This window comes from Mus musculus, chromosome 5 (assembly GCF_000001635.26).
Source record: "Mus musculus strain C57BL/6J chromosome 5, GRCm38.p6 C57BL/6J".
In the NCBI taxonomy this organism is placed as follows: domain Eukaryota; kingdom Metazoa; phylum Chordata; class Mammalia; order Rodentia; family Muridae; genus Mus; species Mus musculus.
The window spans coordinates 144464452-144536540 of NC_000071.6; the positions used below are offsets into that span (position 1 = coordinate 144464452).

Here is a 72089-nt window from a genome sequence, read left to right on the forward strand (position 1 = left end):
CGTTGTGAGACTCCTGGGAAGTTCTGATTCCTTGGGGATCATTGTTCCCATAATCTAATAACTGAAGGGAAGATGTAAGTATCTCCCTGTAGAATATTTTCATTATAATATTATAATATTTTCATTATAGCTGGATTGTTATCTTTTTCTCTTGTATGTACATGTGTGTGTTGAATGTACGTGTTTGTGTGGGTGTGTGTACATGTATATTGCAGGCACACGTATGTGGAATCCAGGGGTGGGTGCTGGATGTCTCTTGTCTTTCTCAGTCATTCTCTACCTTTTTTTTTTTGAGTCAGGGTCTCTCACTAAGACTGGGGCTCATTGATTGACTAGGGCAAGTGGCCACTGGGCTCCAGGGATCTGCCTGTCTCTGCTTTCTAGCAATGGGATGACATTAGGGTGCCCAGGTTTACATGGTGCCTGGAATCTGAACTCGAGTTCATGGCTGTCCATGTGTACCAAGCTCTTAAGCAATCAAGCCATTGCCCTAGCTTCTGTTATCCCATTTTCTAGAATAGATTGTTGGGCACAGACCGGGTGGTTAGACTCATACTCAGGCTTTGAGTTGTAGCATTGTGATAGAGTGCTTGCCCAGCGTATTTGAGACTCTGTGTATGTGTGTGTGTGTGTGTGTGTGTGTGTGTATGAGAGAGAGAGAGAGAGTGAGAGAGAGCGAGAGAGAGTGCGACAGGGTCAAAGCCCTGATTTTTTAAAAAAAGATTTATTTATTATTATATCAAAGTACACTATATCAGATGCACCAGAAGAGAGCGTCAGATCTCATTACGGATGGTTGTGAGCCACCATGTGGTTGCTGGGATTTGAACTCAGGACCTTCGGAAGAGCAGTCGGTGCTCTTAACCACTGAGCCATCTCTCCAGCCCCAAAGCCCCGATCTTAACCAGTGATGACTTTGAACTCCTGATCCTTCTGCCTCCAGGTTTCCCGAATGCTGACCTCATACACTTGGGCCTATGTCTGTCTCTGTAGATAGAATCTATTACCCAGGAGCTGAGTGGCACTTGTGATGGACAGCCAATAGGAGTCCAGCTGGCTGCAGGCCGGCTGCCACCGCCTCCTGAGCTCTGGAGTCAGGGCCTCTCCACGCTGGATCCTTGGATAATTCATCAACACAACCCTGCAGACGGAAGCGTCGCTGGCACGGGTCTATTTTTATTATTATTTCCTCTCAAAGAATTTTAATTAGGATTTTAATCGAACTAAAAAAAGGACAAAGTGTAGCCAGGGACAAAATTGGAAGTGACAAACTAAACGATGATCCAGCTAAAACAGCGGCTAAGGGGAGGGGAATTTTCAAGCACAGACCAGCTCAGGCAGTGCGCACCTCTCTCTTTTATTTTTTCTTTTTGGTTTTTCGAGACAGGGTTTCTTTGTGTAGCCCTGGCTGTCCTGGAACTCACTTTGTAGACCAGGCTGGCCTGGAACTCAGAAATCCGCCTGCCTCTGCCTCCCAAGTGCTGGGATTAAAGGCGTGCGCCACCACCTCCTGGCTGGTGCATTCCTCTCATCTCAGCAGTGCAGACCTGGGGCAGGAGGATGACAAGTTAAAAATCAGACTGGTCCATATCTCAGGTCATTGCCTCCCAGACCTCCCAGGCCCATTTGTGGATAATGGTCTGATAACTAATGTTGCCAGCCTGTCAGGGTCTCGATTTCCCCCAGAGACAAATCTCTGGGCAAGTTTGTGAGGGAGATTCTAGATTAGATTAATGGAAGTGGGAAGAGTTACCTTAGCCGTGGGTGGCACCGTCCTTAGATCGAATCAAATGGAGAAATGGGCTGAGCCCCAGCATTCGCCTCTCTCTGCTTCCTGACTGTAGATTTGATGTGAGCAGCCGCCTCATGGTCCTGCTGCTGGGCTTCCCCACCACCATGGATGGCATCCCTTCTGGAGCTGAAAGTCAAAGCCCAACCCTTTCTTTCTCTCCTAAGTCCTTTGTGTTGCAGCAACAGAAAAGTGACTTATTCAGGCTCCGTCTGCTCCCATCCTGAGGATGGGCCATTGGTCCCATGTGTAGACATTCATGGGAGTGTGTGCACAGGTATGATGGGTGTGAAGTGTGTTGCAACTATTACACGTGTGCGAATGAAACGGAGATCTGAACGCATCATTTGGGTGTGTATTCTTGAGCACGTGAGCAGGTGCGAGTGTTTGAGGGTGACAGTATTAAGTAAGTGTGTGCGTGTGTGTGTGTGTGTGTGTGTGTGTGTGTGTGTGTGGTTGCCTAGGTCCTAATCGGCTCTAACACTTTTATCTGAGGATCACTCTAGTCCCCTGGTTAATGGTTTCTCCAGCTTCCGGCCCTAGCTCTTAGGATCTTCTGGCGGACCTCGGACCTGGGACCTTGGGCATTCTGGGGTTCCAAAAGGAAAGACTCAGGGTTGCACGTCTTTTGCTAGCATGCCTGAGGACCTGGGGCTCATCCGCAGGACTTGCAAGAGGAAAGTTGTGGGTGTGGCTCATTGGTGGAGCCCCTGTTCAAGGCCTCTAGGTTTCTTTCCTAGGCGAGAAGAAAGAAGGAGATAGAACCGGCCACTTGGGACTGGCTGCCATTATTACAGGATCTAAAGTTGGCATTGAAGTGAAACCGTGTGTGGTTATGAATACTGTCCCGGCCTTCCTGTCTTACGACTTTGGGAGTGGGGTGGGGGTGGGGGCAGCTAAAGGAAGCCCTGGGCTCTGGCTTCATCCTGGGGAGCGTTTACTCCCCATGGTCAGCAGGGGGCAGTATCACGAAAGTTGTGAGTGGAGCTGAGGCATCTGGAGGGTCAGCTCTGATTTCTTCCACCCCCTTACCCTTCATCCACTCCTTTCTCCAGCTTCCTCCAGCCCTAGCCAAGCTTCCAAACCCATCCTAGCTAAAATGAGCTCAGTACATTCTTTCTTTTGACAGGGGATCAAAATGTCTGTGGTTGCTTTATACGGATATTTGTGAGGTTTTCTGAGGAAGAGTTTTACTTACTGGGTAGCCCAGGCTTGTCCATGGTTGCTTTATACAGATACTTGTGAAGTTTTCTGAGGACGGATTTTACTTGCTGTGTCGCCCAGGCTGGCTTTGAACTGAGTGGTCTTCCTGCTTCTGACACGTATTGCTGGGATTACGGGTCTGTGCCAACACTTCCAGTTCTAGATGAAGATTATATCTATTGTATATATGTTATGTTATATTTATAGAATATATTTATTATTAAGCAAATACACTTATATTTATTAATAAATTATATTTGTATTACATCATTTTTACATAATAAATATATATGTAGATAAATAAGATGTGTTGACTTATTAATAAATAGATAAATGTATTTGATAAGTAAGTAATTATATTTGATAAATGATGAATAAGTATGTTTAATCTTCATGTGCATGTGTTTGTGAATATATAGGTATAGGGAAGTGTGTGAATCTATATGTTCAGATGAGTGTGGAAGACAGAGATCATTGTCTGGTATCTTTCTCATCATTCTGCTTCTTAATTTTGAGGCAGGGTCTCTCACTGAGCCTGGAGGTCATCGATTAGGCTGAAGTTGGCAGGCCAGTGAGCTCCAGGAATCCCTGGGTCTCGGTCCCCTCTGTGCAGGGGTTAGAGGTGTGCACTGCCAGGCTCGGCTTTCCATGTAAGCCCTTGAGATACAAACGTAGACCCTCATGCTTGCGTGGCTAAGCACTTTACAGAGGAAATTGTCTCCCCCGCCCTTGGTAAAGATTTTTAACCGGTTCTGAAGGGTTAAAAATAGTCCTACACTGGAATGAATCAACTCTCTCTCATTCCAGACCTTTCACAGAAATTGGCCATATTCAGCTATATTATTTTTCTGTTTTGTCTTTCGTCTCTCTGGCTTACTCTGCTCAACCATCAGCCAGCCACTCCCCAAGCCTCACATCAGCACCACAGCTCTTTGAGTCTAATTCAGTCAGAGGCTTATTGGGTTGCAGTTGCCTGGACTGGATGGCGTCTTCCACAAGGGCATCCTGCTTTGAGATTAAATTCTCCCACAGAGACAGGGCCCTGTCATTCCGGGTAAAATATGAGCTCTGTCCCCGAGACTGCCCTCGGATCCGTGGGATTTCAGGGACTTTGCCGTTGAGTCTCTGGGAACAAGGACAGCGAAGGGTTAGAGATGAAGTTCTCAGTGCCTCCACCCCCATCCCAGAGTGGATACTCCAGGTTTGGGTAAAACCAGTCCTGGGTTAGTGTTTGCTTTGTGTCCTGCTAGTGAGCAACTTTGAGCATCTAGCCTCACTTGCCCAAACCACAGTGCCCCTCCTGGAGGGTCAGGGCCAGGACATAGAGCTGTGGTACAGATGGGATCAGAGGAGGCCGGAGGACGATGCAGGCACCACCCACCATGTTGTTTGAAACATGATTCTGTCTGGTACCTGGAACTCATTGATTTGATTTGGCTGGCTGGCCAGTGAGCTCCGAGGTCCTCTTGTCTCTGCCTCCACAGCCTCCAGCACTAGTATCTTAGTTAGGGTTTTAGTGTTGTGAAGAGACACCATGACCAAGGAAACTCTTATAAGGACAACATGTAATTCAGACTGGCTACAGGTTCAGAGGTTCAGTCCATTATCATCAAGGCAGGAACATGGCAGCATTCAGGCAGGCATGGTGCAGGAGGAGCTGAGAGTTCTACATCTTCATCTGAAGGCTACTTTGAGAGAACTGACTTTCAGGCAGCGAGGATGAGGGTCTTAAAGCCCAGACCTACAGTGACACACTTCCTCCAACAAGGCCACACCTCCAAATAGTGCCACTCCCTGGGCCAAGCATATTCAAACCACCACAACTAATATTACAAGGGAGTCATCATCCCTGACTTCTTATGTGTCTTAGTTTCTCCTCCCATGTCTGTGATAAAATACCTCAACAAAAGCAATGTAGGAGAGAAAGGACTTTTCTGGGGTGTTCACAGTTTCAAGTTATAATCCAGCATCTAGTCACGTCTCATCCACAGCCAAGAGCAGAGAAGGATGAAGGCATCCAAGCATGCATACCTTAGCTCATTTTCTCTATTCTATGTAATCCCTTGTCTAGGGAATGGTGCCACCCACTGTGGGCAGAGCTTTCCACTTCAATCAACACAGTCAAGATGCTGAGCCCCAGAAATCCTCCCCCTCTGCTCCCTCTGCTCCTGCTGAGGTTAAAATAACACTCATGCCTGCAAAGAAAGGAGTCACCTGCTCCTTTCCCCAGCACCACTGTGGGCCTTTGTTATGGCAGTGCCACATACATATTTGGAGATTGGTGGTTAAGCCAGGGGCTTAGGAGCTCATGAGATGAGAGGATTTGGGCAGAACATGGATGAAATCCATGCTCATCAGAACATTTCATTGCAAATTTTGAGAGCAAAGACAAGCTGTCAGGGGAACAGGGATCTTAAAGAAAAATAATACATATATTTTTCTCGTCTTAGATGAGACAAACAAGTTTGTTTTGATGCTGCTGGGAATGCCCTAGCAGCTGTCAAAACACAGTGATGCTGGAGCTAGAAGGCTGGTTGCTGGGTGAGAGCCATGTATTGAATGGAAGGGAGGTCTCTTTCATATTGGAGAGCAGTTACTTCAGGGGTTCTCAACCTGTGGGTCGTGACCCCTGTGCAGTTGTCAAACAACTTTTTCACAGGAGTGGAAAACAGGTAGATTTACATTACAATCCATAACAGTAGTAAAATTACAGTTATGAGGTAGCAACAAAAATAAATTTATGGTTGGGGCTGTTACCACAATGTGAGGAATTGTATTAAAGGGTTTCAGCTTAAGGAGGACTGGGCTCTCAAAGTCTCCACAGCCGTCTCATCGAGGGAGAAAGAATGTCTATCACTCTCCCTCTGGTTTGCTTTGAGACAGTCTCTCCCTGGAACTGGAACTCCCCACAGGGAGCCTCTAGTCTCCTGTCTCTGCCTCTTACTACATCCAGCTTTTTACCTGGGTCCTGGGGACCCAACACAGCAAACCCTTCCCCCGCTGAGCCATCTTCCCATTTTATAATTACATGAAATCATGATGTCACTTTGTAGTTTCTGCAGCAAGGTCTTAGCATGTAACCCAGGCTTGCATTGAACTCCCCCTGCCCTGCCCCACTGTCCCAGCCTCCCAAGTGCTAGAATAACAGGCAGAGACTGCCATGCCCAGCCCTTTGGGTGCTCTTTACAGCTTTGTTCCATCTTCCAGACTTGGGTCCCATGTTGCCCTGTCCAGGCAGCCTGCAGGATTGCTCTAAAATTTAATAAAACTTTCTGATCTCTGGAGCTCCGATTCTCTTCACATCCAGGCTGCATTTAGAGACTTGTGTTCTTTTCTTCTGTCAAACACATTTGTCCATCCATTTGCATCAAGGATGAAGAAGAAGAAGAGGAAGAAGAAGAAGAAGAAGAAGAAGAAGAAGAAGAAGAAGAAGAAGAAGAAGAAGAAGAAGAAGAAGAAGAGGAGGAGGAGGAGGAGGAGGAGGAGGAGGAGGAGGAAGAGGAAGAGGAAGAGGAAGAGGAAGAAGGAGGAGGAGGAGGAGGAGAAGAAGGAGAAGGAGGAGGAGGAGGAGGAGGAGGAGGAGGAGGAGAAGAAGAAGAAGAAGAAGAAGAAGAAGAAGAAGAAGACAGAATTTCATGTAGCTCAGGCTAGTCTTAAACTCACTATGCAGCCAAAGATGACCTTAAATTTCTAATCCCCTTTCCTCTCCCTCCCTAGTGCTGTGGTTATAGGTGTATATAGCGCTAGAGATACAATCCAGGGCTTCGTGTGTGGTAGCCAATCACTCTACTGACTGAGCTACATCTCCAGCCAGTTAGTTAAAGGTTTATTGAGCACCTACTGAGTTCAGTCTCTGTGCTAGCTTGTAAGGTAAGAAGGTGTGAGTCCATTACAACTCACTTCCACAGCACCTGCGTCTCTGGTCATCAGCATGGGTTCCCCCTGCATTCCTGGTACTGTGCACAGCAGCTGTCACCAGGTACCAGGTGTTTGGTATTCCAAGACAAAACAAAACAAAGCGAATTGATGCACATGTAAGTTGAAAACACACATCAAGTTATTTGTGATTAAAAACAAACAAACAAACAAACAAAAACCCAAACATCTATGGGTGAGCAGGTTGGCTTAGCAGGCAAAGGTGTTTGCTGTCAAACCTGCTGACATGAATTCAATCTCCTGGTCCCACATGATGAAAAATGAGAGTAGACTCTTGCAAATTGTTCTCTGACATTCACACAGTGCTGTGGCATGAACCCTCTCATAAGTAAATAAAATTCTATTTGTCTGTCTGTATCTATTTATATCTATCTCTCTATCTCTATTATCTATTTGTCTGTCTATTATCTGTCATCTCTCTCTCTATTAGCTATCGTCGATTTATCAATCATCTATTTATCTACCTATCTCTCATCCATCTGTCTATGTATCTATTCATTAATCTGTCTATCTATCTATCTATCTATCTATCTATCCATCCATCCGTGTATCTATCTATGTGTCTATGTATCTATGTATCTGTCTATGTATGTATATATGTATGTATGTATCTATCTCTCTATCTCTATTATCTATTTATTTGTCTGTCTATTATCTGTCATCTGTCTATCTACCTATCTCTCATCTATCTGTCTATGTATCTATCCATGAATCTATCTATCTATCTATCTATCTATCTATCTATCTATCTATCTATCATCTATCCATCCGTGTATGTATGTATGTATGTATGTATCTATCTATCTATCTATCTATCTATCTATCTATCTATCTATCTATTATCTGTTGTCATGGGTCCATTCTTCACAAAATGAAGACTATAGCCAAACATTGGAGAAGGAAAATAAGACAACACCTAGAGAATCAGCTAGAACCCAGCTGTGCCATTCAAGTATTTTCTTAACGTGAATATCGAGATACGACCCATTCATCCCAGAAGTACACCAGACACTGGTTCTCTGTTAGGTTGCTCAGCTCAGCATCCCACAGGAAGCACAGCCCATTGGGCCTGTTTTAGTGACTACTGTGGGCATCTGTGCCCTGCAATGCCTGGGTGACTCAAGCCTCACTGTGTAGAAACCATTTCCTCTGAACTCACTTGGTCCACATGGACATCTTGCAAAGGTGTGCTATTAAAAAGAAAGAAAGAAAGAAAGAAAGAAAGAAAGAAAGAAAGAAAGAAAGAAAGAAAGAAAGGAAGGAAGGAAGAAAGAAAGAAAGAAAGAAAGAAAGAAAGAAAGAAAGAAAGAAAGAAAGGAAGAAAGAAAGAAAGAGGGAAGAAAGAAAAGGGGGAGATGGTGCACACCTGGCATGCCAGCTCTCAGCAGGCACAAACAGGAGGATCATGAGCTCAAGAGTTCAGTTCCTGGAACTCATGTGAAGAAGCTAGACATGGTGGTACAGGCTTGGGGTTCCTGCTCAGGAGATGGAGGCAGGAGGACTGCTGTGCTCGCTGGCCAGCTTAGCCTATGTGGTGAATCCCAGCACTACCTTAAAACAAAGCCAAACATCAGGGGGACGGGTCTGAATTGTATGTGAGCTCTGAAATGAAAGAGTTCATATTCACATGGGCAAAGCAAAGAGTCTGGGAGCTCATCTGCCACGGGGTTTGGTCCTGTCCCCCTCAGCATCACTCCCGAAGGGTGAGCGGTAACACAGACCCCAGAGGTTCTTGTCTGCTTGCTCAGAGTGTTCAACCCTTGGAGCAGAGCAGTCGTGATTCTTCTCACTCCTGTCTGGTCTTTAAAGTAAACAGCCCACTCACACCGTGAGGATTTGCAGACCGAGGAGGATATAAATACATCCATTTGTTTTAGGGCGTTGGAGAAGAAAACTGTCACTTTTAGCGCCAAGAAGGGCTGAATCACGCTCCTGAGGTATGCGAGTGGATCGACTCCTTTGCTAGGTCGTGTGTAATTTTAGAGCAAAATAAATATAATTCGTGACAGCGCTGCTACATGTATCCGTTTGCCCTTAGTTTTCTCCAATTATGAGCAAAGACTGGGCTTGCTTGCTTCCTTGATTGACTGATGGATTGCAGTGTTGAAGACAGAACCAAGGATCTATGCAAGTGTTCTACCATGGAGTTACCTCTAGCCTCCCACTGGAGGAGTCTAGGCCAGTATCCTACCACCCAGGAACACCCCAACCCCTGCTGTTATTGGCGTTGCTTTATTACGTGCGGAGTCTCACTCTGCACCGCAGATAACCTTGAGCTGAAGACTTCCCTGCCCTAGCCTCTCCATCTCTGAGATCACAAAAATGAACCACTTTACCCAGTTTACGACTCTCTATTTTAGGGTTTCCCAAAAGTTTGGAGGTGCACTTTTGGATAAGTCTTGGAATTTTGATGAGGGCCTGATGGTGTTTCTTTCTGCCAAGCTCCAAATGTTTAAAGTTGCAATAATGTGTTCTCATGGTCCTCAAGAGAACGGCCCTGGTCAAGGGTGGGTTTCCACGCTTCTCACACCACAATGGATTCATTGTCTCCCCAAGTACCAATAAGGTTCTCTCATTATTCTGCCATGCCGTCCAGAGATTGGAAAGTTGTAACCAGGACAAAGAGGCTCCTAGGATGTACTAAAGAAAGATGTCCATGAAGTATCGGAGGGACTTTAGAAACTAAAGTCATTTTTCATTGTCCCTGGGGAAGGGGCTTATTATGTAGCCCAGGCTGCCCCAGCCTCTGGCTACTGGTATTGCAGGTGTGAGCCGCCATGCTCAGCTCCTCATGCACCCTTTATACTGATAGGAAGGAAGACCATGAAAGTCCCAGCTTGGAAGGGGTCTGCAACCCTAGGTGGAACAACAATATGAGCTAACCAGTAAACCCCAGAGCTTGTGTCTCTAGCAGCATATGTAGCAGAAGATGGCCTAGTCGGCCATCATTGGGAGGAGAGGCCCCTTGGTCTTGCAAACTTTATATGCCCCAGTACAGGGGAACGCCAGGGCCAAGAAGTGGGAGTGGGTGGGGAGGGGAGCAGGGCGTGGGAAGGGTATAGGGAACTTTAGGGATAGCATTTGAAATGTAAATAAAGAAAATATCCAATTAAGAAAAAAAGAAATAATAAAAAAAGAAAGAAAGTCCCAGCTTGATGAGGATGGTGTTGGTATAACCACAATGCCCCTACTGGCAGATGAGGCTTTGAATACTGAGCTGGGAGCCATGAAGGGACCCCAGAGACTCCAAGGAGAGTCTGATATCAGGGACAGGTGCCTAAGTCCCCCTCTTCCCCCCTCCAGGGGAAGCTGGCTTCACAAAGACTCTCAGGTTGCACACCTTCGGTTTCTTTGTCCATCCTGTGCATGCTATGGTGAATTGGCTTCTCTTTGGTCAGGATCTTGGAGGTGAACTGAGGAGAAGATGTTTGGGGACATTAAAGTCCCTGGAGGTGACTTTTTGTTATAAGGTGGGGGATTCTGGAATGCCCCTTTGCCCCTGGGGTTTTTCTCTGTTTTCTCTTCTGCCAAGTCATAAAAACAAGGGATTTCAGAATTTGAGATTGGGTTGGAGAGATGGCTCAGTGGTTACCAGCACTGGTTGCTCTTCCAGAGGTCCTGGGTTTAGTTCCCAGCAACCACATGGCAGCTCACAACCACCTGTAACTCCAGTTCCAAGGGATCTAATGCCCTCTTCTGGCAACCTTGGGCACTTCATGCATGCAATGCATAGACACAAATGCAGGCAAAATATCCATATATAAAATAAAATAGAAAAAAAAAGAGGAATCTGAAGTTCTGTCTAATGACCAAGCCTAGTTTTAGAAGAAACCCAGCTTCTTCTGTAGCTGGTTTTATGCCACTTTCTAGGATTTTATTTGGAAGTAGTAAAAATGGAGGAAATAACCAGTGCTTTAAACTAATTCAATTTGTATTGTCCTTGAACCCATGCAAAGGAGATGCGCATGATGTTAGGCAGGTGCTTTGCCACTGAGCCACGCCCCAGCCCCTCACTGGGGGATTCTAGGCAGGGGCTCTACCACTGAGCCACGCCCCCAGCCCCTCACTGGGGGATTCTAGGCAGGGGCTCTACCACTGAACCACACCCCCAGCCCCTTCTAGGCAGGGGCTCTACCACTGAACCACACTCCCAGCCCCTTCTAGGCAGGGGCTCTACCACTGAACCACACCCCCAGCCCCTTCTAGGCAGGGGCTCTACCACTGAGCCACGCCCCAGCCCCTCACTGGGGGATTCTAGGCAGGGGCTCTACCACTGAGCCACGCCCCAGCCCCTCACTGTGGGATTCTAGGCAGGGGCTCTACCACTGAGCCACACACCCTGCCCCAACTGAGGGGTTTTAGGCAATTCCTTTACAGCTAAGCTACATTCCCAGGCTGAATTAAACCACAACCCTTTTCCCAAACAGCCAGTAATAGAGTTAAAGCAACCTACCCTATCCCAAGGTCCTCCTTAAAGGCCTCCTTTTCTCTTCAGGTTTTGCTTACTGGTGCCTTTGACATCTCCCCTTGCATTGCCTCAGTTTCCCAGCCCAGCTCCCAGGGATGGTAGAATAGTGTGTTCACTCACACACCCTTTGCTACCTCCTGAGTGGGTTGAGTCACTGGTCTGTTCTATCCAGATGAGCTTCACAACACAGCACTCTGATTTACTTCAAGTGTGGATTTAGTTTCTTTCTTGCAGCTAGTAAGAACTTATTCCACCAAGGTAATTTGTTCTACTCTGGCCCAAATGGGATACAGCAAGGAAAGACAGGAAATCTTCAATTTGGGAGAAGAGAGAGCATAAATTCCAAAGTGTGTGCCTGCCAGTGTGGGAAGGTCTCGTGGGAGGAGGCTGTGAAAGAATTCTATAAAGTTTTAATAACGTAAGACCCAGGGTAGCAGGATTCAATGCAAGCCTGGGGACTCACTCTTTCCTTCGCCGTATGGAAATTTGCATCCATTCTGGCAAGTTCTTGGGTCTGTGAGCAGAGTATGGATGCTTTGAAATTTTGACGTTCATGCGAGTCCTGGTCTCATCAAGAAAGATGGAGCCATTTTCTAGACCTGTTGAGTAGCACGATTGGTGTGTAGTTACAGGTTCCCTTAACTGAGAATGACAGACAAGACCAGGGGTCAGGAGCGGGTCCTGGCTGGGGCAAGGGCATCCCTTAATGATAAGTTATAGCTTTAAGTTTTTCAAAGCCTACTTTTAATGATGGTTCTTAAATGCTTTAACCTTCCTTCTAGCCCACCGCCCATCACAGGTAGTGGGAAAGAAAGGATACGGGGGAAGTGGATCTCTTTAGAAATGGTTCTTTGGAGCAACTCCTGTCTGCAGTGTCAGAAAGTCAGCAGTTCAGATCACAGGTCAGCAGCAGCAGCAGCAGCTTGATCCACTCACAAATACTTCATAACTATACCAGCAGTCCAATTTGACAGGCAGGGATAGCAGAATGCATCCGCAATGGTGGCACTACCTAGGCAGAGATGGCCAGGCCTCAGCCTAAGCACAAGTCAGCAGGAGGGACCAGCAGGAACGCCAGGAGAAGTTCTTGGCTGTGCATCTCTCTGCAAAGCGAAGATCAGTGGAGACTCAAGACCAACAAGTGTTGCAGAGCTCGCTCTACAACCAGGCCCCTCTCATGGTCCATTGAGTCCTATTTAGACTCCCTCCAAACATCATGTGTCCTCCACACATGATCTTGCTTTACCATGCGTCTTGCCTCAGCAAAACTCCATGTGAGTCTGTCTTAGCTGACATCACTCTGCCAATCAGCCCAAGGAAGTGTCAAGAAACCATCGCACACCACACAAAGTTTTTTGGTGCATTTCTCTCTATGGAGTCCTGACAAAATGCCTCTCAACTACGCAATGTAAGGCAGACTAATGCATGTGTGTTGTTATTAAAAAATCCTTCATCATGTGTCCTTTTACATGCTTGCTTTAGCAAAACATCCTTTCACCTGTGTCTGCTTCAGGAAAACACTCCTTCACGTGTTTGTCCCAGCAAAACATCACCCGACACAACTGGCTTTCCAAAGAACCCTTACGTTTCCACATCAGTGCATGGTTCAGCAGGAGCTGCATATTAGTTCCTACCCTCTGCCATGAGATCTCACGACTGCACCATGGCTCCCAGAGTGGGCTCACTACTAAGGCCCTGGTGACATCAAAGCTTGCTTATATAGCTCCCTCCCCAGGCTGGATGCAGGATATGTTCAGTCATGGCTGTGGGAGTCAGCATTGTGCTTGGGTTGTTGTTGTTGGTGGTGGTGGTGGTGGAGATGGTGGTGTGTGTGTGTACGTGTGTACCTGTGAGTACATGCACACATGCACACAAATACAAATACACATGAGTGCACATACATGTGGTGCCCAGAGAACAGCCTTGGCTGTTGTTCCTCAGATACCATCTATCTTGTTGCTTTGAGGCAGGGTTTCCCACTGCCCTGGAACTCACCAATTAGGCCAGGCTGGCTGGCCAGCAAGCCACAAGGATCTACCCAGTTCTGCTTCCCCCAGCACTCAGCTTACAAGCATGTGTAGCCATAGCTGCTTTAAAAAAACCTGAGATATATATATATATATATATATATATATATATATATATATATATATATATATATAGTTTCCTGGGATTAAAGTCAGGTCCCCATGTTGGCAAGGCAAGTACTTTAACAACTGGGTTACCATTCACAGCCCCAGCTTAAGGTTCTTTCCACAAAAAGTATATCAATGTCTCTATCAAACAGATGGCATGTTAGGTGAGTGGAAGTTGTTTCCCTGGAGCCAAGATGGAGGAGTAGTGTCTCCATCGTGGTGGCCAGTGCCCTCTGTGATCTGTAGGATCCTGCTCATAGCCTTACCAGAAGTATCTCCTGCCTGCCCATTAGCTACTACAATAGATCCTGCTCATAGCCTTACCAGAAGTATCTCCTGCCTGCCCATTAGCTACTACAATAGATCCTGCTCATAGCCTTACCAGAAGTATCTCCTGCCTGCCCATTAGCTACTACAATAAACACATCATTCTCCCTGATTCAAGGCCGTCCTCCCTGGTTCATATCCTGTCTCAGCAACTTTATTCATGCTGTTCTGGGCTGCTCAGTGTCCTGTCCCACCATCTCTGTCAAAATCCTACTCGTTCTCCAAGACCTCATATAACGGGATGGTCAGCTTCAATTGTCAACATGACACAAGCTAGAATCACCTAGGAAAAGAATCTCATTGAAGAATTGTCTACACCGGATTGGACTGTGAGCATATTTGGGGAAGATCTTCTTAACTAAGCAAGTCAACTTATGTGGGAAGACCCAGTCTACTGCAGGAAACACCATTCCCTAGGCAAGGAGTCCTGAACTGAATTATAGTGGAGAAACCAAGGAGAGCACAAGCAAGCAAGCAAGCAAGCAAGAAGCATACAGACATTCATTCTCAGTCTTAATTGACCACCTACCCAAAGCTCCTGCCTTGCCTCTGTAATTTCTCTACAGGGATGGTAACTTGGAATTGTGAGCTGAAATAAGTCTTTTCTCCCATGTTGCTTTTTTGTTGAGATATCGTGTCAAAGCAACAGAAATAAAACTAGAATATGCACCATCTCACAACAACCCCACCCCCATTGGCTTCTTTCTGGCTCAGCCCCTTTGTAACCGCGCACTGGGGGAAGCTATATAATGACTTCGGTTTCCTAAACACAGGTGCCTACCACTGCACCTGGCTTCTTGCTTGTGTTCTGGGTCTGAACTCAGCTCCTTGTCTTGCTGGGCAAGCACTTTGCTGGCTGAGCTGCTGTCCCTGGCCTCTTACAATTGGATACAACATCACTCTTGCAAAAGCCTCTTACACTTCCCTGCTGGAGCTGGACCACGTTGACCACCTCATCCAGTGTCTCAAGCCATGTGAGGACCAAGGAGTTTGATGGATGGGCAGAGGCTGGGCCGTGCTCACCTCTGTTTCCTTAGCATAATGCTGAGTGGGTACTTACCGTCTCCCTTTGCTCCTCATCCTCTTCTTTCTCATCTTTCTGCTTCTTCCTTGTGAGCCCTGGTCTCAGACAGATGGACTGACAGACAGACAGACAGACAGACGGTCAAGCATCCTACCCCTCTCTCTGCCCACTCCTCCCTGTGCTCTCTCCACTCCTTTGATTTTCCCCCCTTTCAACACACCTCCAGATCTTTTTCCTTCCTTGTCAACCAAGAATGGAAGGGAACTGGGTGAATCCTCCTGTCTCCCCCTCCCCAGTCCCAGTGCTGTCATCACAAAGCCACACTGCCTTGCCCTGCTTCTTACAGAGGAGCTGGATTCAACCCGGGCCTTGTGCTTAAGAAGCAAGTACTTCCTGGATGGATGCAGAACCATCACTCAGGCCCACACCCTTCTCTTAAAAGTCTTCCTGTGTGTACAATGCAGAACAATACAGTCTTTGTGCTTTTACTTGAATGGAGCTTGCAGCCAATTGGAGGAGGGAAAACCCTTTTCATCGAGTGGGGAAGGAAAAAAAAAAAAAAACTCCTAATAGGGAACGCAGCCATTTGTACATTGTATCCTTTTCCCACAAATGGTTTTAGTGCCCAGACACCACACAGTTCCGTGCTTGGCGCCGGAACAAAGTGAAATTCCAGGTGGCAGAGGGTGGGGTGCTGCCCCCTGCTTCCTGGAAGTGTGCTCATTGGTGAGACTTGATAGGGGCTGTGACTTCAAGTGGTCAGAGCCTTGGTAATTGCTTGTGGGAGTGATGCCAAACCGGCTTCACAGGCGGATGCTCAGAGGAGCCAGTGCCCAGCAGAAACCTGCCCAGAGGTTAGGATAGCATGTAGGCAAATAAATACTTACTGCCAGACTAAGAAAGGCTCTTAGAGAGGTGGTTCTCAACTTGTGGATCACAACCCCCCAGAGATCCTGCACATCAGATATTTACATTATGATTCATAACAGCAGCAAAATCACAGTTGTGAAGTAGTAACAAAATAGTTTTATGGTTGTGGGGGGGGGTCACCACAATGTGAGGAACTGTATTAAAGGGTTGCAGCATTAGGAAGGCTGAGAACCACTGGCCTGGGGTATGACCTGCTACTCTTTCCTTAACTCTTTTATTTGGTTTAGCTGAGATAGGTTCTTGCTTTGCAACTCAGGCTGACCTTGAACCTAGGACCCTCCTACTGAGCCTCCAGAGTGCTGGGAATAGAAACGTAGGCCACTGCACTCAGCAAGTGATGGCTGCTACTACCATTGCTGCTGTCTCCTCCTCCTCCTCCCCCTCCTCCTCCTCCTCCTCCCCCCCTCCTCCTCCTTTTGAGACAGCTCAGATCACTATCTTATTAAAGAAGATGGGCAGATGACAGGAGAACAGAGACTGTGATACTGACAATTACTGTCATAATTACATGTCTCGAGGAAATGGGGCAAATTCCTGCTTGCCACAAGGCTCTAGATGTGTGGAGGCCCCCGCTATAAACCATGCATAATCAAAACAGTGTCCCCACGTTCCGCTGTCGTGTCCAGCAGGCCATCAGCACATGAGCATACATGGCTGGATTTCCGTGGGTCTTGTTGGTGAAGCCTGATTAGCTTTTGGTTACCACCATCTGCACCTCTTTTGGACAAAGTACTGCTTTTAGTTAAATTAACAAGAATGATAATGCTAATTAGCGGTTGTTAATGTTAGCACAATACATCCAAAGGAGTGTCCTGGAGCCAGGAAGAACTATGGAAGAGTGACTATTGCACACAGGCAGGAGTGGGACTCTGGAAACCAAAGCACGGTGCCTTTTGCTGTTTGTTTTTGAAACAAGTCCTGTCTATGTCGCTTTGGGTGGCCTCGAACTCTGTGTGCCCTCTTCTGTCTTCGTTAGGGTTTTCCTGCTATGAATAGGCACCATGGCCAAGGCAACTCTTATAAAGGACAACATTTAATTGGGGCTGGCTTACAGGTTCAAAGGTTCAGTCCATTATCATCAAGGCAGGAATATAGCAGCATCCAGGCAGGCATGGTGCAGGAGGAGCTGAGAGTTCTTCTACATCTTCATCAGAAGGCTGCTAGCAGAATACTGGCTTCCAGGCAGCTAGAATGAAAGTCTTAAAGCCCACACTCACAGTGGCAGACTTACTCCAACAGGGCCACACCTCCTAAGAGTGCCACTCCCTTGGCTGAGTGTATACAAACCATCACATCTTCCTTTAGCCTATGGGTACTGAGATTAGAAGTACAAGCATCATGTCCAGCTTTCCCAGCAGCCTTATCTATGCTGGGGGTCTTCACCCAGCACCCAGTTCAGGCAACTCCCAACTGCATATAACTTCAGCTCCAGATTAGATGCCCTCTGCTGGCTTCCAGGGGCACTGCACTCCCATGGTGCATACACACACACACACACACACACACACACACACACAGAGAGAGAGAAAGAGAGAGAGAGAGAGAGAGAGAGAGAGAGAGAGAGAGAGAGAGAGACTTTTTACCCAGAAACTTCTGGCTTCCTGAGTTGTGTGTCTCTTGGTAAATGTTCACCTACTGACTAACGACTAGTTTATAGTAAGTTAGCAATGTTAACAATTGGTGTGATACCTTGACCTCATTTAAACATACAGGTGCTCCTCAAACTTATGATGGGTCCTGTCCAGATCAACTAGAAACAGAAAATATCTTAACATTAAAAGTGTATTCTTGATCCTCATCTAGCAAACAGCAAAGCTCAGAATCAAGTTTGATTGATTGATTGATTGATTGATTGATTGATGGCTCTATATGGTCTAAGGAATAGATTTTGAGAGCCATACATTTTTTTGTTTTAAATGGGTGAGTTTATGAAATATACACACAGCGAGCCTAACTAGAAGAGTAAATATCTAGAGGGAGGTGGGAGGAGAGGTAGCAAAGTGCCAGGTGCTCCGAATATCCAGCAGAAACAAACCGAGGAAGCTTCGTTAAGGCAGTCAGCCAGGCTTCTCAGTAGAGAGGGGTCCTGGAGAATGCAGAGTGTCCCCTCAGGTGTGGCTTCCATGGAAAAGACGCATAACCCCAGGGACCGCATCCGTCTAATGGAGCACTCACAGACTCCAGAAGTCGACTGTGGAGGTCGAGGCAATGAGCTGGAGATCCCTGCTGAGTTTCTTCTCCAGGACGGGCTTCCCACGGCGGGACTCCTGGCTTCTCTTACCCACAGCCGGCACTTTTATGTCACAGGATAAGCACTCAGCAACCCCTGTTACTAGAGTGACCTGTTCTTAAGGACACTGGGTTTTCCTTTTGGGCTGTTTTGCTGTTCTCATCTCTCCCCCTCACACAGTGAAGGTACCAGTCCATCCCCAGGCAAAGGGCTTTGAGGACACTTTGAGACAAACACCGTCAGCTGAACAGGGGCAACTCCTCTTTCAGAGCCAGCTTCTCAGTGAGCTCTTGCAGCACCCGGCAATTTCCAGATAAATGTACATTACATTTCTTTATGTGCATGTGTGTGTGTGTGTGTGTGTGTGTGTGTGTGATTCTGAGACATCTCCTGTTGGGTTCTTGTCTTGCTTCCATTCCATGAATAAAGTAAACAGTTGTCAAAAGCTAACCAAACAAGGTACTCAGTGGCACTGAGAGGGTGCCAGTCTGGAGGACTTAGAATGTTATAAAGCCCTCAGGATGCCCACGGAGAGGGTACAGATGGCAGTCATAGCCCTGAGCTCTCAGTGACATCAGGATGCCAACCAAGAGTTGGCTGAGTCTGTGGAGAACAGGTCTCCAAGGAGAGTAGAAGTCGCTCAATGCTAGAACACTTGGCTGGTGTGTGCATGTCCCTGGGCCTGTCCCTAGCGTAAATAAATGAGATAAAACTAAGTCAATAAAACTGGAACAAGAAAGGAATGGGTGTTTGATGGAGAGAATGTCAGGGTGAGGTATTTATGGGGACAAAACAGCATCTACAGCTCCGTCCCTTGCAACTGCTATCCCATCTTCTTTTGAACCTCTTTCAGACAAATGAGGAAATTTCCCATACATGATGTTGAACACATGGACAAGGTTGGGTAGTCTCTCAACCAACAGGCTGACCCTCTGGGTCACATGAACCATTCGTGGTGGCATGGAAGATGAGGTGGATCTCATCAGGTGGCCAGGCATGGAGCAGGCAGACAGCTTGCTGATGTCAGGTACATCATGGGAGTCTGGCTGCTGAGGTGTGCTTGAGTGACAAGGGGCTGATGGGTACCCAACAGGGCTCCCGCAGGGATGCTAATGCCTTTTCTTCCCTGTGTCCCCAGGACTGAACAAACAGTTTTGTGTGTTCCTTGACGCTGGAGAGGCTGTGACTGGGTACGGGGATGTGTTTCAGCTGAAGAACCCTCAAAGGACCTGGTGTTCTCACTAGATCCTGGAAGCAGCTTTTCAGCCTCCTCACAGCTCCGCGCAGCCGGGAAGTGAAGCATGCACCCGGGTCTGTAATTGCCTAATTAAGTCAGGCACAGAGTGAAGGGGGACCTTTAGCAGGTGGGAGGAGCAGAAGGTGGGTGTCTGAGGGCTTTTGCAGCCTGAGGTTCTGGGCCTTGAGTAAGCCGGGTCTTACTGCAGCTCACCCAGGTTGGGGGGGGGATGAAGGTATCCAAGAGCTAAGGATTCAGCCACAGTGGTTGACAAGGTGTTCAGCCCCGCATTCGGTTTCCTTCAGCCCGGAGGGCGTATCAATTTCACTTTCATCAGCCCCAGACAAAGAGAAGGCTGTTAGTTAATTCTGTGCCCCAGGCTGTTCTGTTCTCATTTTTTTTTCTCTTGGTTATTGCCTAACACCGGGCTCAAGTTCACTCAAGTCCAGCCTGGGAGAGGACCCTTGGGCCCGCCCCCACCCCTTGATTGTAGAATTTATTTATTTATCCCACAGTTTTTCCCTGAGCTGGGTGGGGGTTGTAAGGCCCTGTGCGTGATGCAGGAGAGTGACGTGATTGGGGATAGAGTGAGCTTTGTGTAACTGTTTGCTTGTTGGGGTGGGGTGGGGATAGGGCGGCTCTATCAATCTATCTATCTATCTATCTATCTATCTATCTATCTATCTATCTATCTACCTACCTACCTATCTACCTACCTATCTATCTTGTAAGACAAGATCTTGTAGACCAGGATGACTTCAAACTGGCTATGTAGCTGAAGACAGCTGGATGTCCAACCTCTCTCAAGTGCTGGGATCACAGGCATGCACCACTATACCCAGTTCACATGCAGTGCCTACAGGAACTAGAAGAAGAACAGGAGGTACAGGCAGCCATGAGCCATCTGCTGTAGTCGCTGGAAATGAAAACCTAGATCCCTGGGAAGGCCATCAAGAGGTCTTAACTGCTGAGCCATCTCTCCAACCCCTTCACCTTTCGAAACCCAGGTATCCTGCCTCTGCCCCTGCAGCTCTGATTATAAACATGCACCAATATACCTGCTTTTTCATATCGATTTTTGGGGATCAAATTCAAGTCTTCATAGCTGCCAAGCAAGCACTTTACCGACTGAATGATCTCCCCAAACCTGAGACTGCTCAGCAGTGTAGGAATTGGTTACCCAAGCCAAGCTGGTACACAGATGGGTTGATGTGACCCTGTAGGTTGTGCAAAGTGAGATGCTGAAAGGTGGTGTGACACAGGTGCCATGTGAAGCATGGCTAGGTGTAAGTCAAGTCTGGGGCTTGGGAAAATCTCCCTGAGAAGTCTGATGTTTCATTGGCTGTGTGGCACCAAGATCCAAGATCACCTTCAAGTATGCTCACCTGGGTTAGAAATACAGGTGGAATACACAGATGTCTGAGATGGGCTTAAGGTTGGGAGGATAAAGGACATCCAGAGAGTGTCCCCAAGGAAGCTATACTAAAAGCTGGGCACAGGCAGAGGGCAGAGCGAGGACACCGGTGTGAGTACCAGCACTACCAATTTGTATGTTCCCTTCTAGTCTCTGTTCCCATGAGATACAGTCATGGCTCTCCCAGCCCAAAAAGACAGAGCTCCAGTTATGTGGTGAGTTACCCAACTGGGGCTCTTAGACTGATGAGGCAAGAAATTGATTTTTTAAAAGGATATAAACATAACAGGTATTCAATAAATATTTCTTGGGTGGGTTGTATGTATGTATGGATAGATAGGTAGATGAATGGATAAACAGATGGAGGGATGGAGAAATGAGTGGATGATAACTGAGTGATTGAATAGATTGGTGGTTAAAGGATGGATAGGTATAAGAATGAAGAGAATAAGCAGACAGATGAATGGCTAGATCAGTAGTAGATAGGTAGATGTAAGGACAAGTTGACAGATGGATGGTGCTGTGAAAATTTATTCCCTAGGGAGATGTTAGTAATGTCTACCTCTCCTCATAAGGTCCCAACAACAAACCAAAATATAAGTCTGCCGAAGTTCACTCTAGGGAACCAATGAATCATACTCTGAACTACTGACACAAGTCAGGCAGTCTTACATAACATAATGAACACACACAAAACTCACACAGAAAAGTTGGTGGCTTTATTCTGAAGACCTACAATGGGTGGGTAGGCAGATGGGTAGATGTGTAGGTGGTGGGCAGATGCATGAATGCTGAAGAGATTGATGCATTGATGGGTAAATTGATGGATGGGTAGATGAGTACATATATGGATGGTTGGCGTAGGGTTGGGTGGGTAGTGGGTAGACAGGTGTCTATGTGGATGTGAATGGTGGGTAGATGGATGGATGTGTGGGTGGTAGGTAGGTGGATAAATGCATGGATGGATGGATGGTGCATAGTGACTCTAAGGGTGGATAGATGGGTGCATATATGGATGGTTGGTAGAAGATTAAAGGCATTAGTAGCAGCCAAGACAGCAACACTGTCAACAAATAGCTTTGCCTCAAATGCACAGAACAACTGTGTATATAGGCTGGCAAGCACTGCTCAGACATTCAGGAAGTCCCTTATTTTTCCTGCATTCAGTTTTGGCTTTAGACAATGAGATGCATACGTGGGGACCTGGGAGAGCGGCTGATCCAAATCTACTCTGAAGACTTTCAATTTCAGTGGAAATAATGAGTGGAGATGAATAATGAAGACTTCACCCTTCCCACGAGGTGGATGAAGCTCAGGCTGAGGGTTTCTCTGGCTCTGGGAAGTCAGGGGTGGGGGTTCTATCCCATAACCTCTGAGTATCCAAAGAGCCAGGATCTATCCAACTCTGACCTCAGTGAGAACTTGAAGGCTGTTCTCAAAAGATGATTGAGAATTCAAGGGATGACTTGGGGATGAGTGGGTAGAGCAAGAGGGATTATTCTGATGAAAGATTCAGTTACATCTGGTTGTTCCCATCAGTTTTATTTCATATAGTTTCTCTGGCACCTCACCAGGAGAATACTAAACAGGGGGTTTGGTCGTGCAGTTTTAATAAGGCCAACAAAGGAAGAAGGCATCTGAGGATCCACGAGACTCTGTAAGCATGAACTCCACAGACTATCTGGCAGTTTCTTCATTTAGCAGTATAATTAATCTCCTGCTGTGGACTCAACATTATGCTAATTACTTTGGGGGCTATAATGCTGTGGGTGTGTCTTCCCCCTAAACTGTATTAGAAACCTGTGTGTGTGTGTGCATATTTGTGTATATGTACATGTTGAAAACTTGATCAATGCATCAATGTCAGGGGGTCTAATGGGAAGTGTTAGGTCATAAGGACTCCATTCTTTTGAACGGATTGATACCAGTGGTCAAAGGGCTTGGGACTGTAAGTTCTATTTTTTTGCTTTCTTTTTCTTTCTTTGTCCAGTTGTTATGAGATGACATAAGAAGAAGGTCCTATCTAGGTGCTGGCATTTCCATCTTGGGATTCCTCCTAGTCCTCAGAACTCTGTTCATTATAAAAAAATACATGGTCCTGTGTATTCTGTGGCAGCAGAGGTATGTTTAAAGGGGTTCTAAACATCACAGGTCTCCAGTAGTTGCTCCTTGGATGGGAGGATGGGTGTGTGAATTGATGAGTGGATGAATGTGTTGATGGATGGATAGGTGAGTGAATAGATGGATTTATATGTAGATGGTGGGTAGAAAGATGGATGGGGTAGACAGACAGATATGCTTAGAGTAGCTTAATGTGTGTATGCTGGGTAGAGAGGTAAATGCATATTTGCATGGAAGAATACACAAGTGGGCAGATGAGTGGCTGGGTGGATAGGTGAATGGATAGATGGGCAGACAGATGGATAGGCAAATAAATAGATAGGTGTGTATGTTGATGCAATGAATGGGTAGGTGGATATGTGCTGCATATGTGAACGGGTGGCTAGATACATAGAAGGGTAGATGTTGGGTAGACGGATGAGTGAATGGATAGTAGAAGGTAGACACATGGCCAGATGATGGATGTGGGGTGTGTGTGTGTGTGTGTGTGTGTGTGTATGTGTGTGTACATGTGAATATATGGATAGATGAGTGGATAGGTGGATGGGTATGTATGTAGATGATGGGTCGATAGGTGGATGGGTATGTATGTGGATGGTGGGTCGACAGATGGGTAAATCTATAAGTGAGCAGTTGAATAGATGAGTTTATGGTTTATGGATTATAAATGGATGTATGGATGGGAATGTAGATGGGTAAATGGATGGATATGTAGATGGATGGGAGTAGATAGTGAGTAGATGGATGGATGGTTGTGCATCCAGTTATCATAGTGTTTACTTCTGCCCCTTTGGATTGGTGTAAGGAGCACAACGTTCTTGTTATCTTTGTGTGAGCCTCCTCCTCTGTCCCATGGTGGAGTCAGTTGCACATCATGAATGGCTGTCTGCCCTCCCTCTGACACCAGGGCCACGTCTGATTTTCCATGTTTCTGTATGAGCAGCTTTGCTTCTCTTTATTACAGCCCAATCCCCTGGACAAAAGCAGAGTAGCCAGTGTCTGGGGGAAACCTCCACCCCAAATCGACTTTCTGTCTCAGTAGCAAAAGCTTAATCACTGGATAGACCCCATTTATGTGAAGAGTGGGCTCCTCTCCAGTCCTGAACCATCGGTACACACTCGAGAAGTTCCCAGAAGTGTGGTACAAATCACAGGAATCGTTTATTTGCTATAATCACGTATCTAGGGACAGGACAGTTGTTCCAAGGGCCCCTGATGAGACACGTTGCCAAGGGTTGAAATCTGGGATGACTAATTAACCTTAGTTCCTATGACAACCCAGAGGAATGCCATCTGCCCCCTGGTGAAGAAGCATTCCTTCTAGTACCAGCGAGAGAGTAAGACTAGGAAAGGTAATGGTTAGGAAAAGTCAAAAGCTGTGATCCCCATTTAAGACGGTGGGATCAAAACTGTATTCGTTTCCTCAGCATCCTAAATACTGGGGGAACCAAGATGTTCATGGAGGAAGCCACCAGGGCATGCCTGCTCTCTGAATGCGTTAGATGGTCCATGGCAGGAAGATGAGAGCTTTGAACCAGCAACTGTCACTATGGCCAATCCTGTTGGAGTCCTGCTGACCTACTTTGTGATGACTTGAAGAATGTCACAACTCTTGGATCCCATTTCCCAGAAGAACCACTAATTGATATGGGACAGGTATCTTAGATATATGAATCTAAGACACACTCCCACAAGTGTTTCTGCATGTATATGTGTTCTCATGTATGCTTGAGTCAACATGGTTGTAGTCCTCAATTGTCCTCACAGAGACACATGGGTGAGCCACAGTGTATGTGTGGAGGTCATAGGACAACTTTTGGGAGTTGGTTCTTGCCTTGTACCTTATTTGAGTGTTAAGGTTTTGTCTTTACTGTGTATTGCAATGTTAAGTGCGGGCCCCCAAGACCTGGAGTCTGCAAATAGACCTCTGACCCTGCCCCCAAGTTATTTATGGTTGGAAAATAAAGATGCCGACAGTCAATAGCTGGGCAGAAGAGACATAGGTGGGGTTTAGGTTTCCTGGGCTTGGGGTTGGAGGAGGTCCACAAAGAGGAGGAGGAGGAGGAGGAGGAGGAGGAGGAGGAGGAGGAGGAGGAGGAGGAGGAGAAGAAGAAGAAAACGCTGCCACGAGTTAGGTGAGCCATAACAATCCCTGAGGGCTGGCCAATGGGAGTTAAGAACAGCCCAGATGAAACACAGTAAGAAGTAAGTAACAATTTGGGGTTATCAATAGGAAAGTCAATTCTAATAGCATAAAAGGTAGGCATCTGCCCAGCTCTTGTGCTGTTAAGGCTTATTGAAAATATGAATGTTGTATGTGTCTTTTACCCAGGAACTAAGTGGTCTAAGGTGGGGAAGAAACCCCTGGTTGGGATTAAATAGTTTCTATACCGTTTGAGGTAGGATCTTTCTTGTTTCTGCTGTTGCATTGTGTACTGTGGGTGAATCTCTTGTCTCTGCCTCCTGTCTCACTGTAGGACTGTGGTGGATTACAGACAGTCACTGCCCCCATTTTTTTTAAAAATGTGAGCTTTAGGAATCAAAACTTGGATGATCGAGCTTATGGTCAGTGCTTTTACACACCGAGTCTTCTCCTTGCCCCTTATCTTATCTCTGAGGGATTCTCACTGAACCTGGAGCTCTCTGACTCAGCTAGGCTGGCCAGTTGAACCCAGGCATCCTTTTATCTCTGCCTCAAAGTCACTGGGATTATGTGTCTACACTGCCATGCATGGCTTGGCACGCCATGGGCCATGCTGGGGATCCAAACACAGGTCTTCGTGTTTGCACAGCAAGCACTTTGCTGACTGAGCCACCTCCCTAAGCCCCTAAATTTGTATATATTTTTAGGTTAGTTAATTTGAGAGATGGCAAAAGAAATGAGGGAAGAAAGAAAGAAGAAAAAGGAAATATGTGTGCATTGCAGGAAACCTTTGATCCACAGCAACTGGCCTTTCCTTGGAGACATTTCAGAATGCGATGTTAATTGACATTTATCCTTTCCTCTGAGAAGGCCACAGTCCTTGTGTCATTAGGGCACTGGGTGCTGAGCTACAGTCTTTATCTAGGGCAGACACTGCAGTAATTATCATAACAACCATCGAATCAGGAACTTCCTTGTGTACGTGTTGCTAGGTGGGTATGTGGGTATGCACATCTTATGACAGTCTCTATTTATCGGCATGGGAACCTTCTAGGAATTTCTGCATAATCAGAAGGGTCTAGATGTATTCACTTCCCCCCGACTTCTTCCCCCAGCCACACCTAATGGCTAGGTGTCAGGGTCACCCTGCTCTCCATGGAAGCAAACCTCCTCCTGAAGAAAGACTCTGAGAGGCTGGAAGATGCCTATGAGGGTTCATTTATCGGATTCCACATTGGTTGGGGAGAAACCATTCTTATGCAAGTTCTGTATTCAGGAAGGGGAAGGTTTTGACATGCTTGCCCCTAATTAGTGGTGGAAAGCTTGTGGATTAATTTTGTAATAAGACAAAACTCCAAGCAAGGTGGAGGGATTGTCCCTGGTGGGAAGTTAGGGCATGCTATTCTCAGATGGGGAAGTCGGTGGTGTTCACTTGGCTGCCAGAGCCCGGTGGCCAGATATGCCCTTGTCCACGCTTTTGATAGGCAGCTAAATATGGATACCACAGGGGCCCAGGGATCCATACCTTCCTACCATAAGAGGCTGCCTCTTCCACTCCCCAATGACCTTGCCCCTTTCAGATGCCTCTGTGTGGCCCTTAGCTTACAGCCTCTACCATATGATCATGGGTGGGCACAGTGTTAGGACAGCAACATTGTCTCTTCTGACAGAGGGCTCAGTGTGCTGGCCAGCACAAAACTGTCTCAGGCTCTCATCTCTTTGGTTTGTCAGCCTTGGGGCGTGTGTGTGTGTGTGTGTGTGTAAGTGTGTGTGTGTGTGTGTAAGTGTGTGTGTGTGTACTCAAGTGTGCACATGTGTATATGTATATGAACATTGAGATCAGAGGACAACCTTGAACATTGTTCCTCAGAAGTCATCCAGTTTTTTGAGACACTGACTAGGTGAGATTGGCTGGCAGTGAGCCCCAGGGGTCCCCCTGTCAACAGCAATCCAGTAATCCCCATTACTGGATTATGATATTGGTACCACCGTGCCCAATTTTTAAAATATGTACTCAAACCTCTGGGGATTGGATTCGCATCCTCCTTGACAAGCACTTTATGGACTGAACCGTCGCTTCAGCACCGCGGACAGATACATACTGTCACCTCAGCACCTTGGACAGATCTTTAAAAACCATCAATGAGCCTTAGGGGTTTTGTTTGTTTGTTTTTGTTGTTGTTGTTGTTTTCATCCATAGAATGAGCATGACAGTACCTATATAAGATGCCATCCATGTGAAATAAGATGCAAAACCAAAAACTTCTTAATGTGCACTTGGTTGTTTTAGGCATGTGTAGGTGAATATTATACTCCTGAATATATGTTTGCATGTGTGTGTGCATGTCAAAACCAGAAGTTACCAATGGCAGGAGCCTTCCTCAGTCACTAGCCACTGTATATCTAGAGGCAGAACCTTACAGACATTAGTGGTTTGGCTCATCTATCCAGGCAGCTTGTTCTGGGGGTCTCCTGTCTCTACCTCCTAGATGTGGGAATCACAAGCAGGCTGTCATGCCCACCTAGCACAGATGTAGATGCCAGGGATCCGAATCCCGCTCCTAACATTTGTGATGTGCACACTTCGTTCACTGAGCCATCTCTCCAGCTCTTCATTTTGGTTGTTGTTGTTCATTTGTTTATTTTGATATATATTTTTTGAGATAATGTCTCACTCTATAGTCCAAACAGGTCTTGAACTCAAGGTCCCACTTCCTCAGCCTCCTGAATGCTGAGATGATAGGCATGGAATACCATGACTGGTTCTCTACCTAATGCTGCTGGCTGGCTGCCAGCACCTGCTGATCCTGATAGACATGAATCAACCCCAAGAACAAGGGAAAGGAAGAGAATCGGGGAGTGGCAGGGTGGACTGGCTCTCCTTTCCTTACCATGAGGGTTTAGGACCTGTTTTCTACACATTGAATGTGCAGCAAAGGTGAATAATCATGGACTGGCACAGCCAGTGGAGATTCAAGGGCTTGCCTCTGAATAGTGCCACTGTGGCGAGGGGGCTCAGAGCCTGCTCCCAGACAGCTCTGTGAAGGATGGGCAGAACAATGGCTTCCCTGAATGGGTTGTCTCACCCAAGGCACACAAAGAACCATGTGCAGGAATAACTGATCCATGTGGGGAGGCTGGTGTGCTCAACTCCCCGGGGAATCATAGGGGCCGGGGCTGGGTTTGGGGTTCCCAAAGGGAACAGTACATTGTCAGTAGATGTGATTCTATGGCCCAACAGCCCTTCATTGATTCATCTCAGCCATTGTGACTCACAGCCTCCAATGAGCTATTGTTGGGTCTGAAGGAGGCAAATGGAAACCAGGGCAGAAAGGTGTATGGAAAAGAATGTTCTGTTCTGTCCTAGGATAAAAAGCACCTGCTCGGCAGAGTCAAGGCTAGGACAATGTATGGAGCATGTCCTTGAAAACTCTCGGGCCGTCAGGCAGAGTGGCAGAGAAGCCACTGGCAGCCAACAATAGGAAGAGCTGAGCAAGAAAGCATGATTGTACCCAGTCCTCCATATTCACAGAACTTCCCCTGGGACAAGGTCTCTTCAGGCTCCACAGGATGGAAGCCCCCATCCCTATGCAGAGCTGGGTCATACACAAAACAAAAGCTGTTTTGGAATTTATTATGTAGTCCTAGCCTTGAACACCTCATCCTCCTGCCTCCACCTACTGAATGCTAGGATTATATTTATGTGGCACAAGGCCTGACATGGCAGTGAAATTTTCCATTATATATGTATATATTGAAAATTTCTATTATATATGTATATATAATAGAAAATTTCTATATATGCACACACACATATATATGTGTATATGCACATATATGTATATATACACATATATGTATATATATGTGTGTATGCATATACATAAATAATAAAAGTATATAAAATATATAATAAAAAGCATAAATATAAAAAGTATATTAAAAGTTAAAATAAAAAGTATATAAACATATACTTTTAAAAGATATGGTCAGGAGTCACAACCTGAATCTCCCAGAGGTCAATTCTATTTTCTTTTTCTTTTCCTTTCTCCCCACTCCCTTTTTCTGTGTAATATGACTGCATTTATGTGGCCAGAGGGTGATGTCAGGTGCCCCGCTGCCCACCTTATTCTCCTGAGGCAGAATCTCTCACTGAACCTAGGAGACCAGCAAGCCCCAGAGATGCTGTTTCCCCACAGTGTTGGGGTTCCGGGTTAGCATAGCCATGGGTGGCTTTTACATGGGTGGAAAGATCTGAACTAAGATCCTCATGACTGAACACCAAGTACTGTTATCCACTGAGCCATCTCTCCTGCCACTGGGGCAGGGAGGGTGAATTCATGCATTGGTTTAGATGGGGGCAGTTCCAACTCAAGCAGCATCCTCACGGGCCTTGTAGAAGCAGTGTTCTATGGAAGAGTCATCTGGTGCCCCCATGGCGAGGCTTGCTGAAAGAACCACACAGCGAGGAGAGAGACTCACCTTGGAGGGCTGAGTAAGAAAACCCAGAGCCGTGTTCAACAGAAAGTAGGCAAAGTCACCTTAAAGAGAGTAGCTCCCGTCAGCAGAACTATAATTGGATTTAATGTATAACTTATATAAAGACAGATTGTGTCGACAGGAAGGAAAGACCTTGGTGGGTCTCCTCTATCATCTGTTCTGGCCCTACCTGGGAGATCAGGCTATCTGGCTGGATCCTGATCTGCAGAGAATGGAGCATATGATGGTTAATGAGACATACCTCTGTGTATGTCTGTGAGGGATTTTCAACCTGGCTTAATTTGAGTTGGATGACCCACTCTGAACGTAGGTGGCGCCCTGCCGTGGGCTGGGACCCTGCAGCTGCGTGAAAAGGAGGAAGTGGGCTGTCTGTGGGGACTCATCTCTCTCTGCTTCCTGACTGTGAGTCCAGTGTGGCTAACTGCCTGGTGCTCCTGCTTCTATGACAGAGTGTATCCCCTCCAACTGTGAGGCAAAATAAGCCCTTCCTCAGATCACTTTGTATCAGGAATTTGGTTACAGCAAAGAGGAATGTAACTAATTTAGAACAGCTCCCAGGCTGACCAAGGCTGGCAGGTTGCTTTCCTGCCCTGTGTTTGCAAGGGTGTCTCTAGGGGCTGACGCTTTCACTGAATACTAGAGGATGTGATGTGAATTCAAGGGTAGATGTTTCAACATGGAAGTTTGTGAGAACAAATCACATGACTCTGAGCCAAGGCCCCTGTACCATTCTTCTTGGTCTCTGGATATCTGTATTTGTTACTTATCTCTTAACGTTGAGCAAATACCTTCCAGAAAGCAACTTAAGGGAGGAAGGGTTTATTTGGGTCACAGTTAAAGAGATGATATACCCATCACAGATGGTCACATTACATCTACAGCCAGGAAGCAGAAAGAGATATCTGCTGGTTGTTAGTTCTCTCTTCTTCTCTTCTCTTCTCTTCTCTTCTCTTCTCTTCTCTTCTCTTCTCTTCTCTTCTCTTCTCTTCTCTTCTCTTCTCTTCTCTTCTCCTCTCCTCTCCTCTCCTCTCCTCTCCTCTCCTCTCCTCTCCTCTCCTCTCCTCTCCTCTCCTCTCCTCTCCTCTCCTCTCCTCTCCTCTCCTCTTCTCTTCTCTTCTCTTCTCTTCTCTTCTCTCCCTTGCCCCTTTCATGCATTCCAGGACCCCAGCCCATGGATTCTGCTGCCCACATTCAGGTTCCTGCTTCTGTTAAAGCCGTCTGGAAGCATCCCTGTAGACACACCCAGAGGTATCTTTTCCACAGAGATTCTAAATCCAGTCACTTTGACAATGATGATCAACTGTCAGAAGAGCAAAGATTTATTTTGGCTCACAGTTTCAGAGAGAACTCAGTCCTTCACTGTGGAGCAAGGCATGGTGGGTAGCAATGGTTCCAAGCCACAGCAGTGGGATCCTGAGGTGGCAGGTAGAGAATGGAGAGGAACCAAGGGTGGCATGACCTTCATAGGCTTAATGTGATGCTTCTACCAGTTATGCTCCACCTCCCACGTGTTCCACAGCATTCAAGACAGCGGCAAGAAATGGGGACCTGGGTATCAAAAGACGAGCCTGTGAGGGGCATTGCTATTCGAAGTATCACAAAAGATTCTGCTAAACACATTGTCTTTAGCTCATAGTGTTGATGGCAGATGCTCTCTGTGTTCTAGTGTGCTCTCTCTCCTCTCTCCCCCCCGCCCCCGTGTGTGTGTGTGTGTGTGTGTGTGTGTGTGTGTGTGTGTATTTGTTTTGTCTTTTGATCCAAGGTCTCACTTTGTAGCTCCATCTGGCCTGGAATTCACTGGATGCGGTGCTGGGAATTCAACTCAGGACCCGCTGAGCCAGGTCTTCAGATCTAGCCATATGAGTTTTCACAGACTATGTCATAGAATCATATCTTCACACCTCCTTTGTGATCTCATGCCCCTCAGACTGTCCCTTGCATCAACTGTACCCTTTCTCTGACATGCCTCACCTGTCCCTGTCATTCCACACTTTCCTGTAATATATAAATGGAAGCCTACAAAGTTCAGAAGGCTCAGCCCTCTGAGACAAACTTCTTTCTGTCAGTGATTCATTTGGATCTTCTGTCCCTGGTCCTCTTAGTGAGTGAGTGAGTGTGAGTGTGTGTGTGTGTGTGTGTGTGTGTGTACTCACATGGCTATGAGTGCATGTGTATGTACGTACTCATTCAAGAACCATGTGCATGTGGAGGCCATGGAGGCCAGAGTACAACCTCAAGTGACGTTTCTCAGGTACCATCCGCCATTTTTTGAGACAGGTCTTTCACTGGCCTAGATGTTGCCCACATGGGGTAGGATGCCTGGCTTACAAATCCCTGGGACCTGCCGGGATCTGTTTCCCCAGATCTTGGATTAAACATACACACCACCCTGACCAGGGATCATGTGAGGCTGCCAAGGATTAAACACAGCCGAGCCCTTTGCCAACTGACCCAACTCTCCAGCCCACTCATTCCTTTGTGATTGCCAAGTAGCTTTCCCCAACATGGATATACCTTACTTTACCTCTTCCCCAGGGGAGGGACACTGAATCGGTGTTTAGAATTCTTTGGTGAATGTAAATAAAACAGTCGAGAATATTCATATCCAAGTGCGTGAAAGCACACGTTTTCACTGGTCTCAGGTAAACATTCAGAAATGTGACCAGCTGGTTCATAGGAAACTTTCTTAGAGCTGTCCCGACATCACAGGCATTTGGGGGCTGGCAAGTTTTCCTTTGTTTGTCTTGTGGCACACTAATCGACATGTAAATGGCATCTCTCCATGGCTTACATTTACATCTCCCTAACGGCTAATCGTGCTGAGCATGTCTTCATGGACTTATTTGCCATCTGTGTATTTTCTTTGGCAAGATGTTCAGATCTTTTGCCCACTTTAAAAAATTATGTTGTTTGTTTTCTTGAATACTTTAGAATTCTTTATGTTTTCTACATACAAATCCCTAATTGCAGGTTTGGTTTTTTTTTGTGGGGATTTTTGGTTTCTTTTTCTTTTTGTTTTTTTTTTAATAGAATCTCCCTAAGTTGCCCAAACTGGCCTAGAATTTGTGATTTCTTTCTATGCATCCCAAGGGCTGGCTTTACAGGTGCTTGCCACCCCACCTGAGCAAAGTTTTGCTTTCATTGTGTTTTGTTTGAGATGCTAGGGCTGCAATCCAGAGCCTTTGCCCTTTAGTCAGGTGCTCTACCACTGAGCTACGTCCCCAGCCCCTCACTGGGGGATTCTAGGCAGGGGCTCTACCCCTGAGCCACATCCCTAGCCCCTCACTGGGGGATTCTAGATAGGACCTCTATCCCTGAGCCACGCCCCAGCCCCTCACTGGGGGATTCTAGGCAGGTCCTCTACCCCTGAGTCACACCCCCAGCCACTCACTGGGGAATTCTAGATAGGGCCTCTATCCCTGAGCCATGCCCCAGCCCCTCACTGGGGGAGTCTAGGCAGGGGCTCTACCAGTGAGCCACACCCCAGCCCCTCACTGGGGGAGTCTAGGCAGGAGCTCTACCCCTGAGCCACACCCCCAGCCCCTCACTGGGGGATTCTAGGGAGGGGCTCTACCACTGAGCCACGCCCCAGCCCCTCACTGGGGGATTCTAGGCAGAGGCTCTACCACTGAGCCACGCCCCCAGCCCCTCACTGGGGGATTCTAGGCAGGGGCTCTACCACTGAGCCACGCCCCCAGCCCCTCCCTGGGGGATTCTAGGCAGAGGCTCTACCACTGAGCCACGCCCCCAGCCCCTCCCTGGGGGATTCTAGGCAGGTGCTCTACTGAGCCATGACCCCAAATTCTCAATCAGGGGTTCCAGGCAGGTGCTCCCCTCGTGAACTCACAAGTCTGATGTCATAACACACTACAACTGTGTTTGCTTCATCCACTCTTGATTTCTTGGAACAATTCAGAGGGAGAGAGAAATGCATTTTAAGTTTTTACTTTCTTCTAAACTATTTTGGGAGGTCTTAATTTCTCTGTGTCGGTCCAAGTTTCTATCTGGTGTTATATTCTTCCTCCCAAAGGATTGTCTTTAACACAGCTTATATTATAGATCTGCAAATCATGAATTCTCTCTCTTTTTGCTGACTTGGGAAAAAAAATCTTTATTTCATGATTATATTTGTGAGACAAGTCACCAGTGACTTTTGTTTTCTTTGTTTCCCTTTCAGGACTTTAAATATATCATTCCTTTATCGTATATACTTTAAAATACCACAGCTATTTATTTGTTTGTTTGTTTGTTTATTTATTTATTGTGTGTGTGTGTGTGTGTGTTTCTCTGCACATATGCATATGTGTTGAGTGTGTTGAGGTCAGAGGTCGGGTTTGAGGAGTCTTTACTTCTACCATGTGGGCTCTGGGGATTGAACTCCGGCCATCAGTATTAGCAGCGAGTGCTTTTACCCTGTGAGCCATCTTGCCAGCCTATGACCTGCATACTTTAAAAAAAAAGACATTTATTTATATTTTATGTATGTGAGTACACTGTCGTTGTCTTCAAGCACACCAGAAGAGGGCACTGGATCCCATTACAAATGGTTGTGAGCCACCGTGTGGCTGCTGGGAATTGGACTCGGGACCTCTGGAAGAGCAGTCCGTGCTCTCAATGGCTGGGCCATCTCTCCAGCCCTGCATACTTGTTTATAAGAAACTTTCACTGTTATTGTGTGTTTGCTTCTGTCCGAAGTGTGTCTGCTTCTTCTCAGTTGCTTCTGGAATATGGTATTTATAATTAGTCTTTCGGACTGGGGATTTAGGATATGTCTGAGGTTTTTTTCCTTATTAGCATATTGATGGAAGGTTCTTTGCACTCGCGTGATCCTCTGATCTCTTTAGATTTGTAATCTAAAGTTACTTTAATTTTGGAAAACTGCTGCTCAGCACCTACACTGCTGTTTATCTGCCTCACTGTCTCTCTCTTCGTCTTCTGGGGTCCCTGTAGCAGGTACGCTAGACCACGGATGGCTGAGTAGAGCTGCTTGCTTCTTCTGGGATCCCTGTAGTAGGTATGCTAGACCATGGATGGCTGAGCAGAGCTTCTTGCTTCTGAGCTTGATGCTTGGAGCTCTGCTCCAGGGGTCCATATGGTGCAAGAAGCAGAGAACGGACTCCACCATGTGTTCTTAGATCTTCACATGCACACCTGGACAGATGTTTGGAGGAGACCTGCTAGAGGGAGTTGGTGTCTGTAGTTCTGTACTATAGATAGGATTCCCTTTGCCTTCAGTAAACGGTTTAAAATGATATTTGAATTCCCACACACCTGTATAGCACCTGAAACCTTTTCCTCTCATGTTCTGTCAGACTTAATTTAGATTACTGCCTTCGTTTATTTTCTTCTGTTGTTGTGATAAATATCTTGACTAGAACAACTTGAAGTGTATGTGTGTGGGGGGAGGGGGCTCATTTGGCTCCTATTTCCAGGTGATAGCCAAGGGAAGTCAAGGCAGGCAGCAGAAACGTGAAGGAGATGTTCACATCAGACCCATGGTCAGGAAGAGCAGGGGGCCATGAACGAATGCATAGCAGTGCTTAGCGCTCTCCCTCCCTCCCTCCCCCCCTCCCTCCCTCCCTCCCTCCCTCCGTTTCTGTCCGTGGTACAGCCCATGGAATGGTGTCACCCACAGAGCTGGGGTCCCATCTCAATTAACCCAATTAAGAAAATCTCTCATAGCCAAACCCAGAACCCAACCTAATCCAGACAATTCTGTGTTAAGCCTTTCCTAGCTGATTCTAGGCTGCGATGACAGGTAAAACTAACCACCGTAATTCAGACTGCACAACTACCCTGCAAACTCAGCCTTTGGATGGACTAGAGAGAAGTTAGGAATTTCTTATTGTTGGAGTAGGAGCCATCTTCTTCCTGGCTTTCCGTATCCCAAAACTCTGGTCTATTTAGTTGGAAGGTGAGGAAACAAAAATAAATAGACAAGAAATGACTGTGGAGTCAGACAGGGAGGTTTTTACTTTCGAATGGAGAAGCTGGGTGGTTACCCAAGGACTCTGCTCCATCCGATCCAGGATACGGCATCCTAGAACAAGGATGGAGACATTTGCCAAAATGGAAGAAGTAGAAAGGCTTGAGTTGGGCAGTAGTCAGTGGCCATGGAATGACTAATGGAGGGTGGGGGGCTGGGGCTGAGCCTGCGATTCAGCCGTGCTGGTAGGTTATACCAGGGTAAGGAGCTGTGACTCAGCCATGCTAGTGGGTTATACCAGGGTAAGGAATTGCATCAGCTGCTTCCTGCTAGGTCTGAGAGCTAAGAAAGGGGGCATATTGTCTAAAATGGTTGGCATATGACCCTGCACCTCCCCCAGTGTTTGTTAAATGAGTCAAAATATGCTTTCTGTGGGCTGGAGAGATTGCTCAGAGGTTAAAGTTTATTCTGCTCTCACAGCGGACCCCTGTTCGATTCCTAGCTTACCCATGTTATGAGGCTCACGGCCATGTCTAACTTCAGCTCCGGGAGATTCGACATCCTTTCCTGAACTCAAAGGGTACTTATGTGCATTGCCATATGTGTGTACATGTGTGTCCATAAACATCCTTAGGTGTCTTGCTCAAGCACCATCTTTCTTATCTTTGACACAGGTCTCCCACTGACTTGAAACTCACCAAGTGGGCTAAGCGTGACTGACCAGTGAGCCCGACAGATCCATTTGTCTCTGCTTTATGCTGTGCCCGTGGAAGTCACTGGCGCTGGGATTACAAGGATGGGCCTCACACCCAATGTATTGTGTGTGTGTGTGTATGTGTGTGTGATGTGTGTGTGTGTATGATGTGTGTGTGATGTGTGTGTGTGTGATGTGTGATGTGTGTGTGTGTGTATGATGTGTGTGTGTGTGATGTGTGTGGTGTGTGTGTGTGTGATGTATGTGTGATGTGTGTGTGTGATGTGTGATGTGTGTGTGTGTGATGTGTGTGTGTGTGTGTGATGTGTGTGTGTGTGTGTGTGTTTGTCACAAGCCACAAGTGGAGGTCTGAGGACAATCTTCAGAAGTTAGTCCTCTCTTTCTACCATGTAGGTCTGGGAATTGAACTCAGGTTATCAAGTTTGTTGATGTGATGGCTTGTAAAAGCTTGGCCCAGGGATTGGCACGATTAGAAGGTGTGGCCCTGTTCTATTGGAGTAGGTGTGTCACTGTGGGGGTGTGGGCTTAAGACCCTCATCCTAGGTACCTGGAAGTGAGTATTCTGTTAGCAGCCTTTGGATGAAGATGCAGAACTCTCAGCTTCTCCTGCACCATGCCTGCCTGGACTCTGCCATTTTCCCTCCATGATGACAATGGACTGAACCTCTGAACCTGCAAGCCAGCACCAATTAAATGTTGTCCTTGTAAGAGCTGCCTTGGTCATGGTGTCTGTTCACAGCAGAAAAACCCTAACTAAGACAGTGGACAAGTGCTTTTACTCATTGAGCCATCTCATTTGCCTGTAGCATTTAAATATATATATATATATATATATATATATATATATATATATACATTATGTCACAGTTCATTTTTGTTTTGTTTAGCACTACCAGGGATTGAACTCAGGGCCCAGCATATGCTGGGCAAGCACTCTTCCACTGAGCCACATCTTCAGTTAAATATATATTTTAAATAAATAAATAAATACACACACACACACACACACACACATACAAAAGCGCGCGCGCACGCACTCTCTGGGGAGTCAAACCCAGTTGCTTGCGCTTACAAGGCAAGCACTTTCCCTACTGAGCCATCTCCAGTCTCTCTGCTCTGACTCCTACTGCCCTGGTCTTGAACATTCTACTTATCTTCCAAGCCCATCTTCCAAGCCCTCTTCCAAGCCCATCCTTCCCACTTCAACCTGCTGAGCGTCCCTGTCACAGATCTGAAGGTGCCCATTTATCTCTTCATTTTTTTCCAAAGTGTCAATGGCTCTTCTCTTCCTAGGCTACAAACACAGAGGCTCAGCCCATGGGACCCAGTCAGGAAGCTTCGCTGAGGGACCGGGCAGGTGTGAAATATACAGAGCCAGCTGGGGGAACCGCATACACACCCAGTCACGATGAGTAGCCACGTTTCTACTCCAGGTGACCCTTGTCAAGAGAGGGATCGTGGGTTCACGTTTTCCAACCCTCCCATGTCCACAGTTAAACTGGAAACATTCATTTTTTTGCATGAATTTCACAGTGTCTTATGGGAACTGGTTTAAATTTTCGTCGAATCCCTGTGTGGTCTGGGTGGGCTGTGACAGCTACCCGTGGCTTGGTAAAGTTCCTGTCTCTCAGTGACACATTGTGCTGTTATTATCACACGCAACGGTTTCTTCAGTGTCTTGTGCCCTGAGCCCGAAGCCCCAGTCAGCTCTCCTTCTGGGCCACAAGGTGGAAAGTTCAAATGTCCTTCCCCAACCAGCGGATGGGTCTTCTGCTTGTATAGACCTGGAAGCTTCCATGTGTCAGTGTGAGACATCTGAGGAGTGGATGGAGCTCAATGGTAGAGTGCTCGCCTAGTATGTAAAAGGTCATTTAAAAAACGTGTGTGTGTGTGTGTAAATATGTGCGTGTGTAAGTGCAAGTTTGTGTGTGCCGTATGTGCTTGTGGCTGTCAGAGGATGAACTCTGATGCAGGTCCTCACCTCCACCCTGTTCTAAGCACAGCTGCTAGTCATTCATTGCTGTTACACACCACGGTGGACGTCTGAAAGACTCCCAGAGCCCTCCTGTCTCCACCTCCCATCTCACCAGACGAATGCTGGGACTGTAGACAATGTGCTATCATGTTTGGCTTTCCATGGGTTCTGGACATGAAACGCAGGTCCTTACACCCACCCAGCAAGCATTTTAGCCTGCTGTGGTCTTGTCTCCCTTCCCATCCCAAGCCTTAGGTTTGATCCCAGCACCACAGAACAAATCTGCAAGCGAAACCAGAAAACTTTGCCAGACTTGACACACGCATACACACGTGAACGCTCGCGCACACGCGCGCACACATACACACACACACACACACACACACACACACACACACACACACAAGCACCATGCACATTCACGTGCATGTAAGAAAGAAGCTTGACTCTCACTAGCCACTGTAAATACTATTTCTGTGGTCTCAGGTCGTTCAGAGCCTACTTTCAGACCGGCTTGCTCAAGTCAGAGAAAAGAGCGACTAATTAAAATTCAATATTTGCTTAGAACTCTTGTTGGTTTTAGCCTGGGGGCATACAGGCCAAATACTGTTTTCAAAAGCTAATTGAGTTTGTTCTTTTCCACACATTTCAGTTGGTGATTGATTTGAATTGTGGTACCGGTTGCTTTTGTTTGTATTCAGTGTTAGAGTCAGTTTCCAGCCCATCCTTCCTTCTCGTTTTTCTTTTTTTAAAGTTTTTTTTTTTTGTTCTAGATTATGTGTGTATGCAACTGGTATCTATTGTGTAGTATGTATATATATGCTTTATGTGGTGTGTATAAGTATGTTTATAGCCGGGCGGTGGTGGCACACTCCTTTAATCCCAGCACTTGGGAGGCAGAGGCAGGCGGATTTCTGAGTTCGAGGCCAGCCTGGTCTACAAAGTGAGTTCCAGGACAGCCAGGGCTACAGAGAAACCCTGTCTTGAAAAAACCAAACCAAACCAAACAAAACAAATAAGTATGTTTACTTGTATGCGTATATGGTATAGTGTATATGTGTATGTGGTGTGTGTATATGTACGTATGTGTGCAAGGTGTAGTGTGTATGTGTGTGTGGTGTATATATATGTATGTGTGCATGGTATAGTGTGTATTGTGTGCTGTATGTATGTATACATGATATAGTGTGTATGTGTGTGTATGTGGTGAGTGTGTGTGTATATATCATGCATGGTGTAGTGTGTGTGTGTGTGTGGTGTTCATGTGTACATGGTACATGGATATGAGTGTGTGTGTGTGTGTGTATCCATGTGTGTACATACCAGACAGGCCATTAAATGCCCTCTTCTACTGCTCTCTGCTTGTTGCCTTGGCACAGCGTCTCTCCCTGAACTGAAACTCTTTGTCAGGTTAGGCTATCTAGCCAACAAGTTCTTGGGATCAGCCCATCTCTGACTTCCCCATTGCTGGGGTTATAGGTATCTTCAGCCATGCCTGGCTTTTTAGGTGGGTGCTGGGATGTGAATCCACGTCTCCACACTCACATGGCAAGTCCTCTTATCCACTGAGCCACTTCTTAGCCATTCTGCCTTCCCTCTTCCCCCTCCTCCTCCTCTGCCTCCTCCTCTACCACCACCACCTCCTCCTTTTCTTCATTGAGACCAGCTCGGCTCAGAAGCACGACGTAGCCACAGCCAACCATGGATTTCAATCCTCCTGCCTCCACCTCCTGAGTGTTGAGGTAGTGCTGTGATTACAGGCATGCACGGTTACACCCAGCTCAGTGCCTTCTGCTTAATAGAACATTCTAGGAATTGGTTCCAGAGAATTTATAGGATTCACCAGCATTGTTTCGCTGTATAATATTTCCTTGAGCAGATGTCTCATGGTTGGTTCAGTCGCTCTGCTGTGCATTTGCATTGAAAATGTTTCCAGGACTTCGGTTGCTATTTTAAGTCTTCAGGGAAATTCCTGCAAGTGAAAGGCTGGTCAAAAATTGAAAGCGCACGTCTGTTTGCGAGCTGCACAAGTTCCTTCTGTAAGCGCTGCAGTCGTTTTTTCGTCATCACCCATAAACTGTGTGGATGCTTCTGTCCTTGCAGCAGCATGCCAGTGTCACAAATGAGAAGTGCCACCTCAGGGTAGCTTTAATTTGTTTGTATCTTATCACGAGCAAGGAGGAATAAATACATTTTTATATAATGACCGTTTACTTCTTTTCTGTGAATTGATTATTTTCCCCACTTTTCTTTTGCATTGGAAAAAAAAAGGTTCCTTTCCCCTTATTTTCTTGGTACTTGGAATGGAACCTGAGGCTTCATATGTGCTAGGCAAGCACTCCCCTGCTGACTCATGCCTGGAGCCTCTCATTGGCCTGCCTAGAATCCCCCAGTGAGGGGCTGGGGGCGTGGCTCAGTGGTAGAGCCCCTGCCTAGAATCCCCCAGTGAGGGGCTGAAGGTGTGGCTCAGTGGTAGAGCCCCTGCCTAGAATCCCCCAGGGAGGGACTGGGGGCGTGGCTCAGTGGTAGAGCCCCTGCCTAGAATCCCCCAGTGAGGGGCTGAAGGTGTGGCTCAGTGGTAGAGCCCCTGCCTAGAATCCCCCAGTGAGGACCTGGGGGCGTGACTCAGTGTTAGAATGCTTTTTTAGCATGTGTGAGGCCCTAAGTTCAAGAGTATATTAGAACAAATTGCCTGGGACTGTTTGTGTAACTTGGAGCCACTAGACTCTTTGGGGTTTGGAAATGCAGAAAGCAAACAAACTCTTTACAACTTTGTCAAAGATAAATCTTCTAATATACAAAGAGGTCAGTATTTACAACTCTTGGGTCATTGGAGACCTGACTAGCATCTCTGTCACTTGAGTGGGTGACCGTAAAGCCAGCCATTGAAGAATGTGATCTTGACTTAGCATTTTGTCCTCCCTGAAAGCAAGAGTCAGGCAAGTGAGTTCCAAGGAAAAAGATAGACTGGCTTTCACTCCTCTCTTTATAAAGCTTAAACTGGGTTTTGGGTCATTGGTGTCTTCTCCAAGGCAGAAAAATACCTTCAGCAAAGAAGAGAATGACAGTGTTTTTGGACAGAAAAGGGAAGCCCCAAGCAGAGTAACTGGCCCCCTTTCCCAGACCTCACAGAGAAAGGACACACAGTTTCATCACCGACCACTTAGCAGACACCGGTTGATAGCTCTTTGGGGAAGCACCACCATCCTGACAAAACAGCTCTGTGACTCCTGCTGTGTTTCTGAACTTGCCAGTTCAGGCTGCCATAGCAAAACAGACAACTTAAGGCTGAAGAGATGGCTTGGAGGTTAAGAGAATTTGCCAGCTCATCTGGAGGACCTGGATTTGGATCCTAGCACCCATATCAGGTAGCTCACAACCTCTCAGAACTTCAGCTCCGGGGAATCTGGTGCCCTCTTCTGGCCTCCACAGGCACTGCATGCACATGGTACATATAAACATTTGCATGCCCGTGTACACACACACACACACACACACACACACACACACATTTATTAATTTAAAAATAAACATTTTTTTAAAAAAAAAGAAAACAGACAATCTGTTCCTTATTCATGGAGGATATGTTTAGAAACCCTCCACTTGATGCCTGGAACATAGTATTGTATCCACAACCTGTGGTTTATATACAAACATGACTTAAAGCCAGCCCCATATGGTTGTGGCTTAAGTATGAAGTGTGTTGGGGACTTCATGTCCAGTATAGGGGCCTATGGAACCTTTAGAAAGTAGGCTCTAACTGTCTTGGAAATTAGTCACTTGGGTGGTCCTTTGAAGGTTATAGGCTGGTCTCTGCTTCCAGCTTTAGTCTTTGTTTCACAGTCCTTTGTTATGTGAAGACTACTCGCTCCCGCCACTGTGAACTCTGTCATACTGTCACTGCTGTGCTGAACAAAACCCCTGAAATCCACGAACCAAAGCAAACCTTTCCTCTCTTCAGTTGTTTCTGGCCCATATTTTGGTCATAGCGACCCAAAAATAACATTCACATTTATTCTCTCTCTTTCTCCCTTCTTTTTTCCTCCCTCCCTCCTTCCCAAGATGAACAAGGTAAGTATTTCTGCTTTCACATACTCTCAACCATGACCCTTTGTGTCTTTAGGCACTGTGGAGCCAGGCTCCCAGGGACTGAACCACAACCATCCAGGACAAAACAAATCTCTCCTTTTAACTTGTTTACATCGGGTTTTTTTGCCACAGTGAGGAAAAAAAAAAAAAAAAAAACTAACACGGGGCTTGGAGTGGCCACTTAGTAGATGTAGTGCGTGCTACTGCACCCACAAGGACCGGGGTTTGACCTGTTCAAGGACAGAGGACCAGGAAGCAGAATATGGGCGGAAGCTGGAGCAAGGATACAAGGATACAAGGTCTGTATCCTGGGTGTCCTCTATCAGTCTCAATCAGTTCCTTTGGAGAGAGGTGTTTTACTGAACCTGGAGATAGGCTGGCAGCCATCAATCTCCAGAGATCCTGTTTCCATTCCGACCAGCACCCGTGACCTGTGCGCATGTGCGGCCGTGCCTGACTAGTGTGCTGGCGATCTGAACTCGGGTCCTCAGGTTTTCACAGCAAGCTTTGTCTGCGGAGTCACCCGCGACAGCCTTCCTTTTTGGACAACAAGCGGCTCTCCCGCCCTCCTGTCTGCCATTTGCATGATGTTGACTTTGAACTTTAGCATCTCATTTCTCAGCGCTGGGTTTCTTTTGCTCCCTGTAGTTTAGGAAGGGCAGAGCTTCCTTCAAGGCTGCGAGTCGAGCCTTAGATAAGCTGCAGAGGTGTGAAAAGAACCTGTCTAACCAGATCTGCAGAAAAAAAAAAAGCGTTTCCAGAGGTCTTTAATCTGGTCCCTCCGGGGTGTGTGGCATTGCAGGCTCACAGTGGTTCAATCAGACACAGGGAAGTGGGAATAGGTTTCCGCTTTCCACAGCGAGCTACTTGGTGACTTTCTTTTCTCTTTTGCCTTACGAACTGTTCACAAACTTATTTTGAGCTCTGTCTGAGACGTAGACGTACATCTGGGGCCGTGAAGGATCAGACAAATGCTGCTTGATCATTAAGGAGCCGGCTTTTTAAAGATCTGTCTGAGGATTCTGCCAGCTTAACCTTAAACTGCACGCGAGTGGCACTGGGTAAGGGGAATGGCCAGCCCAGATCTGTTTCACCACAGCTTATGTTAGATGACAAGGCATTTCATGATTTTGGGCCATTTGAGATAAGTTAAGCAAATTAAATCTCCTTTGTGGGGGTCTAGGGAGGTGGCTCAATAGGGAAAGACCTTGCCTTGCAAGCATGAGGACCTGAATTCGAGTCCCAGCACCTACTGCGCGTGGGACGAGGGAGATGGCTCAGTGGTTAAGAGTACCTACTGCTTGCTCTTGCAGAGGACTCAAGTTCAGTTCCCAGCACCCATATCAGGAAGCTCTCAACTGTCTGAAACTTCGGCTCCGGGGGATCTGACTTGTGTACACTCACACATATATGAACCACATATGTATCTTTTAAAATAGGTAAAACCCCTTTTGAAAAAAACTGAGTATGGTGGTATATAAATGTAACCAAGCACCCTCATTCCACCCCTGCCCTCATCCTCATCCTCGCCCTTGCCCCTGCCCCCGCCCCACTCACGGAGACAGAGCCAGGAGGATCCCTGAGGTTGGCCAGCCAGCGAGCAAAAAATTGGCAAGATCTCATTGAGAGAGACGCTGTCTTTTAAAAAGGTGGATGTTTCCTGAGGAGGACAACACCTAGTGTTGGCTTCTAGCTTTCTCCGGTACTTGTTTGTGTATGCATGCATGAGTGTACACACACGTGTGCATGCGTGCACACATGGGCATGCTCTACCCTGCAAACCTGAATTGCTGTAAGGCTATTTGTGTGACGCTGATACTCTGCTAGGTTGTACAGACAAAGGTAGGTTTAATAAATATTCGATAAGCTCACTTTAGCTCAACTATCTGTGTATAAGGCACAAAACTCAGCACGACGAAGGAAGAAGGAGCCAGATTACCCGAGAACACTTGCTTTCTTAGGTATTTTGTGTTGCAGTAATGTTAAAATAGGGGCTGGGGAGATGGCTCAGTCTGTAAAGTGTTTGGTGAGCAGGCACGAGGACTTGGGATTCCCCGGGCTCCTCTTAAAAAGCCAGGCAAGCCTGCACACACCAGCATCAGGAAGAGCCCAGTGAGAGAGCCTGTCTCAAAAAATAAGGTAGAGGACAGGTGGGACAGCTTGTTGGGTAAGGGAGGGCTTGCTGCCAAACCTGATGACCTGAGTTCTGTCCCTAGAACCCACATAGTAGAAGAAGAGAACTGATTCTAGCAAGTTGTCCTCAGACTTCTACATGCACATCATAGTGAATATGAACACACACACATAGACACACACCACCACCACCACAAAATAATAATAATAATAATAATAATAATAATAATAATAATAAATGTTTTAAAAATAAGGTACAAATTGATACTGGAAGATACCTAATGTTGACCTCTGGTCTCAACACGCATGTGCCGACCATGGGTATGTGTGCCTTCCCATACACATGCACACATAAACATGTTCACACATGCACTAAGTATAAAAATATGTGTTACTCCCCCCCCAAAAAAATTCCATGTATGTGCTGTGCATCTAAGGACTTGGCTCTCCCTGTGCTCTGTTTCACTTCTAATGTATGGGAAGGGTTTTGTGGAAAGGAATAATCTAAGTGGTCAGGACTTAAGGAAAGCTTGTGCCATGTTGGTAGGGCTTAAGTAATGCTGTTAAAAGCATTCGCTCAGACTGGGTGGCCGAGCTGGTGCCAAAACAAAGGAACGAATTCATTCACAAGGTACTTTGGCCAGGAATACCCAATTACACTGTCATTGTGGATCTAATTCCGTGTTGGGCCTGAAATGTTGTCCCCGAGCTGATATGAGGAAACCCTCGGGAAGAGAATGGTTCTAATGTACAGAACTCAGCCTGGGCCTGAGAGCACACAGCTCACGCTGGCTCCTCTCAGAAGGCCCTTGATGTTGATGGATTCTCTCCCCCCTCCCCCCACCGCACCCCACCCTTGTTCCTGCACTTACTAAAGGCTCTATAGAGAGCCTTTGTATTTCTGTGATTTGTTCCTTTGTATTTCTACTTAGGGCCTGAGAGGAGCCCTATCGAGTTCCCTCGGATAGCATCTCAGACCACCTGATGCCTGGGTGTTATGAGAGGCCTTGTTGCTTGGGAGATAATATCCAGGCTGATTCTGTCTGTCACCTGGTTGGGCATAGAAGTCGGTCTAAAAGGGACTCTGGGAAAGAATGTCCTCTTCTGCTCTGTGGAGCGGGAGGCTCAGGGTGAGTGTCTGTCATGCCAGGACCCCAAGAGCATGCAGGGCCGCCTGAAAGCACTCCTGTCAGGCTGGAGATACAGCAGTCAGTAAAGTGCTCCCCGCACATGTATAAAGGCCCGTGCTCAAGCTGTTCAATCCCCTACAGCCCACATTCAAAAGCAAGGGAACGCTGGGTAAAGCCGGAAAACTGGAGTCTGCATCCCAGGGTGTGTGTGATATGCGGAGAGAACAGATGTGTCCAAGTTGTCCTCAGACCTCCATGTCTGGGCCCTGGCATGTGCACCCATGTGTGTGCACACACTAAAATAAGGAAATATAATCTAAGAAAAAAAATGGACGCCAACATGGTAGTGAGCATTTGCACCGTCAGCACTGTGGAGGTAGAGTCAGGAGGACTTACTGGCCAGCCTAGCTAGTCAGTGAGAGACTCGGATCCAAGGAATAACGCTGGAGGTTGACCTCTGATCTCACATACGCACTCACGGCCCCTCCTCCCATCCCTCTATGTCCTTGCACAAACAGGAACATGTGAACACAACCTGCATGCTCTAGCCACTCCACAAGTTGTCTTCTGACTTCTGCATACATGTGAGCACACATACACATGCTTGCACAGACACACACACACACACACACACACACACACACACACACACACAAAACCCCATGCTTGCACTTTTGACTACCTCGTATACATCTTCATCTACTTTGCCATCCTAGGGTCTGCATATGCCCCCCACCCCCACCACTCCGCCCCCCCACCCCCACCACTCCACCCCCCCACCCCCACCACTCCGTCCCCCCCACTCCACCCCCCCACCACTCCGCCCCCCCCGCCCCCCCCCCGGGGGTCAGGGATTCCAGGGAGGAGAATAAACAAAGTTGTCCTTGGTCTCAGAGACCTTTAGTCCCAAATCTGCCATTTCAGAAAGCTAGAGGGACCAGGCAAGTGTGTAAAGGTTTTGGATCTGACTTATCTAAGTGTCTGACTGTTCATGGGAAAGAATTAAAATTCAAAATACATGTCCTCCAATATGCAGCCAGCTAAGCCAAAACACACCGTGGGCATCAACTGGCCCTCAAGCCACCAATACATAGTTACTGACCTGAGTCCCTCTGTGAGAAGCGACTTGTACCTGGGGTATAACTAGAATCTAGGTCACGTGGATTGGCAACCCCTCGGTGTCTACCACATCAAGTGTGGTTGGGAAGAGTCCGTTCCTCGAGAGGAAACAAGCCTCTCTGGTCTCCTTGTAAGGGCCCAAGGACAAACCAAAGTCATGTGGAGGTGCCTATAAGCTCATTGCTCTTACAGTGACTAGGGAAGGGTTACTTCCAGGAGCAAGGGAGACCCCAAGGCAGCTGCTAGAAATTCTTTAGTCAGCCCCGATGATGGCCTCTCTCTCCATAGCCACAGAGATGGAAACCCCTTCCAGATAACTTCCCTCAGCCCATATGCTTCAGCCCAGCAGTTCCCTACCTTCCTAATGCTGTGACCCTTTAATCCACTTCCTCCTGTTGTGAGGACCCACAACCATAAATTTATTTCTGTTGTTGCTTCATTTTTTTTTCCATTTTTTATTAGGTATTTAGCTCATTTACATTTCCAATGCTATACCAAAAGTCCCCCATATCCACCCACCCCCACTCCCCTGCCCACCCACTCCCCCTTTTTGGCCCTGGTGTTCCCCTGTACTGGGGCAGATGCCCCAACTGGTAAGAAGGACACATGCTCCACTATGTTCATAGCAGCCTTATTTATAATAGCCAGAAGCTGGAAAGAACCTAGATGCCCCTCAACAGAGAAATGGATACAGAAAATGTGGTATATCTACACAATGGAGTACTACTCAGCTATTAAAAAGAATGAATTTATGAAATTCCTAGCCAAATGGATGGACCTGGAGGGCATCATCCTGAGTGAGGTAACACATTCACAAAGAAACTCACACAATATGTACTCACTGATAAGTGGATATTAGCCCCAAACCTAGGATACCCAAGATATAAGATATAATTTGCTAAACACATGAAACTCAAGAAGAATGAAGACTGAAGTGTGGACACTATGCCCCTCCTTAGATTTGGGAACAAAACACCCATGGAAGGAGTTACAGAGACAAAGTTTGGAACTGAGATGAAAGGATGGACCATGTAGAGACTGCCATATCCAGGGATCCACCCCATAATCAGCATCCAAACGCTGACACCATTGCATACACTAGCAAGATTTTATTGAAAGGACCCAGACGTAGCTGTCTCTTGTGAGACTATGCCGGGGCCTAGCAAACACAGAAGTGGATGCTCACAGTCAGCTAATGGATGGATCATAGGGCTCCCAATGGAGGAGCTAGAGAAAGTACCCAAGGAGCTAAAGGGATCTGCAACCCTATAGGTGGAACAACATTATGAACTAACCAGTACCCCGGAGCTCTTGACTCTAGCTGCATATATATCAAAAGATGGCCTAGTTGGCCATCACTGGAAAGAGAGGCCCATTGGACTTGCAAACTGTTGTTGCTTCATAATTGTAATCTTACGACTCTTATGAATCGTAATGTAAAGATATCTGGTGTGGGGCTCCCCAAATGCTTTAAGTCCCACAAATTGACAACTGCTCTAGCCCCTCCTGAAGACCAAGAGGCCATGAGCAATTGGGGTGTGATCACATACCCGTGGCTTTGAGGGGCAACCGGAAGCTAAGTGAGGGACAATGTCCTGCCTGCTTTAAGGGAACATCAATAAGTACCATCATGATGGACTCTTGCAAACAGCAAGCAGTTGATCTGATGAAGATGGAAGGAGGCTGTTTTGCACTGAGGACTACCATGTTTTATATACATATATATGTATGTATATGTGTGTGCATGTATATGTATATATGTGTATCTATGTGTATGTATGTATATATGCATGTATATGTGTGTATGCATGTATATGTATGTGTATGTATATATATGTATATGCATGCATGTACATGCATGTATATATGTATATGTGTGTGCATGCGTAGCATATTTATGCATACATGGATGTATGCGTATGTATATATGCATGTATGTATGTACATGCATATGTTTGGGGAAGGAAATGAAACTGCTGGACTTTAAGTGCCAAAGTTCCTGATCTGCTGATTCTAATCTCCCCTGACTAGGACTGCATGGGAAGGGCCGAATTACCTTTCTTTGAAGGTCTCAAACATAGCCAGTTTGTCCTCTGGGCTCATTTTCATATCTGCCACCTGGAAGTGAGACTTCCAAGTTGTTGACCTTAGTGTCTATGAGAGGTGTGTTCATTATTCAACTTCCTCATCTGCAGGATAGGACTCTACAGGTGACATTATCTCAGGGACGGAAAGAGCTGGCAATGGGGAGCCCCTGATGTGAGCCACACCAGTCTTACCATGGTGTTGTCACACAGGGATAACTTATAGTATTATTCAGCATAATTTCAAAACACCAGTGGTCTACGAAAGATGTAAACTTAGTTGGTAGTGTCTTTTTCTAGCATGCTCTGAAACTCTGCCTTCAATCTCTAGCACCATAAAGAGGAGGAGGAGGAGGGGGAGGAGGAAGGAGGAGGAAGAAGAGGAGGAGGAGGGGGAGGAAAAGGAGGAGGAAGAAGAGGAGGAGGAGGAGGAGAAGAAGAAGAACTCAACACAATATTAGGGAGCTGAAGTAATAGCTTAGTCAATAAAGGCTTGCCTTGCAGGCCTGGGGACCGAGCTAGCCTAGTCTGACAGGCCAGTGAGAGGCCATCTCTCAAAAAACAAGGGGGATGGTGGCTAAGAAATGACACCCGAGGTTAACTTATGAGATCTACTTATATGCTTGCACACAAAGAGACACAGACGCACACACATAGACACACACCAACATACAGACACACACAGACACGGGAATAAAATAGCGTCAGTGATCTCAAATAACTTACGTAAAAACCTGATGAATAGAGACTGACTAAAACGAGCCTCCATGTGTGATTCACACCGAGCACCAGGGAAACTCACAAGAAAGGAGCTCTCAGGGCCCAGGCAGGAACAGACTGAATCCTGAAACCCAAGCAGAAAAGCTATCCAAGGTAAAACTCAGCAGCCAGGAGGGAAAGAATTTGTTCTTGAGAACGATACGGCACAGAGCTTTCTCTGAAAAACGAGAAAAAAAAAAGAACAATCTGCTTACTAAAAACCTCCAAGGAAAGAACATCTCCCCTCATAAATACTTCATATTCAAAACTGTCAAGAGAGAAAAAGAGGGGAGAGCAGTCTTTTTCCTCAAGTGAACTGAGATAGCTACTAATAAACTAAAACTTTGCCAAGGATGAAGTACAGAAAGTGATGTGAGGCCAGGCAAGATGATGTGCCACCTATCCCAGTGACCTCAGCTCCATCCCCAGGAACAGCTGAGCAGAAGGAGAGAACTGACCCTTGCAAATTGTCCTCTGATCTTCACATGTGCACTGTGGTGTGTGCACTGTGGCGTGTGCACATGAGAGTGCACACACACACATACACACACACTCTAAATTAAAACATAAACATTTTTCAGTGGAGCAAATTAATCCTTTTCTATTAAAATGAGTCCTGTGTTCTTAGATAGTTAAAAGTTGTTGCTGTTGGGCTGATGGCTCAGTGGTTAAGAGCATTGGCTGCTCTTGCAGAGGACCTGGGTTGGGCTCCCAGCACCTACATGGCAGCTCACAACAATCTGAAACTGCAGTTCTTAGGCATCTGGCTGGTTTTTCTTCCTCCCTTCCTTCCTTTCTTCCTTCTTCCCTCCCTCCCTCCCTCCCTCCCTCCCTCCCTCCCTCCCTCCCTCCCTCCCTCCCGCTTGCTTTCTCAGGCATACAAGTCGAACATTTACATAGATCAGGTAAGTACTCATAGAAGTCAAGTAAACAATAAAAAGTTGCTGCAGTCACCTGGGTTTCTCCATGCTGGAGGATTGTTAGGGAGTTCCTACTTCTGAGCCTTTGATTCTTGTTTTTTTAGGATTCATTTTTTTATTTCACTTGTGTGTCTGCGAGTGGATGTGTGCATGCACTTACCAACAGAGGCCAGAAGGGGGCGGCATATCCCTTGGAGCTGGAGCTACAGGCATTTGGGGGCTGCCGGACACGGGTGCTGGCATCTGAACTCAGATCCTCTGGTAGTACAGTCTGTGCTCTTAACTGCTGAGCCGTCTCTCCAGTCCTGGTTTTGGTTCTTCCACGATATTTCTGTCTCACTTTGTGGTGGCTGCTTTCTCCAAGTTTTGGAGACCCATCCCGGTACCTCTCTGCAGGGTGTTCAATGCAGTGCAGGTCCACAGGAAAGCATTTCCATAACAGCGAACTCTTGCAAAAAGACTGACCGCCCCCATGCTCACCGGCCTCCATCACAGGTGTCTGTAATCAGCCCCCCCCCCCCAGGGGATATAGTTACTTTTTCCATATTACTGTGACCAAATGCTGGAAAGACTTAAGTAAGGAAAGGCAAGGAAGGGTTTATTCTAGCTTGTAGTTGGAGGGAAACCCACGGCAAGGGCGTGGGGTGGGGCATGGCAGCAGAGGTCAGACAGTGAGGAAGCAGGAAGTGAAACCAGGCTACAAAACCCTCAGGCACACATGCAGGCTAGTCCAGTGTTTAGTCCCCACAATCTACGTAAAAGCTGGATATAGTGACCGTCTGAAATGGAGGTAGTATTCCATTGTGTAAATGTACCACATTTTCTGTATCCATTCCTCTGTTGAGGGGCATCTGGGTTCTTTCCAGCTTCTGGCTATTATAAACAAGGCTGCTATGAACATAGTGGAGCATGTGTCCTTCTTACCAGTTGGGACATCTTCTGGATATATGCCCAGGAGAGGTATTGCGGGATCCTCCGGTAGTACTATGTCCAATTTCCTGAGGAACCGCCAGACTGATTTCCAGAGTGGTTGTACAAGCTTGCAATCCCACCAACAATGGAGGAGTGTTCTTCTTTCTCCACATCCTCGCCAGCATCTGCTGTCACCTGAGTTTTTGATCTTAGACATTCTGACTGGAGTGAAGTGGAATCTCAGGGTTGTTTTGATTTGCATTTCCCTGATGATTAAGGATGTTGAACATTTTTTTCAGGTGTTTCTCTGCCATTCGGTATTCCTCAGGTGAGAATTCTTTGTTCAGCTCTGAGCCCCATTTTTTAATGGGGTTATTTGATTTTCTGGAGTCCACCTTCTTGAGTTCTTTATATATATTGGATATTAGTCCCCTATCCGATTTGGGATAGGTAAAGATCCTTTCCCAATCTGTTGGTGGCCTTTTTGTCTTATTGACGGTGTCTTTTGCTTTGCAGAAGCTTTGCAATTTTATGAGGTCCCATTTATCGATTCTCGATCTTACAGCACAAGCCATTGCTGTTCTATTCAGGAATTTTTCCCCTGTACCCATATCTTCGAGGCTTTTCCCTACTTTCTCCTCTATAAGTTTCAGTGTCACTGGTTTTATGTGGAGTTCCTTAATCCACTTAGATTTGACCTTAGTACAAGGAGATAGAAATGGATCAATTCACATTCTTCTCCATGATAACCGCCAGTTGTGCCAGCACCATTTGTTGAAAATGCTGTCTTTTTTCCACTGGATGGTTTTAGCTCCCTAGTCAGCTATTAAAAAAAAATGAATTTATGAAATTCCTAGGCAAATGGATGGACCTGGAGGGTATCATCCTGAGTGAGGTAACCCAATCACAAAGGAACTCGCACAATATGTACTCACTGATAAGTGGATATTAGCCCAGAAACTTAGGATACCCAAGATATAAGATACAACTTGCCAAACGCATGAAATTCAAGAAGAACGAAGACCAAAGTGTGGACACTTTACCCTTTCTTAGAAATGGGAACAAAACACCCATGGAAGGAGTTACAGAGACAAAATTTGGAGCTGTGACGAAAGGATGGACCATCTAGTGATTGCCATATGCAGGGATCCATCCCATAATCAGCTTCCAAATGCTGACACCATTGCATACACTAGCAAGATTTTGCTGAAAGGACCCAGATATAGCTCTCTCTTGTGAGACTATGCCGGGCCCTAGCAAACACAGAAGTGGATGATCACAGTCAGCTATTGGATGGGTCACATGGCCCCCAGTGGAGGAGCTAGAGAAATTACCCAAGGAGCTAAAGGGAACTGCAACCCTATAGGTGGAACAACAATATGAACTAACCAGTACCCCGGAGCTCTTGTCTCTAGCTGCATATGTATCAAAAGATGGCCTAGTCGGCCATCACTGCAAAGAGAGGCCCATTGGACTTGCAAACTTTATATGCCCCAGTACAGGGGAACGCCAGGGCCAAAAAGGGGGAGTGGGTGGGTAGGGGATTGGGGGGTGTGTATGGGGGACCTTTGGGATAGCATTGAAAATGTAAACGAGGAAAATACCTAATTAAAAAAAAAAAAAAGAAGGTGGAGGTAGGAGAATAGGCCAGAGGCTTGAAGGCCTGATACCAGGGGCTTTGCATAGCCACAGCAGAAGAAACGAGACGCACAGTGCCTCGAGATCATGGGTGAGTTAGTGAGATGGCTCAGCAGGTAGAGGCACTTGCCACCCAGCCTGATGACCTGAGTTCAATCCCTAGAACCAACATAGTAGAATTAAATACAAATCCACCCTGGTTGTACTCTGACATTCATGTGCACCGTGTGACACACGCGCTAAAAATAATAAAACGCAACTTTAACCATGATGACGACCACGGCTGAAGGAGAGAATGGACTGGCCTCTGACCTACTCCACAGGTATACTGTGAGACACTTACACCCACAAATATCCCCACCACCCCCACCACCAAATCAATTGAAATGTTGTTTTTTTGTTTTTGTTTTTGTTTTTGTTTTTAATTCCCTCCGGCGAGGCTCCACGTCCTACAGTTCTGTAACTTCCCTAAACATCTCTACCAGCCTGGGAGCAAGTATTCAAACATGTGAGACTGTGGGAATGCTTGATACCCCACATTCCTCCCTCCTCTCGGCTGCAGTCACTTGGGGACTCTGGCAGGTACGCCCGGTGCGTGTGGGGATTGGTCCCTCAATGGTAGTCTGGGACCAGGGAAGGCAGCCCTGATGTTACTCCATCATCTTCCGTTAGTCCCTCTATGGGACCGAAGGCTTGGTCTTCAAGGTGCCAGAGGACATCGGCCCAGTGACCCCAACTCCATCTTCAGGGTCTCTCTTCTTCTGTCTTATGCCCTGAGCAACAGACTGTCGGAGACAGAGATTTGCTCAATTGCCAGGGGAGGACCTAGCTTACTAACAATGAAGGCCAGGCCTTGACTTTTCCTGTCTTCTGCCTGCAGGAGATAAGAGTCTCTTTATTTGCTGTGGAAGAGGCTCTCTGAATTTCATGTGTTGACTTTTACGGTCTTTCCCTCGAGGCATCCATGACCAGCTCATTAAAAAGAGTCTCATTCCATTGACGTTCGTTTCATTCTAGTATCACGTTAACCCCTCTAGTGCCAGAGATGCTAGAAGGGAGGGTGGATAAAAGGTACCAAGCATAGTTAGACAAGAGGAATAAAACCTAGTGCTTTACCGCACAGGAGGGGAGTTATGATTTACAACAATTTATTATAAAATCTCAAAATCATTAAAGGAAAGGAGTTCAAAGGTCTCCAAATACAGGGGCTGGGGAAAAGGATCAGTGGGTAAAAGGCGCTTGCCGTGCAGGCATGAGGAACGAACGGAGTTTGATCACCTGTGTAGCAAGCTGTGCATGGTGGCAAGCACTCGTAATCCCAGTGTTGAGGAGGTGGAGACACGTGGGTCCCTGAACTTGGTGGTCAGTCAGTTTAGCCCCATCAGTGAGCTCCAGGTCCCGGTGAGAGATGCTGGCTCAAAGGACAAGGAGGACAGCTTCTGAGGCATGATGCCCAAGGTTGGCCTCTGGTCTCCACACACGTGTGCACACCAGAATACACAGGAACAAGTACATTCACATTTGTTCCATTCGCACAAGCACAAGCGCGCGCGCGCGCGCGCGCACACACACACACACACACACACACACACACACACACACACGTTCCCAGAACAGGGGAGGAAAGAAAGAAGAAATTACCGCACTGCACCCCATGAATACTTGTATGTCACATAAGAAATAAAAAACTTCTGGGGTTTTTGCATTTCCTCTTCTTTTTCTTTTATTTCCATTTAAAGACAAGGCCCCATAAAGCCCAGACTGGCCTCAAACTTGTTCCAGCCAATCAAATGCACAGCTTTCTGCATGCTAGGCAAGCACTCTATCAACTGAGCTTCACTGCTGGCTCCTACCTACTCTCTGTTACGAGACAGTCTCAAGTAGCTCAGACTGATCTCAAACTCACCATGTACTGATCTTAACCTTGGACACCTGTAAACATTTATAAACATTTTTATACTTATTTAGCATGTGTGCATGTGTGTGTGCACGAGCGCGCACACACACATGAACGATTGTGTTGTGAGTGTGAGCACACGTGCCATAGTGCACACACGTGTGGAAGTCAGAGGAAAACTTGCAAGAGTCAGTTCTCACCTACCATGTAGGTCCAGAGACTAGAACTCTGGTCATTAGGCTTGGTGTCAAGCTCCTTTAGACTCTGAGTGAATACCTAATCATTTTGTCCCCACCTCCCTCCCATGTGCTGGGGTTACAGGTATGCACTGCCTCACTCACCCTCTTCCAGCTCTGTGGCCTGGTTGGAGATTTTAGAACAGCTTGTGCCTTCCCAGCTACTCTTGACCATATCCTGCTCCCATCGCTGTCTGGGCAGGAACCAGAGCTCCATCTTCATGGACAAGGTCTGTTTGATGGGTGTGGGACTCTAGGCAGTGGTTCTGATGCTTTGTCTGGGTATCAGCCTGTGAACGCTGAAGGTCCTCTTCCCCAATTGGTTCTTGATCGAGCAATAAAGATACTAGCAGTCAATGGTCACTCCACCCGATATCTCGCATGGCGGCCAGTGGCTCTCTCTCTCTCCCTCCTAAGCACGTCGAATCCCTTTCCTCTTCTGCATCTCCTTGCCTGCCTGTGGGAACCTAGAAGTTCTGCCTCTTCCGCCCAGCCATTGGCTGCTACCATCTTGGGTTAGTAGAAACTACATGCTACATGGGACTTAAATTCTATCTTTGAGTCTACTTCCTCATATTCCTTGCCATCCCTACTGTCTGAGGTTCATTTCCTCACAGTGGAGAGTTGGGTAGAACAGTTACCTGGGAGCACTAGAGTCCCACATCAGAAGGGGAGAAAAGATGGAGTTAAACTGTAAAGCAGTTAGAACCCAAGGCTTGCACTGGCATTGTGGGGGAGGGAGGGTTAGAAGCAGAGGGGCTGGGCAAGAGAAGGCAGCGCTGGAGGCCAGGCTGATCCCTACTTTGAGAATCTAGAACTGATCGTCCTTGAGCTGCCCTGCCCTGGGATGATGGAGCCTGAGGCTTCACACTGTGAATTCAGATCAGTGTGAAGCTGAATTAGATGCAGCTGCCCTGTGGGTTCAGAGTGACTTAGGGAAAGAGTGATTTCCACAACGTGACTGAGGACAGCACTTCCCCAGGCTGTAGGCCCCTCCTCCTCCCCCTCCTCCTCCTCCTCTTCCTCTTCTTCCTCCTCCTCCTCCCCTTCCTCCTCCTCCTCCTCTTCCTCCTCCCCTTCTTCTTCCTCCTCCTCCTCTTCCTTCTCCTCCTCCTCCTCCTCCTCCTCCTCCTCCTCCTCCTCCTCCTCCTCCTCTTCCTCCTCTTCCTCCTCCTTCTCACCTCCTTCCCCTGGGGGCCTCCCAGATGAAACTTGAGCAGGTGACCTTTCAAAATGCAAATCAGCTCACGTGACCAGTCTCCTGCTGGAAACCCTTTCACCTTCCCAGTGCCCTCAGAATCAAAGCAGGTGGCTTTGGCAGGGACCTTACTACTTTATTTTATTTCTCATGTTTTTATTAAGACAGAGGGTTTCGTGTAGCTCAGGCTGGCCTCAAACTCACTATGTGCTGAGGACCTTGAACATCTGATCCTCCTGTTTCCACCTTCTGAGTGCTGGAACTGTGTGCTCCACCATGTCTAGTTTATGCAGATCTGGGAACTGAACCCAGGACTTCATGCACCCTAGGCAAACACCACTAAGCCTCAAACTATCTATCTATCTATCTATCTATCTATCTATCTATCCCTATACACACACACATATCACATGCCATATATACATATAGATATATATATGTATATATATATGAATATGACATACTCTCATTATGTGTAGTCCAAACTGGTTGTGAGCTCTCAATCCTTCTGCCTCAGCCTCCTAACTCCTAAGGTCTGAGAGTGCACCACCTTGTCAGAACAACCCCTTATTTATTAGCTGGAAGCAGATAGGTGCCCAGAGGGGCTGAGATGCTGCTCAGTGGGTGAAGTAGTTGCCTATCATGCATGGCTCCCTCTCCAGCACCGCTCAAAACCAGATCAGGTGGTGAAGAACTGTAACCCCCAATACGTGGGAGGTGGAAGCAGGAGGAGCAGAAGTTCGGGGTTATCCTCAGCTCTGTAGTTAGTTCAAGGCCCAGCCTGGGCTACGTGAAACTTCAGAAGGGCTAGGAACAAGAGGAGAGCATCTAGGGGCCACCAAATGGAGACCACATGATGTGTTCCTAGCAAGTGACAGAACTGACTCAGAAAGTTGGTGGACCCTGTCTGAGGAATGCCATCCCAGGTTGTCATCTGGCCTCCACACACAGATGCACACACATGTATCCCACATGCATATAACCCAAAATACTAATAATTAGAACACGGGGTCTCCACCCTCATGAGTGGATTAATGTCCTTCTCCAGAGACTTGGTTCAGGCTCTTGAAACTGATTAAGTTTCCTTGGGAGTCAAGTCTTCAGGGGCTTAGAGGAGTCGTTTGGAAGCCAGGTTCCCCTGGTGTTTTGGTCCTCCATGTGCAACTGGCTACGACTCACTTCTGCTTCTGTCATGTTATATCTTTAGCCACAACCGGCTTCACCAGGAGCTGAGCAGATGCCAGGATCATGCTCTTGGGCCTCTAGAATTGTAAACTCAACACATCTCTTTTCTTTATAAATCTCATGATCTTCAATGTTTTGTTATAGCAATGCAAGACAGACTACAGTATCCACCCGCTAATGCAGATGTTTGATTACCTCCATAGCACATGCTAGATACTTTACTTGACACAGATTTGTTTGTTTTTAATGTTGCAGTGCAGTCAAGGACAGACTCCGGAAGCATGATGAACTGCTGTTATGGAACTGTCTCGTACACCCTTGTTTGCTTCCTCCCAATATAGCTGTGCAGAAGACCAATCACATCTATGCACTGTAAACTCTAATCTTTTCCCAGATACCATTAAGTATGCTATGAGCGACAAGAAGCAGATAAGAGCAGCCTTTTAAACCTTGAAGCTGCATTTCAGAAATAGTTACAGATAGAGGCATAAGCCCTTAGGCGTTCCCCGGGGATGTGAGAAGGACAGAGGGAAGCCCATTTCAACACAGAGGAAAGGAAAGTAAGGGGAGTTTTATTTTAATTTCTGTGTATGGGGATATGGGTTCCTGTACATGAGTCCAGGTCTCTGCAGAGGCCAGGGGAACACACCAAACCCCTGGAGCTGGAGTTACAGAGGTTGTGAGCTGCCCAAGCCTGCTTGTTGGGAACTAAGTTCCATCTTCTGGAAGAGTAGTCCATGCTCTTAATCAGTGAGCCATCTATCCAGTCATTTGTTAATTTATGGAGACAGAGCTTTGATATAATAAAGAGAAAGCTGAACTCTGAAAGTATCAGAGTGTTTGACATTTATGGGTCATCAAAATTTTGATCATCTCCTTGCTTGATAAAGATTTCTTTTTTAGGTGTGTGTGTGTGTGTGTGTGTGTGTGTGTGTGTGTGTGTGTGTGTGTGTGTGCGTGCATGCGCTCTTATAGATCCTCTGGAGCTGGAGTTACAGGCAGAGGTGAGCCACCCCATTCATACTGGTGATGAAAACCAAGTTCAGGTTCTCTGGAAGCGCAGCAAGTGCTATCAGCTGCAGAGTGTCTCCAGCCTGCAGAAGGCAAGAAGGCAGTGGTTTTGAGGCCTGTTTCTGGCATCTGCATCTCTCTCTCTCTCTCTCTCTCTCTCTCTCTCTCTCTCTCTCTCTCTCTCTCTCTTTCTTTCTTTTATTTCTCTCCAATCTCCTCTGCTATACTCTGGCTCTCCATCTGCTTTATTGTTCTGAGGTCTTATTGTTCTCATCTCTTTCCAGGTTCTCTTTATTCCTGCAGCTCTGTGTGCCCGTGAGTCCCTCTGCTGTGGTTGAGCATCCTGTAGGAGGGCTTTTAATCTGCCAGCTTTTCCTGAGATCTCATGATGGAGATTGAGTGAATAAAGAATATTGCAGAACAAAAAAAATAATAAACAACAAAGCTATTTCCTGAATATGACAAAAGAAATAAAAAGAAGCAAGGCTGCCGTGTGTGAGTTCAGGTGCTTGCACGCATCTGCACATGTCCTGTAGCAGAGACTCCTGGCCATGTATGTCACTCACCTCAGGGCTCGGGAGTGTGCTGGGGTCAGGGTGAGGCTCAGGTAGGGCAAGGGATGCCACTTCTCAACATACTTACGCTTGGGTCAGCAGCTGCTGGCGGCCGCAACAACTTACCTCTCACTTATTTGAATCATCACAGAGTAAGGGTGGCTAGCATAATTTAAAAACATTGCAAATATTTGCACAGAATGATATTTAAAAATAGTGTGTGTGAGTGTGTGTGTGTGTGTGTATAAGAGAGAGAGTGTGTGTGCACACATGAGTGCAGTTGCCCACAGAGGCCATAAAATGGTATCAGGTACAGGTTCTGGAAGTACAGGTAGTGTGAGCCACCTGACAAGGGCTCTGGGAACCAAACTTGGGTCCTCTGCAGGAGCAATAACCACTCTTAACCACCGAGCCATCTCTCTAGCTCCAAACTGACATTTTACAAACATTTACATCATAACCTGAGTGACCTGTGCAGACCTCGGAGCTTCAGGGAAGAAATGTCACTAAAGTCCTGGATATTGGCTCAGATGTTGGCTGTGCCTAAACTAGGCCAACAAGAGGCTAATATTTAAGTCTGAACCCTTTGGATTTCTGTTTAAAAATCTTTGTATATTGGTATAGTATAAACAAACAAGGGGTTCTCAGGTCTGGCTTTGTATACAAATTAGCAACAGCATGGGTGGCTACAACCAAAGACTTCATTTCTTATCCCCTGCTGAGCCTGATATGGGATGGGGCTGATACTCATTTACGCAGCTGTGAAAAGTTCTTTGTTTTGAAACAAGGTCTCACTATGTTACATAGCTGTGGCTAGCCTGCAACATGTTATGTAGACCAGGCTCTGGCCTCAAACTCACAGATATCCTCCTGCCTCTGCCTAAGAGTGCTGGGAATAAAGGTGTGTGCCACCACTCTCAGCAAGATTTTTATTTTTACTTATGTGTATCTGTGTATGTGTGTTCTCTTGTGCCTATGAGTTTCTCTCTCTCTCTCTCTCTCTCTCTCTCTCTCTCTCTCTCTCTCTCACACACACACACACACACACACACACACACACACACGTAGGTATGTGTGTGGAGGGCAGAGGTCAACCTTGAACGTCATTTCTCAGGTGACTTTCACCTGATATTCTGAGACAGTCTCTCATTGGCTTGGAATTCTCCAAGTAGGTTTGTCTGGGTGGCTGGGGAGCCCTAGGGATCTGTCTCTGCCTCTCCCAGACTGGGATTACAAACACAGGTACCATGTCAGATCCTTTTCCATGGATTCTGGGGATCAAATTCAGGTCCCCATGTTTGCAAGGCAACATTTTTACTGTCGGGGGACCATCTCGATCCCCCTGTGCCTGTGCCTGTGCCTGGCTTTTAATCAAGGTTTAGAAATCAGCTAAACTATCTCTGTGGCAGCACCGAGATCTTATAAACAGCTTGCTTTACTGAGCTTTAAAAATCCTTCAACTCTCTGACATCAAACAGCGCAATAACTGGGAAGATTTTGGTCTCGGAGATACAGTCAGCTCTTGCCTGTGCCGCAGCCAGCGATCAGCCGAGCAGTATATCTCACTGAGGTTCTGAGCGCAACCGTCCCCCGTGGGCCTTAGCAATCACGCCAGTTTTCATTTTACAGAGAAGGAAATGTCACCCACAGGAATTTGTTCCCAGATTTACTGTGTTAGGGGTAGGGGGAGAGACAGGATATGTATTTGTGTATATGTGTGTGTAAGGGTAGGGAAGAGGGAGGGAGAGGGAAAGGAGGGAGAGAAGGATGGAGGGGAGCAAGAAAGAAAAGAAGGAAAGAAAAGGAAAGGAGGAGGGAGGGGAAGGGAAAAGGAAAGAAAGAGAAAGAGAAAAGAAGGAAAGGAAGAAGGAAGGGGGAAAGTATTGTAGAATACTCTGTGTGTGTGTGTGTGTGTGTGTGTGTGTGTGTGTGTGTGTGTGTACAACCTCAGGTGGTTTTGAGACAAGGTCTCTCATAGGCTTACAGTAGACTAGCTGGCTGACCAGTGAGCCACCCCCAGTTCTGGAATTCTATGAATGCTCCATCATTCCAGGACAGTGGGTAGGGTGCTCAGATCCTCATGTGTGCACAGCAAACATTTTACTAGCAGAACCATCTCCCCAGGCCCACCTGCATTATTTTATACATTAAGTAACTGGTTTATTCTGTTATGCCAAAAGGGGGTCTCTTAGGATCAGTTTAGTTTTACTTGATCTTGGGGGGAAACCAGTCAAGGTCCAAATGAATTGTTGAGAAGCGTTCATCTGCTCTTGCATTTTCTGACTTCTGTATCAACTCAGCTCAAGACTCTTGCAAGAAAGCAAGGAGTATTCTTTTAAAGTCGGTATTGTCAGTCAGCGCGCTTCTCTAAGAAGCTATGTTTTCATCTTTGCAGCTTGAGAGCAAGCATTTTGTTTCAGAAAGAAATCCTCTAGGATTAACCTGAGTTGTCCTGGAACAGATGGCGTCCTGTGTGGACAAGACCTTGGCTGAGCAGCACCCAGGAGACTCAGAGGTGGAAGGCTCAGGCTACTGTGCTTCCCTCATTGATTCGGAAGTGGGTAACAAGATCTGGCAGGTCAGAGCAGAACGCAGGCTACTCTCATTGGCTGGGATCACAAGCTCAGGAAGAAAGCAGTCAGAGCTCGGTGGGTGAAGCTTTCTCATTGGATCTTTCTGTGTTAAAATCACATTGCAGGGTTGCAGCAAATGGCTCAGCCAGTGTGGTTGCAATCCCAGCTCTGGGGACATGGAGACAGGTGGGTCTTGGGCTCACGGGCCAGCCAGCTTCACCCAATCAATCAGTGAGCCCCAGATCAGTGAGAGTCCCTGTCAAAAACCAAAACGGGTGACTGGCCAGATGGCTCAGTGGGTAAAGTTGTTTATATGCCAAGCTTGACAACCTGAGTTGTATCCCCTGTTCCCTAAAAGTGGATGAAAAAAACTATAAGCTGACCTCTGATCTCCATGCATGGCACATGTCTGGTGCACACACACCAAATGAATGAATGAATGAATGAATGAATGAATGAATAAATAAATAAATGTAAAAAGAAAATCGATATGGGTCATGCCTGAGGTATGACATGTGAGAGGCACATGGCTTCTACCTCCACGTGTGCCTGCACACAGAAATGCACATGCATGTGCTCATGCCTGCACACGTAAGTGCACATACCCACATAGAAAGAGAGAGCCATACACATACATATGAGACATCGCATGACAATTCTATGCTAAGCCATGACCACTGTCATTTCTCCTGGGTGCTGTCATAGATGCACGCTCATGAATTCTATTGCCAGCGTACAGTTATGTCACATGCTAATATCACTTAACTGCACATGTCCCCAGGTGTATAAAGAGCGTGCTGACAGATGCCCAATCTCACGAGCAATCGCCTCTTCCTCTCAGACTATGTGAACTTGTGCGGATGTTGCTATGCTAGCCTTCCAGCAGCCCTTGATGCCCTATTCTCCAGCTTCTGGTGACCTAAGTGGCTTTCCAAACTTGTCATTTAGAGGCTGGGGAGATGGCTCTGTTAGCAAAACATGTTTTCACAAACATGAGGAACTGAGTGTGACTTCCAAGAACCCATGTAAAGGGCCACCCATGGATGCACGAGTCTGAAACCCCAGCGCTCCTGTGGCAAGTTGGAAGATGGGCAGGAGGGGCTGGCTTGAGGAACATGAGAGGAGCCATATCAAATAAGGTAAAAGACAAGGACCTCTAAACGAATGCTGTGCCCACAGTCAAACACACAAACACACATAGGAACACATACACCATAATACAACCCCCTAAAATGTTGATAGTATACGTTTTACCAGGTTTTTTTTAAGTGTATTACTTAAATTATGCAATAAATTTATGGGATGATATGACTAATTCATGATCTGGTTTTGTTTTGACTTTGAAATCAGGACTCAAACCTGGGCAGAAGCTTGCCTTTGGTTTGCACCCACAGCCTTTTAATGTTTTGTATCTTCAGCCGGAGACTCATTGAGCTGTCCAGGCTGCCTTTGAACTCTGCAGCCTAGGAAGGCCTTGAACCTGTGATCCTCCGGCCTCAGCTTTCTGACTGTCAAGGATGACAGATTTGTATCAGTCTAGGAAGGTCTTTTTGCATATTGATAGTCAACTCTTATGTCCATTCCCAACCTACAAATCTACTTTCTGTTCATAAAACTATCCTTTTCTAGGCATTTCATATGAATTGAAATTTATATGAATCAATTAATCTCTTGCTTCACTTAACATTATGTTGAAGTCCATCCGTTCTGTATTCCAAATTTCCATTGTATGGATATACCACATCTGTTGGTGGACAACTGGTTTGTTTTCACTTCATGGCTATAAAGCACTCACGTACGAGTCCATAGAAAAACAGTTTTCAAATATTTTTTTAACAGTGCCTTGGTGTTGAGCGGCTATATAGGCTCAGTATACATTCAGTGTCCAACCAGCCACAGTGGCCGAACGATTCCCATGTTTGCAGCAGTCTCTGTGAGTTCCGGTTGCTCCATACTCTTTCAAGCATTTGGTGTCAGTCATTTTTAATTTTAGACAGTCTAGTGGGTGTGTGGTGATTAATCCTTGCTTAAATTTTCTCAATGACTAATGATGTTGAAAGTCTTTTCAAGTGTTTATTAGCCATCTGTCCATTCTCATTGTGAGACAGCTGTTCAAATATTCTACCAATTATTAACTGGGGTGTTAAATTAATTATTTATTTTTAATCAATTCATCAATTGTGTATGCGTGCATGTGCGCATGCTATGACGCATGTGTAGAGGTAAGAGGACAACTTGTTGTAGGCCACTCTCCTTCTCCCAAGTGAAACCTAGAGATCAAAGTCAGGTTGTTACTCATGGTGGCACGTGCCTTTACCCATCTAGCTAGTACCTAGTGTTTTTTATTTTCTTAAAGTTGAGTATTTATTTATTTATTTGGGTTTTTCAAGACAGGTTTTCTCTGTGTATAGCCTGGATGAATGCACTTGGTCGTACTTTTAATTTGAATAAATATTCTCCAAGACAATGGCAGAATTCTTTCATATTGCCTTTCAAATAGCAATAGTTCTTTTTTTTTTTAAAAAAATTAAATCCTATATATTACTCTTAAAAAATTGTGTTTTAATGTTGTGCCCCTCAAAAAAAAATCTGTGTGAAGTCATAAGATATTCTTCCATGCTTTTTCTAGAAGTTTTATGGTTTTGAATTTTATATTTACATCTATAATACATTTTGATTATTTGTTTTATTAGTTATTTGTTTTGTTGCGGCAACAAAATGCTTGACAAAAACAGGAGGGAGAAATGGCTCAGCAGCTAAGAGCACTTATTGCTCTCCCAGAGGACTAAGTTCAGTTGCTGGCATCTACATGGTGCAGCTCAAAATGCCCAGAACTCCTGCTTCAGGGGACCCAGTGTCGCTTGTCTCCAAGGGTACCTGCAGTCACATGCACCTACACACACACACACACACACACACACACACACACACACACACTGAAAATAATAAGAATAAATTTCTTTAGAACTTACTTGACAGAATCAACTTAGGGGAAGAAGGGCTTATGGAGGGCATACAGACAATCCTGGCAGAGACTGCACAGCAGCAGAGGTGAGAGGCAGCTGGTCACATTGTAACCACAGTCAGGAAGCAGAGGGAGCTGAATACTGATGCGCAGCTCTTTTTTTTTTTTTTTTTTTAAATTTGGTCCAGGTTCCCAGGAGAGCTATGTCTCCTAGGTGATTCTAGGTTCCATCAGTTGACAATCAGTAGCAACCATCAGAACTGTTAATTTGATATAAGGAATGGATCGAGTTCATTTTAAAATTGTGTGTGTGTGTGTGTGTGTGTGTGTGTGTGTGTGTGTGTGTGTGCGCGCGCGTGCATGCACGTGCACAGTGTTTGCATGCAATGACGTAAGAGACCAGAAGGGGGCGATGGATCCATGTATCTGGAGTTATAGGCAGTTGTGGATCACCTGGTGTGGCGCTGGGTAGCCAACCGCTAAGCCATCTCTCTAGGCTCCTTTACAATCTTTCGAAGGCTCCTTTTTTTTTTTCTCCAAACTTTGTGAAGGTGTCACCAACCAATTGCTTATGCATGTGGTACCCATAACCAGATGCATACCAGATGTATTCAACTGATTGATTTGTCTATCACCACCCCAATTCAACATCTTGATTTCTGTAGCATTAATGTTAGGGCTGAAATCAAATGGAATAATCCCTCCAACTTTATTCTTTCTTGCCAAGGAGTTCTTTGACTTTCTGTGTGATTGTCAGGCGTAGATATCCCGGCTTAGTGGGGGCGAGCCTATAATCTTAACACTCGGGTGACAAAGGCAAGAGGATCATTGCAAACTGGAGGCTAGCCTGATTTATACAGCGAATTCCAGGCCAGGCAGAGCTACATAGTGAGACTTTGTTTCAAAACATCCAAAACAGGGAGTGGAGTAGGTAAAGGTCTTGCCTGGCAAGCACACAGACCTGGGTTTTAGCCTTAGAATCCATGTTTAAAGAGTTCAGGTCTAGTCTTGTGTGCTTCTAATCCTAGTAGGGGAAGGATGGAAAGAGGTGTATCTCTGGGGCTGGCTAGCCTAGTCTGCTAGGCAACGTCCAAACAATACTCAAGGCCAACCTTTGAGCTAGAAGGAGACACACATGCACACATGCATGCATGCATGCATGCACTCACACATGCTGAGCTGGAAGGACACACACATGCATGCATGCATGCACGCACACATGCTGAGCTGGAAGGACACACACATGCACACATGCAGGCATGCAGGCATGCACTCACACATGCTGAGCTGGAAGGACACACACATGCACACATGCATGCATGCACACACGCACACATGCTGAGGATGCCCTCGCACACCAGAGGCAAATCTAACATTGGAAAGGAGCTTATTGATACATGTAAAGCAACCGCTTTACATGTTGACATTTGATTCTGATTATACTGAATCCATCAGTCATTTTGAGGGAGCTGGCATCCTAACAACACAGAGTCTACTAACTCAAACATATTGGATTTGATAGTTATATCTCTAAATATATCATTTTTTTCCCAGTTAAAACAGGGGGCTGGGGAAATGGCTCAGCCCTTTAGATCACGTACTGCTCTTGCAGAGGACCCAGGTGCTTCTCAGCACCTATACTGGATGGCTCATCTCTAGCGGTAGCTTTGCTCTGGGGTATCTCAATCTTCCTCTGACCTCCTCGGACATATATGGCCCCCAACCTCCCACATACAAACAATTAAAAGAATCAAATAAATCTAATCAAGAGGAGAGAGTTGAAAGCAATCTCCCTGTGTGTCTCAGGCTGGCTTTGAACTTCTGAACCGCTTGCTTAGCACCTCCAGTGCCGGTTAGTTCACTTGTAAATGCTGTCGTGTATTTTAAAAATTCGCTTTTCCATGGCCAGTAGCATGTGTGTGCAATTGCTCTTGAATCCAGACAGTCTCTTAGACTCACTCAATTGACTCTGGCTGCTTCTTTTGTAGACACTAGGACAATCCCATAGATAGCTATGGTGCAGCCTGTATGCTTTTGTGTGATGCTCACTGTTCATTTGCATAGATCAATATTGTGATCTGGTCTATTCTTTTTCTTTTTATTTCTTTCCTTTTTAAAGAGAGTCTCTCTATGAAGCTCTGGCTGCCATGGAACTTGCAATGTGTAGCCCAGGCTGGCCTCAAACTCATAGAGATCTACCTGCCTCTGCCTCTGAGTGCTGGGATTAAAGGCGTGCACTGCTATGCCTGGCAGGCGTATTTTCCTTATGCCTGGCGGTTTTCTTTAACAGTTCCTTTGTATTCTGGGGCTTTGCATGTCTTTGTTTTGCTTTTGTGGTTGAGAGATGCTTTTGCTGAGTTACATAATCCTACATTGAGGTTTCTCCTCTCTGTAAGAATTGAAATACATTATTCCTTTTCTTCTAACTTTCACTTTTTTTTTCCCAGCCAGAAGTCGGCTAGGATTCCTGCCTTTTTTCTCTGTATATAGTCTATCTCTTTCACCCTGTCCTCGGATGCTTTTAAGAATTTTCTTTTTATCACTAGTTTTAAGGAATGTGCAGGCTGGTGAGATGACTCAGTTGGTAAAGGGCTTGCCACTCGGGCATCAAGATCTACGTTTGGATCCCCAGGACCCACATAAAGGCTGGGTGTGAGAGGACCCATCTGTAGCCCAGTGTTAGATAGAGCGTGCGGGGACAACAGGAGGATCTGGGGAGCTCAGTGGCTTGCTGGCGCAGCCCAATCCCCGAGAGATGCTGTCAAAAGAGCAGCTAAGACACTCAAGGTTGGCACTCACACACCTCCATGCTTATGGAGATAGAACAACACACACACACACACACACACACACACACACACACACACACACACACACATTGATGGGAGTCTGTCTGGCATGCACAAAGTTGGTTTACTCCCTAGTACCACATTAACCAGGCATGGCGGTACACCTCAGAAAATGGAGATAGGAGAATCAGAAGTTCAAGGACCTCTTCAGCCGCATCATGAGTTCCAGGTTAGTCTGTCAATACACAAATACAGCATATATTCATACAGCAACATTTAGAGAAGCAAATAAGATAATAAGAAATCATTTGGAGACTATACAGAATTCTTAAGCCACACTGGCCCATCCCAAAGAGTTGAATTGAATTTTATTTTAATCCTATGAACAGCTTAAAGAAGGAGGCTCTCTTTATCAGGAGTTCCACAACATCACTTTTCCCTAACCGACAGATGATATAAGAACAGAATCAATGCCCATGGATTTAATTTTAACATTTAATATTAGCTATGTTCAAGCATTCGGATGCTCTGTGAGAACAGATGCAGCCATGGTTGACTATGCAGAGCTTTGGGATCACTGAACCCCTTGACATGACCTCCAAGATCCCATTGCACAGCCAGAAGGTCACAAACCACACCCCCCGGGTCTTCCTTCCAGGTCCTGGGAGGATGCGCACATCGGGGGCAGCCTTTCCCTCTTCTGCCATTTACATCGTGGGCTTCTTTTGATTCCTTCCAGCAGGTAGGCGCACTGTGAAATTGAGTTTCAGAATCATTTGTTTCCGATCCATCAGCTCGGGTACCAAGCACAGGGCAGGTGAGTGTGTGAGCTCTTCCTGTTATAGGTTTGCTGAAATAGCCTTCTAAAGGCTGGTGTTCATCGTGGTGATGGGGGACTCAACAAAACTTCCATGGGGGTCACTTCTAATCTGGGCTAAGAGAAGAAACAAACCTCTTGGATGAGAGAGGGTCACAGGAGTTACTCTTGTTCAACCCAGGCCATCCCAAAGAGAGCCCCTGTGAGCTGTCCACAGCTCTGTTATGGCAAGGGGGAGATTAAAAAAAAAACCCTAGAGGTCCACCAGTACACTAACAGTCCATTTGAACCAACGTGTGTGTGTGTGTGTGTGTGTGTGTGTGTGTGTGTGTGTGTGTGCATGTGTGTGTATATGTGTGTGGGTGTATGTGTGCATGTGTGTGCGCATGTGTATGCATGTGTGTGCCTGTCTTGGGTGGCATCTGAGGGTCCATGTGAAGTGATGTAGAAAGAACAGCTGAGGTGGATTCCAGTGGGCGACATGCTGCTTTTGACTCCTTTCCCTGTAAAGCTATTCTTTAAAGGTCCCTCTTTCCTTCCCAACTCCCTACCTTTAAAAAAAATTCATTTATATTAGGATTTACTTTTCTATATGTTTGTGTGTGTGTGTGTGTATATATATATATATATATATATATATATATATACACATACATATGTGTACACACACACACACACACACACACACATATATATATATATATATATATTTGCATGTAAGTGTGTGAATGTGTGTGCACCCACATACATACAGGTTCCCAAAAAGATACCCAAAGAGGGTGTTAGATCCCCTAGAGCTGGAGTTACAATTGTTGTGAGCTGCCTGAGTGGGGTGCTGGGAACTGAACCAAGTCCTCTGTGACAGCAGGAAGTGCTTTTAATAACAGAGGCATCTACACCCACGCACTAAAATAATTTTGTTATCATTTTCTTGTGTATGGTGTGTGTGTGTATGGTGTGTGTGTGTGTGTGTGTGTGTGTGTGTCTGTGTGTGTGTGTGTGTGTCTGTGTGTCTGTGTGTCTGTGTGTCTGTGTGTGTGTGTCTGTGTGTCTGTGTGTCTGTGTGTCTGTGTGTCTGTGTGTGTGTCTGTGTGTACCTGTAAAGGCCTGAGGCTTGGATTGGGAGTCTTCCTTGATGGCTCTCTACCCATCTCATTGAGGCAGGTTCTATGCATAACTCAAAGCTTGCTAATGCAGGTTAGTCTAGCTGGCCAACTTGCACCAGGGATTTCCCCGTCTTTGCCTTCTAAACGCTGGGATTAGGGGGCGGCTTCCACAGCCACTCATGTGGGTTCTGAGCACCTGAACTCCAGTTCTTATGCTTGGAGCACTATGACTGAGTCCTCTCCCCACATTCTGGCTGTTTTGAGCCAGGGTCTTACCATACAGCTCAGGTTGGCTGCAAACTCACTGTGTACTCCAGTCAAGCCTTGAACCTTCGATCCTCCTACCTCAGCTTCCCAAGGGCCTAAGCATTCAGCCCTAGCTTTCACGCTTTAGGGCAAGGCCTCAATTCTCCTATTCCTTAAAAAGCCATCATACTGGAGGGATTGGCTTCTGTTATCTGTCTTGGATATAGACACTTCCAACATACCATTGTAATACTGAGCCTTGCTTGCAGGGCTCAGAAACTAAGTTGGGACCATCTCACTGGATAATGTTTTATGAAGCAGGGCTGGTGAGATGCTCAACGGATAAAAGTGCCAGGTGGTCGAGGCTGACAAGCTGAGTTTGACCCTGGAACACAGACTGGAAGGAGAGCACCAATTCTTGAAAGCTGTCCTTCAACAGCCACATATGCAGAAGGCAGTCACACATCCACATGCAAACTGTGCTATACACACACCTGTATACACACACACACACACCCCACCCCATACACACGAAAAACTATTACAGAATAATTTTGGGGGTGTATAGTTGGAGAGATGACTCAATAATTAAAAGCACTTCCTACTCTTGGAGAGGACCGGGGTTCAGTTCCCGGCACTCACAATGTCAGCTCACAATCATCTGCAACTCCCACTCTGAGAGATCCAACACCCTCTTCTGGTCTCTTTGGAAACTGCATGTGTGCACACATGCACATAAATAAAAATAATATTAAAAAATATTGTCCCTACGCTCAACGGCACATCCTTTATCATTAACATTTGAGCACTGTGCTGGATAGTTTATGTCAACTTGACCCAAGCTAGAGGCATTTGAGAAGAGGGAGCATGAATTGAGAAAATGCCTCGGAAAGATCTGGCAGTAAGCAAGCTTGTAGTGATTGATGGGCGAGGGCCCATTGTAGGTGGAGCCATCCCTGGTCTGGTGGTCCTGGCTTCTATAAGAAAGTAGGTTGAGCATGAGGAGACAGCCAATAAGCAGCACCCTCCATGGCCTCTGTGTCCGGCTCCTGACTCCAAGTTCCTGCCAGGTTTGAGTTCCTTCGCTGACTGCCTTTGATGATGAACTCTGATATGGAAATGTAAGCCAAAACAACCTTTCCCCAAGTAGCTTTTGGTTAGGTGATTCAGCAGAGCAAGAGGAATCCTAACTAAGACAGGCACTACTTACAATATACCAGACCCTATCTAGTAGAGACACAGAAGCAAACAAAATTAGTCTTTATCCTTCATAATTATCAGCTGAGACTGTATCTCCTGACCATTTATCAGTATAACATTCAGCGCAGTGACTGGTATTTATGTAATAGTTCAAGCATTCAGGTTGGCTTCAATTGGGAAGGGAAGGAACCGGCAATCTTTGCCTCACTGCCCAGCCCTGCCACTGCCCCCAGCAAACACACGCTCTCCTTTTACTCTCCGGCTTTGGTGGTTTCTAAACCAAGACCCTTGATACCACTTATTGGTTTAAAAATAAAGATGAAACATCAAAACATCAGTTTGTAGCTCTGAGTGATGTACTTAATGCAAATTTATTTTGTTACTGGGGTTTAGACATTGAGAGAGTTCTTTTTTAGAAAGAAGAAGCACAGGGGAGAAAAATGGAGACATAATACAAAGGCCGGAGTCAAAGCTTTGACCTCAAATATCATACACTGATTCAGACTCCTTTGGCTTTCATATGCCATGAGGGTTTTTTATGTTTTGGCATTAAATTGACCTTATCTGTCAAGCTCAGAAACTCAAGGCTACAGTACAGTATTACAGCTTTGTTCTCAGAACCCTTTAACCACTTTATATGTTGTTCGGGCAGCTAGACCTAAAAACAACCATAATACAGTATCAGTTTCCATAAAAAGGTAGGATCCGTTCTAGTTGGGGTGTTAAACACAGATTGATTTTTGTCGCAAAGGAGAGAGAACTTTATCTGGAGAACGGATGTGTTTAGGGAGGTTTAAATAGAAGGGAAATACCTTCCAATGCTCTTTAGCTCATAGAGGCTGTTCATTAGCCGGACTGGATCACAGAGCAAACGAAAAAAGAACCTGGGTGGGCTTCACAGCTGCTTCTGCAACAAAAGCCGTGGTGTGCATAAAGGGTTTCTCTCTCTTCATGTGGCTGGTCCAGGGCTGGGCTGGGACGACCACGGGACTTCTAAACCACAGGCCAACATGGTCCCCTGGTAGAGGCTGGGAACGGTCTAGTTCCTCTCAAATGGGCAATCTGAACTATGTCATCTTTTCCCATCTTTCTTTCTTTCTTTTTTCAATGTGGCAACCAACAGTTTATTTATTTATTTATGTTAATAATTGAATCAGTAAGGGAATAAACACCCAGGTAGTAGAGAACGGGGCAAAGCAGAGCCTGGGATGCAAGCTCAAAAACACTTAACTATATAATATCGCAACCATCTTTATTATCTTGACAAATTTTTCAAAGATATGGAATTGCCAAGAAGATTTTTCACTATTTATTCAAATATTGCTTGTGTGTTTCCTGCCTGTGGAACTGACTGGACCTTTGTTTATATTTTGGTTGAAAACCTAAACTATTTCTAGGAAGGGCATCTCAAATTCGATATAGTAAGACTTTATACATTACCCACCACACACACAC

General features: G+C 46.2%; 2 long non-coding RNA genes across 5 annotated transcripts; both read right to left on the reverse strand.

Annotated features, from left to right (window-relative positions):
• Window positions 1-1462: 1462 nt before the first annotated feature.
• Gm33714 lies at window positions 1463-15348 on the reverse strand. Of its 2 annotated transcripts, XR_868684.1 has the most exons (5): window positions 15227-15348; window positions 14919-14996; window positions 2988-3151; window positions 1754-1918; window positions 1463-1547 (listed from the first exon to the last, which is right to left on the reverse strand). It is a non-coding gene; the product is annotated as a predicted gene, 33714 (long non-coding RNA). The 2 variants fall into 2 exon arrangements; XR_868685.1 differs by lacking the exons at window positions 1463-1547; window positions 1754-1918; window positions 2988-3151 and adding an exon at window positions 12195-12499.
• Window positions 15349-30648: 15300 nt separating this feature from the next.
• Gm33765 lies at window positions 30649-55688 on the reverse strand. Of its 3 annotated transcripts, XR_868687.1 has the most exons (4): window positions 55632-55660; window positions 55096-55315; window positions 49355-49565; window positions 30649-31005 (listed from the first exon to the last, which is right to left on the reverse strand). It is a non-coding gene; the product is annotated as a predicted gene, 33765 (long non-coding RNA). The 3 variants fall into 3 exon arrangements; XR_868686.1 differs by having other exon boundaries at window positions 49431-49565; window positions 55096-55688; XR_377199.2 differs by having other exon boundaries at window positions 55096-55688.
• Between the last annotated feature and the right edge of the window lie 16401 nt (window positions 55689-72089).